Below are 72,089 nucleotides of genomic sequence, written 5' to 3'. Positions count from 1 at the left end.
GTTACCTTAGTCCTGGCACTTAAAACTTTCTCTCGCAGTTTCGCTGAGTTTGTGTCAAACACCACCCTGACCATCTCATCTTCCTCTCCATAAGCACAGTCCTTCACCCGTGAATATTTACCCGTGGCAGTTTGCTATTGGATTGCCGCTGACGGACGGACCTTATATGGGCAGGCACTAAATTACAAGCGCCAGCGTCAGCCTGTCTATGAACTTAATTTAAAGTGTAGGTTTACATCGTGCTTTGTTTCGAGTAGCAGAACTCATGAATATGGTTGTATATGTCACTTTCGCTTCTTATTGTTTGCTGCCTTCTCAATTATATAATGCATGTTTTCTTGGCGCTTTTTGAGGTCTTCCTGGTTTTCTATTTACTGCGTGATTACGTGGGAGGCGTGATGATGTCACACGAAACTCCGCCCCGGCGTTGAAGCTCATCTCCATTACAGTAAATGGAAAAACTGCTTCCAGTTATGACCATTAGCGTAGAATTTCGATATAAAACCTGCCCAACTTTTGTAAGGAAGCTGTAAGGAATGAACCTGCCAAATTTCAGCCTTCCACCCACACGGGAAGTTGGAGAATTAGTGATGAGTCAGTGAGTGAGTGAGTGAGTGAGTGAGTGAGTGAGTGAGTGAGTGAGGGCTTTGCCTTTTATTAGTATAGATATATATATACATATATACAGACAGACACATATATATACATATATATACAGATCTACATATATATATATACACATATATACATATCTACATATATATATATACACACACATACATATATACATACATACATATATATATACTGTATATATATACATATCTACATATATATATATACTGTATATAGCAAAATCCCAGCGCTTCACAGCGAAGTACTGCTTTTAAATTTTTATTAAGAACAAAAGAAAACCTTTTTAAACTGAGGGAAAATATACCAATAACTATCTGTTAAGGATCTCTTTGTATACCACGTTGTCAGTTCAGCACTCCAGTTGTAATATGACCAAGCTGTGCGCTGAGCTTACTTTTGAGAATGCAACATATAGTTTTCCAGGAGAAAAGCAATGTTGCCTCAAATCAATGGCAACCTTTTGTAGGGTGTGTCCCTGAGACTTATTAATTGTCATTGCAAAGCAGTGCCTTACTGGAAATTTGAGGCATTTGAATTGAAATGGGAGATCAGAGGGTATAACGGACATGCGAGGAATACATTCAGTGTGGTGCTCTGCTGTTTTTTTGTGTAGCTGCCTTCACACAGCTTCTCCGCTGCTTTATAAACGAACGCCATATAAGGCCGTCGTTTCTCCTTGCTTCGCAGTTCTGTACTGTTTTATTGTTCATTTATTACGATTGCTATAGTTATTGTGTAGCCATTTGAGACTTACTTTACTGTTCAGGTACCCATTTCCTTTATTTAATCCGCGGCTTGTACGCCATTTTTTGTTCGTTTATTACGATTATAGATATTTATTGATTCCCTTCTTTAGCTGACTGCCACTCATATAAGGCGCTCCGCTGGTTTTTTGTGAAGCAGCCTTTACACAGCTTCTCCACTGTTTTATAAATGAACGACATATATGGCCATCCTTTTTCCATGCTTCGCCAAGGAAGCTGCCTTTTTATTTAATCCACGGGTTCTCCGCTGCTTTATTGTTTGTTTATTACGATTATTATAGTTCTCTTTATATAGCACTTTGTCAGTTCAGCACTCCGGTTGTAATATGACGAAGCTGCGCGAGCTCACTCTTGAGAATGCAACATATAGTTGTCCAGGAGAAAAGCAATCTTGCCTGAAATCAATGGCAACCTTTTGTAGGGTCTGTCCCTGAGACTTATTACTTGTCATCCTGCAGAGCCTTACTGGAAAGTGGAGGCATCTGAATTGAAATGGAAGATCAGAGGGTATAACGGGGAATACATTGAGTGTGGAGAAACTTTAGAGACAGCGTGTGTATTAACTTGTGGATTTTTTCTATGAGTATTTGGTGGCAGCGTGACGAAGTTTCTTCCGCAAGACCGCATTAGCTGTGGAGCTCAGCTCGGAGCATATTCTTTTCCTACCTTGTCAATTGTGTAATGCGTTTTTTGAACAGGTTTGATGCATGGAAGTGATCACTCGTACTGTGTTCAGTCAATTCACGTGAGCTGTTCTCTTGTGTGATGTTGCGATGTCCACGGCTTTATTTAATGTTAGCTAAGACCCGGCACTTAAAAGTTTCTCACTACAGCAATTTTAACTCCGTTACAAAGTGATCCAAAGTCTCGTTTTTACCTCGTGTCTTCTCATTAAACTTGTATCTCACAAATAAAGTATTCGAAGAAGGCATGACATATGGCAGCGGGAGCATGTCCATAAACTTAATTTAAACTTATGGTTTACACCGTGCTTTGTTTCCGCAGTAGCTGCACTTATGAATAAGCTTGTATGCGTTTTTCTTCAGAGCTCTTTGGGAGCTCTTTCTTCTTTTCTACGTACTGCGTTCACAGTCAGTTCACGTGATTACGTGGGAGGCGTGATGATGTGACACGCAGCTCCGCCCCCCGCTAAAGTCCATTACAGTATATGGAGAAAAATAGGTTCCAGTTATGACCATTACGCGTAGAATTTCGAAATGAAACCTGCCCAACTTTTGTAAGTAAGCTGTAAGGAATGAGCCTGCCAAATTTCAGCTTTCTACCTACACGGGAAGTTGGAGAATTAGTGATGAGTGAGTGAGTGAGTGAGTGAGGGCTTTGCCTTTTATTAGTATAGATTTGTATTATTCTATTTATTAAAATGAGTCTGCTTCTATTACCTTGACATATAGTAAGTCTTACGACGGAGACAACTTTCTACAACAGAGAAAGGTAAGGAAAACAAAGCAGGAGCCTTACCAAACTGTTTAATTAATTACCAGCATTGCTGAAGGCACAAGTGACAATTAATTAGCCAATTCTTGCTGACCATCAGAATAGATTGTTGTTCTCACACCAGAATGACAAACTCTGCACTTCTTTCAGGTAAGCCTGGTTGTTGATGTTAAATATAAGGGCTACCACAGCTGTATCATCAGCAAACTTGACAATAATATTACAGTTACATGTATGTATGCAGTCAAATGTATAGAGGAAGTACAGCAGAGGACTCAGAACACAGCCCTGTGGAGAGTCTACACTGAGAGTGAGGAATGAAGAAGTGTAGCTAAGCAGCAAAATGAATTGTTCAGTTGCAGGTTGCTGAGTTTGGTGATGAGTGGCTTATTGTATTAAATGTTGAACTATACCTATAAACAGCATTCGCACATAATTTACTCTCCTGTTGTCATGGTGGACCAGTACTTTTTTGTAAGATTAAGGTGACAACATGAAAGGGTGAGCATTGTCAGATTTTGCAATTCTGAATGAAAATTCAATAAACAATCTTGGACACTCACACTTGTCCAATTTAGAAGGCCCAATTAGTCTATCACAAATATTTTTGGGATGTGAAAGGAAAACCAGATCTTCCATTGAAAAATCCAAAGCGATCTGAGGAAACTCCATGAAGATGGCCACCAGCTTGAAAAATATAGGTAAAGGCTCAGATAACCTATGACCTAGTCATAACCTAGTAGTTAACAAGATTCAGAAAATTAATGGATGAGTCTTGAACCTTAGATACCTCTGAATAGAAAGATGGATGTGAGTTATATTTTAAGTGATCAGAATAGATCATACTGAAGATAATATCACAGTTATATTTGTATTGAAGATAATATCAAAGATAGTATCAAAGTTTTATTTATGAAACCATCATTCCTGAACTAATGACAAATCATGAAATCATAAATAATCTTTTATCATTGGTGATCTAACTATGTATGCTTCAATGTCATTTACATAAAAACATGTCCCAAATGCCCCATATTTGTTTAGCACCTACAAGAATGCCTTCTTTGTTTGATTACAGTAAAAGAAATATAGTTTTAAATGCACATTAAATCAGCCCATAAAATCTGCTATGAACTTAACAGTTGCCATATACCAAAGTCTCAAAAAAAATCCCAAAAATGCCCACTAGAGGAGAGAATACCATAAAACCCAGACAAGTTAGAAAATAGGGCAATAATGAATCTTTATAAATAAACAGACTTATTTTAGTAAAAGCACAAGCATACCGAGGGCAATGCCTTCAAAAATAGGCAATTGAAAGCAAACACAGTCGCAATATGAATTTCCAGAGTTTAAGTGAAAAAAACATAGCAAAAGGGTCATAAATCCAATAAATCATAACTGCCAAAAAGGAGCAAAAAATACTAGAGACACTCACCACACCATGGCCCCACTTCTTGGGACACCACCCACAAAACACAAGAAACATAACAGAATATACATTGGCATGAAGAAGCTAAATAATCAACATTACGAACATAAAATATTAACACAATGAACATAAAAACAGCATATGAACTCCTGCCAAGGAGAACCCATAGCTTAAATATAACAAAATATTTATTAATGACAAGCAGAATGGTAAGCACATTTTTTGTAGCCTCAACAGAGTGATGTTAAATGAAATTTACATGGGTGTTGTTGTTATAGTTTATGTTTTACAATACTTTCATGTTAGTTCAAGATAAACGATATACATTGGATCAAACTGACCCCTGAGTGGACATGAATGGTCTTTCACACAAGTTTTTAAACAAATTGAAGACTCAAATTGTAAATATAGCTGTTTACAAAGATGCATTATTTTATCAATTATAATGCGTGCCTGCTGTATCAGATGCTTTTGTTCATCTTCTATGTATCAAATTTTGCTTTCTTGAATCAACTGTTTACTTATAGTTACATATAGTGGTATCTCTAATTCTTCTTCTCCTCAGTTATCTGATTGATGCAGTTATTATAACTCTTAGGTATTTCTTGTCATTGCTTTGAGATATGAGGTTTAGCTGAATGTATTACAATGTACTGTACTTGCATTAAGGACACCAGAGATATTGTCATTCTTGATACTTTTGCCATTACTCCTCCCCTATTTAGTGACTTTATCCATAATTGCCATCAGTATCAATTCTTTGTGCATTGAACTGGTCAAGTGGGACATGACAGTGTGGTGTAGCAGTTAAGGACTTTAAACCCTGAGGCTGTGAGTTCAAATCCCACTTCTGACACTATGTAACCATGAGCAAGTCACTTCACCTGTCTGTGCTTTATATTCATACAGTGATTTACTTTTTACTTTGCTTTAACTAATCCAAATGTTAGCCTGAAAAACCAAAGAAATGTGCTGCATTGAAAATATAAGGAGAAGAATCTCTGCTGCTTTAAAAAATAAAAATGTCATAACTGATGACATACAGTATACATTCACTTGCAGCTTCGTTTATTTGAGAGCTTTGCGGTTTGGAGGTGCTCATCTCATAGGATGTTCTGTACACTGCAGAAATACAATTATCATTGTTTTCAGTACATTGTAAGGCACCCAATCCACCGTTTTTTTAGCATATTTAGACAACTTAAGAAAAATCTGAATATTATTGTAAACTATGTAAGCAAAATTTAGAAACATAGACATTAAATAGAACATATTAGCAAACTCATTAGCAGTAATGAGATTTAAATAGTACATGGTTTAGAAAATAAGTGAGTGTACTGTATACCATTTGGACAGTCATAAGATTCCATAGTTCTTCCACCTGAGTAAAATCTGAAATGAACTGAAGCGTTTGCCTTGTGTGTGTCCTGGGAGTGTATAGGAATGTTTTAAGGAAACACTGTAGTGTTAGCACACCTTACAGATGGTGCCATATTCTGCATATTGTTGAGCACAATGACCCCTGCAAATAGTCCATGAGCATTTGTTGCTGCCGTTGGAAAATTGGATTGTATTTTAAATCACTATCTACATAAACCAAGACAGGCTACAATAGGAAGGTTTAAAGCCATCTTGACATTCAGAATATTGAGGTTAAATAATTGTTTGAAGTCAAAGTCAAATTCAAATGCAATTGGGCCCAAGGAGAGCACCATGTACTTGCTGTTCTGGGTCACATTTCTTCATCTCTTTTGACTGTCTTAATTTAATTTAAGGCTTTGATGTGTTTTTCTTCCATACTTTTATTTTGCAAAAATTATCATTTTCTGTGGTAAATGTAATTCTATTTTAAGTTCACATAGCACTTTATACATCTTTCAAGAAGAAGAATAATGAACATTTGTTTCAGATGTCATATTTAATTGTATATTCTATACCACATTTCAGTATTTTATACAATGTAGCGAAGAGTTTTTTGGTTTTTTTTTATAATATCCTGTCATTATAAAAAGCAAAGCCAAAACCCTTGGTGTCTTAATTTTCCAAACATCACTAATTCTCCAACTTCCCGTGTAGGTAGAAGGCTGAAATTTGGCAGGCTCATTCCTTACAGCTTACGTACTAAAGTTAAGCAGGTTTCAGTTCGAAAGTCTCTGTTCTTGGAAACGGTCATAAATTCGAACAACGCCAACATGTTGAACTTTCTTATTTATGGCCCCATCTTTACTGTAATTTGGTAGGCGGCTTCCCTGGCTTAACTGAAACTGATGTACAGTTGTTATTTCGATGGTATGATGCCACTGTGGGCTGCCATATTGAACTTTCCAACGTCACTAATTTTCCAACTTCCCGTGTCGCTAGAAGGATGACCCCATCTTCACGAAATTTGGTAGGTGGCTTCCCTGTGCTAACCAAAACCGATGTACGAAATTCTATGCGTAACGGTCAAAACGGTCAACAACGTCCGCCATGTTGAACTTTCTTATTCATGGCTCCATCTTCACGAAATTTGGTAGGCGGCTTCCCTGTACTAACCGAAACCAATGTACATACTTATTTCGGTGGTATGACGCCACTGTCAGCCGCCATATTGAACTTTCCAACGTCACTAATTCTCCACCTTCCCGTGTAGGTAGAAGGCTGAAATTTGGCAGGCTCATCCCTTACAGCTTACTTACAAAAGTTAAGCAGGTTTCATTTCGAAATTCTACACGTAACGGTCATAACGGTTGACAACGTTCGCCATGTTGAACTTTCTGATTTATGGCCCCATCTTCACGGAATTTGGTAGGTGGCTTCCCTGCGCTAACCAAAACCGATGTACGTACTTATTTCAGTGGTATGATGCCACTGTCGGTCGCCATATTGGAGTTTCCAATGTCACTAATTCTCCAACTTCCTGTGTAGGTAGAAGGCTGAAATTTGGCAGGCTCATTCCTTACAGCTTACTTACAAAAGTTAAGCAGGTTTCCCTTTGAAATTCTACGCGTAACGGTCATAATGGTCAACAACGTCTGCCATGTTGAACTTTCTTATTCATGGCCCCATCTTCACGAAATTTGGTAGGCGGCATCCCTGCGCTAACCGAAACCAATGTACGTACTTATTTCGGTGGTATGACGCCACTGTCAGCCGCCATATTGAACTTTCCAACGTCACTAATTCTCCAACTTCCCGTGTAGGTAGAAGGCTGAAATTTGGTACTTATTTCGGTGGTATGATGCCACTGTCGGCCGCCATATTGAACTTTTTAACGGTCTTTGTTACTTATGGGCCCATCTTCAAGAAATTTGGTACGCGGGTTCCCAACGCTAACTGAATCCTACTTACGTACATATATACGTCCATAGCCTGCAGCTCGGTCACCGTGTGAGGCGGCATTGGGTCCCCCATCCGTTCAAGGTGTGGACTGATGACGGTACAGGAGATAATTATACTACACAGGAACACTATAAGAGTGAAATGGTTAAGCCCTTCACCTATGGTTCTGCATGTGAGTTGATGGCTACCGCTGAATTGTTAGGTTGTCGCTTTCAAGTGTACCAAAATGGCCAAATATTTTATACCTTTGGACAACCACCAATGCCTCTTAAACATCTTAGATTCACAGGTGATGATTTCAGTAGTAGACACTTTGATGTTTATGAATGTTTAAACTCTCAAAAGCTGGATGTGAAGTTATCGATGAAACTGTTTGCATACTTACAACGCTTGACTGATGCCGAATGTCTCTTCAACACAAGTCCTACAAATACTGTCATAATTGAAACAAACCATGAAACTCAAACCGATTATGACAGCAGCAATCCAAGCTGTGAGATTTGAAACAAGATTACTGTTCACATGGCCAACTGTACATTGCATGCTTAAGAGTAAGCTCAGCGCACAGCTTGGTCATATTACAACCGGAGGGCTGAACTCACAATGTGGTACACAAAGAGATCCTTAACAAATAATTATTGGTATATTTTCCCTCAGTTTAAAAAGGTTTCATTTTCTTCTTAATAAAAATTTTAAGGCAGTACTTTGCCGCTGCGAAGTGAGGGTATTTTGCTAGTATTACATATTTGTAAGTGGCAAAAGTATGTGAACCTTTGCTTTCAGTATCTGGTGTGACCCCCCCTTTGCAGCAATAACTGCAGCTAAACGTTTCCGGTAACTTTTGATCATTCCTGCACACCGGCTTGGAGGAATTTTAGCCCATTCCTCCATACAGAACAGCTTCAACTCTAGGATGTTGGTGGGTTTCCTCACATTGACTGCTCGCTTAAGGTCCTTCCACAATATTTCGATTGGATTAAGGTCGGGACTTTGACTTGGCCATTCCAAAACATTAACTTTATTCTTCTTTAACCATTCTTTGGTAGAACGACTTGTGTGCTTAGGGTCATTGTCTTGCTGCAGACGAGCAGCAATGTTTTTTTTGGAGAGCAGTGGCTTCCTCCTTGCAACCCTGCCATGCACACCATTGTTGTTCAGTGTTCTCCTGATGGTTGACTCATGAACATGAACATTAGCCAATGTGAGAGAGGCCTTCAGTTGCTTAGAAGTTACCCTGGGGTCCTTTGTGACCTCGCTGACTATTACACGTTTTGCTCTTGGAGTGATCTTTGTTGGTCGACCACTCCTGGGGAGGGTAACAATGGTCTTGAATTTCCTCCATTTGTACACAATCTGTATGACTGTGGATTGGTGGAGTCCAAACTCTTTAGTTTTGTAACCTTTTCCTTTTTCTGAGGTCCTCAGAAATCTCCTTTGTTCATGCCATGATACACTTCCACAAACATGTGTTGTGAAGAGCAGACTTTAAATAACACAGGGTTCCCATTCACACCTGATTGCCATCCCATTGATTGAAAACACCTGACTCGAATTTCACCTTCAAACTAACTGCTAATCCTAGAGGCTCACATACTTTTGCCACTCACAAATATGTAATATTCAATCATTTTCCTTAGTAAATAACTTAACAAGTATAATATTTTTGTCTCATTTGTTTAACTGGGTTCTCTTTATCTACTTTTAGGACTTGACTGAAAATCTGATGATGTTTTAGGTCATATTTATGCAGAAATCTAGAAAATTCTAAAGGGTTCACAAACTTTCAAGCACAGCTGTAAAGTATCACTGCATGCTGCTTATATGGGATTCCTCATCATGGATCTGAACTCATGTCAGTCGTGGTAAAATTATTTGATGAATTTTACAGGATCTTTGATGTTAAAATTTATTTAAATAAGAACACATTTTACATAACCACAATGCTTTCCAGTCCAGCTAAATAGGTTTATTTTTAGGGTCACAAGGAAATGTAAAGGTCTGTCAAATTTAATTTGAGCAGCAGTCAGAATCATCAAACAAAATGTGAATATTGTCAAAGTGAATATCCTTCCAAAGTATCAATTTCTCTTCAAAATTATCCTTATATAGTAAAACATTCTTTTTAAAAAGTTAGATTCTGTTGTACTGTAATTAATTTGGAGTACATAAAGGCCTCATATTCAAAGAATTACCATGCAATGATTTGCTAGATTTCAAATATTCATATGTTAAGACTATGGAGAAAACCAGAGGTAACAGCAACTGCACCTAGATGGCTAGACTTAAAATGGAAATCATCCTTAAACTCTTCCCTATTTGCTATTCTTTTCCACTAGACAATATCAGTTTAATGTGAAATCCTAGCACTTTCTTTTATGTTGTGAAGGCATTACAACACTTCTTATCTTGTTGCTTGTATTATTATTCTTGTATAGTTTATAAAGCACAAGAAAGATGGCTGAACTAAAAACAAAAATAAACATTTTTACTAAATGATTAGAGGAACAAACAAGAAAGTTGGTACACCTTTAAATGGGCAGCAAATTTTGCAGAAACAAAGACATGGAAGACTTGAGAAGCTGGCAGTATGGAGAGAACAAAACTGGCACTTCTTTTTTGTGAGTTGATAACTGCAGAGTCAAACAGGAAACAAGGCAAATAAGTGAGATTAGTATAAAAATTGAACAGTTTATTTATTGAGAGTCATGTTCAACTAATACTGTAAGTTGTTGAAACTCTGGTAATATTCACTGTGGAAATATGCAACACTATAGAAAAGTCAGGGGTCATTTACTTTTTTACAGCAATTTGTGTTGACTGTAAATATCTGTTCTGAAGCTGCTAGTTCTCATAAATTATTTATTTTTTATGATTAGACTTCATTAAAGTCTTATAAAATAAGTGGCACAGTAGTGCAGACTTAGCACTGCTACCCTACAGCTCTTGCTGTAGAATAAGGTCCCAAACCAATAATATCCAAAGCCATGAAATCACACAGAGTTTAAAAGCCTCCTTAATCCAGTTTTAGATTTTTATTAAAAGATAATCACAGCCGTGTGTAGTCCGTGGGGTGATCTGCTATTCCTGGGCTCGAAGACATTTTATACACAGCTTAACACAGATAGTGCTTATGCTAAAGGACAATACTTAATGGCACTTTGCCACCTTTGTCTTCTAACCTTTATGGAATTTTTAGATAATATATAATAAACTTTTACTATTTATTATAAGTATACAGTATCTATGTATCTATCTATCTATCTGTACTGTATAAAAAGATTAGCTAAATCATGCAATATTTTCATGCAACACTCATTTTTCTTCAAAACCGTATGTCACATAGTATACATCCATATATAATTTTTTTCATCTTCATTAGGAGAATACAACAATGATACTCTCATGTCAATACAACTAATTACAACGTGAATACATAAAAAAAAATACAAGTCACACAGGTGGTGCAATTGTAGTATGTAACAAAAAATTCCACTGTGCACTGATAGTGAGCAAATCAAGCCATCAAAGGAGAATTGGGCCACCATAGGTGACCAGAGGGCACACACCTTGCATGTATATATAAGCTTTAATAGAACGAATTATTAAACAAAAGCAAAAGGATCAAGTGTAACTCAAGTGTTACCTAAATGCAACTTAAAGTAGAAAGCACAAGAGGCCTGTGATTCATCTAATGCAATTATCCAAGGTTAGAATGAGGTAGATAAGAATTGAATGCCCCTCCAAAAAGCAGGGTGCTGGTAAAGTCCATACACCTACTGGTAAAGTCCATACACCTCTCCCATGAAACGGTACTGAGATCAATAGGACACTCCACAAAACACCCCTCTTAATGAAGCGGTGTTCAGAATAATGGGAGAATCAACATAAGTCAACAATTGCTGGTGACATTAGTTGATTGGGGGAAATAATAAAGTTCTGCACTTTAAGAGTCAGATAATGAGATGTATTAGATGAGGTACTGGTAATTAGAAAATGTAAAAAAGCAGATGACTTGCTTAATTAATTGCTCAATCCACGGATTGAGAAATTTGTGCATAACTCTGTGTAAATAAAGAAATATTCTGCATTCCCACCTGAGCTACCTGATTGTTTCTTTGATGATGGATGAAAGTTTTTTCCCACGACACCTTCAGTCAAGCCCACTCCTCATTAGGTTATGTCCATCTATGCCCATTATTCATTATGCTAATAGTTAACACCTTTTGGCATTTTGATTACAGATTACAGTTACATCACAAAACAAAAACAAATGGCAATTAACTAATTTCATTGCTGAATAACATTGTATCCATATGTGTATTTTATAGTGGTGCTGACTCGCAGAAAAAAAAAAAAAAACAATAAGGGTCCCTAAAATAGTCTGATCAATGAGACATTGTTGAATAAGTCAGACAGTCAGACTTCAAAAGTGGCAAAACTGCCTGAATAAGGCACACAGATTACTTATTAACATAGTAAGTACAGGTATCTTTCTTACACATTGCTATCAGAGGAACACATTTTTAAGCATTACAATTGTTTTATCATATTTATACATAACAAAGTTTAACATTAGATTCTTAATTGTATCATAAAACTAATTACAAATGATAGGCTTGTAAGTGCTACCAAAATAATTGGAAATAGTTTCTTTAAAATATCAGTTTCTCTTCATGATATACTTAGAAGAGGTTACTGTGTGCACTATATAAACAAAAGAAAATGTAAGCCCACTTTTGACATGCCTAATAAACATAATAAAATAATAATGGAAAAAACTCAATATCAACATAGCCAGAAGCCACAGAATAAACTAAGCATAAAATAAAAATAATTAAATAAAAGCCAACCAGTTCCTTGGTGAACACCTCTTCAAATTTCTTTTCTCCACACCATTGTCTTAACTGGTGCATTAAGTTCAGCACAGTTTCACTGTGAAGGAGCTTGTGATTGATATCTGATATCTAAAAAAGCAAGATGCTAAACTCATATCAGAAAACAGTGGTTGAAAATCCTGGCTAAAACATTAGCCTGTGCTCTTGGGATTTTTAGATTGCAGTTGTGTTGTCCAATTTGTTGCATATTTGGGATTCTCAAAATTCTTGGGAAGATAATATTGTAGAACTACAGACAGACAGGTGCGGCTGCTGGTAGTTTCTGTAGCCAGGGTTACAGTTATTGTTGAGGTCTGGCCATACTATGTTTCAGTAACACACTTTGTAACATTATTGGGCAGTCTGTATGGAAGAAACAAAGTACTCCCATCAAAAGTCTGAGGTGTTCTAAGCTGAATGTCATGTTTTCAGAGAAGAACACACCAAACACACTGAGACTCCATTGAAGTATTACAATCAAAATGGTACTGGGAGAATACCCACTGAAGTCGAGAAAGGATGTGGAAATAGTCTGCTCTCAATTCAAATTAAAGCACCAGAAAGCCCCATCTTCAATTCCTGGACATACCAGGTTTTATTGGATTGGTGCAATATTAACATGCCAAAACCAAAGAAGGAGGTGTGGATTGATGCCAGTTGCCAAAAGCCAATCATTTAAAAAACTAAAGTAATGTTTTAAGTCTGTCACAAAATCGGGAAACCTAAATGTCCAGATGATTTTTCTGTTGTCTGTTTTTGTCAAGATATAGAAATAATAGGTTCAGATTCTACATAAACTTGCAATTTAATAATTTTATCTCCTCCATCTGTGGATTTTTAACACTCTTCAAATTGTGAGATGAAGAAGAGGTAGAGTCTATGCCAATAACTACAAGTGCAATTGAGTTATGCTAATGGCATGGAACAAGAAGCCTATTTAATTCCCACAAAGACAGGCTTCATCTTAGATCAGTTTAGAGATATCAGTCAGCTTAATGAAGTTAGTGACTATAAAATAAATCTTTGGTCATGTGTCTGTTATCTCATAAGCACACAAAAAGTGATTGCTTTTAAAAACTATTAGACGATGGATCACTGAAGTAAATTTCCAAATTATTGTTTTGAAAAATCTCTGTCATGATCTAAATTATAAATAAATAAGGAGAGTTAATCTTCCCAACATATGAAAAACAATAAACAATGTAAATGATTACATAAATAACAATGCTAAAATGATAAATACAAGTAAATTCATATAATTATTTGTAATCAGGACTCTACCATAACAGTGGGACATTGGCTTCACAGGGTGCATGAGCACACATAGCCATTATTGTCTTCAATTAGTTGACTAAGTCACTGTAAAAATGGCATCAATGAGATTATTCAACTTTAAGAGTATATAATGGTTTTTCTCCGGTCATCTGATCAGCAGCCTTTTAATGCACCCATCAAATGACTTTTTTCTGTGATAATTGTTTTGCTAAACTTAACATAAAAATGTATGAAACCACTGTTTTTATGCGAATGAATGGTGACAGAGGTCTCAATGGTTGTTTGGATCTTAAGTAGTGGAGGCTACAATGTTAGAAGAGACTCCATTTTTGACTTTTGAGATTTCAGTAAATAGATAGAGTGAATGTACATGTATATTAATCCGAAGGAAAAACTTCAGATTAACACCAACCTGCACACAAAACTAGACAAGACACACTCAAGGTAAAACAGTGAACCAAAAAAATACATATACCCATAATTTACTTCATGTTATCATATTCAAATAAAAGAAAAACATCATCTAGGGATAAATATTTTGTAAATTCTAATATCAGTGGGTGGCACAGAAGTAGCACTGCTGAATCTCAGTAAGGAGACCAGGGTTCATGTCCTGGGTCCTCTCTGCATAAAGTTTGCATGATCTCCCCACGTCTGCCTGGGTTTCCTCCGGGTGCTCCAGTTCCCTCCCATAGTCCAAAGATACGCAGATAAGGTGGATTGGTGATACTAAATTGGCCCTAGTGTGTGGTTAGTGTGTGTGTGTGTGCATATGTGATGATTGCCCCGCAATGGACTGGCACCTTGTACAGGGCTTGTTCTCACCTTGTGCCCTATGCTGACTAGGTTAAGCTCCAGCACCAACCGTCTCCCCTGCCATAGGACCCTGTTCAGGACTAAGCAGGTTAGAAAATAACTGACTGACTGATATTATTGTGGAAAAAACTTTTCCTCTGTCTTCAAAGAAGGCAGTACAGAGTCCAAATGGGAATGCAGAACATTTCTTTATTTGCACAAAGATGTGCACAAATATCTCAGTCCATGGGGTGAGAAATTAATTAAACAATTCATTCTCTTTTATAATTTTTCTATTACCATTACCTTATCTTATACATCATGTGATTTAACTCTTAATATGCTGTGGTCTATCGCCAGCTTGTCATCACGGCCAATACCCCCAGGCCGCAAGATGGAGCTCTCCCTGCAGCATGGAGGTGCCCCGGATACCAGCAAGGAATCATGGACTTTGGAGTTTTCCCCTACAAACCTGCTGGATACCCCAGGGGCCAACAGAGGACGCTGCAGGGAGGCATAAAGAGTCATATGTGTCCTATAACCCGGAAGTGCGTCATAGGCAGAGCGACAGCAGAAGTGACGTACTTCCGGGATGAAGAAAATGACTTTTTATCTGACCCAGAAGTGATAATAATCACATGAACTGGGGATTGGAATACTTCCGGGTCACGGACTTTAAAAGGACTGTGACAGCTCCCAGATGGCGAGCTGAGCTGGATGGAAGGGTGGCAACGCGTCTGGGAGTGGTGGATTGGTTTATTATAGTGTATTGGTTATTATTTATGAGTATTGTGGAGAGGAGGGTGCTTTGTGCACTGTTATTAATAATAAAGTCAACTTATTGGACTTTTACTTGGTGTCTGACGAGTGGTCTGAGGGTTCAAGGGGTCAAGAGAGACCCAATCTGTCACAATGCAAAACTTTATCATCTTAACCAATCAACCACAGCCACCAGTAATTTCAGATACATGTTTATTCTTCCATTATTCTAATGCCACCTCGTTATTAGGGGTGTTCTGCAGATTTTCCCATTGATCTTATCACTGTCTCATATGAGGGGTGTTTGGGCCTTCCAATTAGTTGATCGCTCTTTCTAAAGGAGTGTTCATTGCTCATTTATTTTATTTTAACCTTGATAATAAATTTGGTTGCTCCCTTAAGATGAGGCAAAAACCTCACATGCCTAAACTTTAAGCAACATTTAGTTACATTCAATCGCTATTTTTATGTTTAATAATTATTTGTTATAACTTTATATATGTATATACTGTGCATACTTGTATTAAATTGTAAAAATGATTATATATTAACTAACAATACTGACTAAAAAGTCTATAATATCAGCTTTAAAAAGAGACCTCAGTTAAAGCTTCCTCAAGCACTGTGATTAAATTAATCTTGAAGATTGTAATCATTTTTCATGATAGCCAGCAGCTTAGCCAACATCTATTGCAGAGGTCCTCAAGTCTGGTCCTGGAGGGCCACAGTAACTGTTAGTTTTTGTTCCAGACCAATTACTTAATTAGAAGTCAATTATTGCTGTTGAAATCTATACTAATAAAAGGCAAAGCCCTCACTCACTCACTCACTCACTCACTCACTCACTCACTCTCACTCACTCACTCACTCACTCACTCACTCACTCATTACTAATTCTCCAACTTCCCGTGTAGGTAGAAGGCTGAAATTTGGCAGGCTTATTCCTTACAGCTTACTTACAAAAGTTAAGCAGGTTTCAGTTCGAAATTCTACACGTAACGGTCATAACGGTCGACAACGTCCACCATGTTGAACTTTCTTATTTATGGCCCCATCTTTACGAAATTTGGTAGGCGGCTTCCCTGCGCTAACCAAAACTGATGTACGTACTTATTTCGATGGTATGATGCCACTGTCGGCCGCCATATTGAACTTTTCAACGTCACTAATTTTCCAACTTCCCGTGTAGCTAGAAGGCTAACCCCATCTTCACGAAATTTGGTAGGTGGCTTCCCTGCGCTAACCAAAACTGATGTACGTACTTATTTCAGTGGTATGATGCCACTGTCAGCCGCCATATTGAACTTTCCAACGTCACTAATTCTCCAACTTCCCGTGTAGGTAGAAGGCTGAAATTTGGTATTTACTTCGGTGGTATGATGCCACTGTCGGCCGCCATATTAAACTTTTCAACGGTCTTTGTTACTTATGGGCCCATCTTCAAGAAATTTGGTACGCGGGTTCCCAACGCTAACTGAATCCTACTTACGTACATATATACGTCCACAGCTTGCAGCTCGGTCACCATGTGAGGCGGCGTTGGGTCCCCCATCCCAATGCCTCCCACGTTGTTGGCTGCCTGCCTATATAAGGCCTTCCGTCGCTCCAGTCTCTACATTCCCTTCCTTGCTTCGCCACGGGATTCACGTCTCCCTGCTGATAGCTACAGTCTTTTTATTTAATCCACGGCTTCTCCGCTGTTTTATTGTTTGTTTATTACGATTGTAGTTATTGTGTAGGTATTTTAGACTTACTTTACATTGTTCAGGTACCCATTTCCTTTATTGTTCCAACCGTACCCCCATTAACATGTCTATCGAGGTGATCACCATTGATCAAAGAACTGTCACTTACCGAGTGGTTTCCATGCCCAGAGATGGCACCTACCTTTTCCATTCTCTGTGTTACATATTGCACAGCCATCTCAGGCTCACTCTTGATATCCGGAGGAATATTGTGTCTTATGTATTGAATGACTGGGAGTGGACTGATGACGGTACAGGAGATAATTATACTACACAGGAGCACTATAAGAGTGAAATGCTTAAGCCCCTCACCTATGGTTCTGCATATGAGTTGATGGCTGCTGCTGAATTGTTCGGTTGTCGCTTACAAGTGTACCAAAATGGCCAAATATTTTACACCTTTTGACAACCGCCAATGCCTCTTAAACATCTTAGATTCACAGGTGACGATTTCAGTAGTGGACACTTTGAAGTTTATGAATGTTTAAACTCTCAAAAGCTGGATGTGATTTTATCGATGAAACTGGTTGTGTGCTTACAACGCTTGGCAGATGCCGAATGTCACTTCAACACAAGTCCTGCAAATACTGTCGTAATTGAAACAAACCATGAAACTCAAACCGATTATGACAGCAGCAATCCAAGCTGTGAGATTTGAGACAAGATTACTTTTCACATGGCCAACTGTATGGTGCATGCTCAAGAGTAAGCTAATTGCAAAGCTTGGTCATATTACAACCGGAGGGCCGAACTGACAATGTGGTATACAAAGAGATCCTTAACAAATAATTATTGGTATATTTTCCCTCAGTTTAAAAAGGTTTAAGTTTCTTCTTAATAAAAATTTTAAGGCAGTACTTCGCCACTGCCAAGCGCGGGTATTTGGCTAGTAAGTAATAATCAATCAGCATTTTTGTTTTCATTTAAGTTAACTCACTTAAGATATCAGTTTCTTAGTTACTTCTTTTAGTCTTCAACAGCCACATTCTCTTGTTTTCTTAACCAGCTGCCAGTTAACAATGAGAAGCAAAGGACAAAGTAGCCAGCAAGTCACCATCTGACTTGATCCTCTTTAAGTAATTGTGTGTTCATTGTGAATTATATGTTAAATGTAATCAAATATATAGAAAGAAATGGAAGAAAAAAGTGAGGAACTGAAAAATATCAATATGCTCAAGACATTTTGGTGATATTCACAGAAAAGTAAAGTCTGCACTATACTGTAAAGATGACCTGATGTGGCAGAAAGAAAGCACAAACACTCCTTCAAATTAAATTAGCAAGGGCTGGGTTGGAAAAATAAATCTTGCAGCCACTGCCACCCTCAAGGACTTAATCTGAGCATGCTTCTTTGTCTAGTCTAGTCCTTAAAACTTAAATGGCCTCCTTGATTAACTAGTTAATTCTTGAAGGAACGGTAGTGCTTACTTTTAGCTGGAATACCTTTGCCTTTTCCTCTGTGCCAAGTCACCCATTTCTGCTTTAAAAGCCAAATTTGCCAGAGTATTGAACATTACAGCTACAACTGAGGGCTAAGCATGCAGATGAGAATCTTATTTAAAAAACCAAAGATCAATTGACCATTCTGCTGCCTTGTCCCAGCATTTATCAACAGCTATGCAACACCAGGCTGAGTCCTCTTCTAGTACTGAATATAAAATGTTTACCTTGCTGGACCTTCTGCAGGTTTTTTTTTACAATCAAGATATCAATAAAAGGCTCTTACTTAATATGAAACTTTGCCTTTTTAATGGAATTCCCAAAAGGAAACACCGAAGCACATCACCAATATCTGACTCTTCTGTTTTGCACTGTTTATGGCATATCTAACATCACCTGCTGAGGAAAGTATACAGTAGATGATGGGCATTGATAACTAGTATTCTGTCATTTTTTTCTCTAACTATCCATCCATTTGTTTTCTAAACTTAATTTATTTAATATATAACTGTGCACAGACTAGCTTTTCAATGTAGTTACCAACCTAAGACAGAATTCAGATTCCCCAGAGGACACACTCTGACTGTGCAAACATAGACTCACCACTTAGCCCACACAATGTCTTCATATGTTGACCCAATGCTATGCTTTATGAGTCTTGTTTGACCATTCTGACATCCCCTTTTAAGTGCCCTGGACATCAATATTTTCACTTCAAATTTAGTTTGTATTGATTGGCCATCTTATCCTGTAGTACTGATGATCCTAGTTTTCACAACAGGTGACATTTAGGATATTTGTATGGATTGTGAACAAATGTCTTACCCTAAATGCAGTAGAAAATCCATTGAAGTTGACGGTGGGTCAAAACTGACCCAAAAGACATGGCAAGATAAACATTTTAAGAAGCTGTACAAATTCTGGTATGTTTACTTATCTTTTTTTACTGTTCAAACATAGGGGGAAATGTAAGAAAAGCAACACAGTGTAATCTTGAACAGATGAATTTTAGGATGTTTTTACTGATTTAGGATAAAATGTGACCCAAACACACTGCAAAGGTTAATGTACTTACATGTCTTTGGGTTATGGGTGAGAACCTACATAGGCAGTGACACAGCTAGCAATTGTATGCAAACCTCTGGAGCTTTGAAGCAGAAGTTCTAACTACCGTGCTACCTTTACTTCTATAATGAAACTAACTCTAATCAGTAAAATGAACAAGTATGACGCTCCCAAGACCCAAATCATACACTTTAATTATGTGTAGTGCTATGTCAATACAAAAATATTTTTCATTAGTAATCCAGTAAAGTCAAAACATGTTTTTGTTTCATAAGCTCTATCGCTCTATGTCCTACACGTGCCAGATGAGATCTTATTTCTCTTCGAAAGGCAGGAAATAAAAGATGGATTGCTATTTGCACAAGTAGCTGATGATGAAATTATTAACTATTTAAAGAAAAACTGATAGATAGATACCAAAGATACCAAACAGTAATCAGTGATCCATCTATTTTTCTATTCCGCTTATCCTGAGCAGGATGGTGGGGCAGCTGGAACCCATCCCAGCAAGCATCAGGCACAAGGCAGGAACAATCCCTGGAGAGGGCCCCAGTCCTTCACAGGGTGAACACACACACTTTTAAAAATGCCAGTTCATATACAGTAACTTGCATATGTTTGGACTGTGGAAGGAAACCAGAGCACCTGGAGGAAATCCATACAGCCATCGGGAGAACATATACATTCCACACAGGGAGTACCTGGAATGTGAACCTGGTCTCCGTGTTCCGCGGCAGGAGCACTACCACTGTGCCACCATGCAGCATTAGAACTCAGTGATAAAAGAAATTAAATTGCTTCATGTTTTTGCTAAATACTTTACATAAACAAAACAGGCATGATGCAGTGGTAGTAACTACTGGTGCCTCACAAATTCCAGGAGCAGAGGCAGATCTACTATGAAACTAATGAAGCTAAAGCTTCAGGGCCCTAAATCCTGTAGTGCCCCTTGAACTGACTTTAGTCAATGTTGCTTAAAACTTTTGGGTGTCAACATAACCACATATAATGGTTAAATTAAAAAAAAAATTGTGGCGATCTGTTGTTGAACAATCCCATTGAAAAACATAACAATTGCTACCCATATCTTTTTGCTGGTTCTGAAGGGGTCCCCATAGCAGTTCAAGCTTCAGGACTCCAAAAATATAGGCCCTCCATTGTCCAGGAGACTGGATCTGAATCACAGCCTGACCACAGTCTGTGTGGAGTGTGCACATAAATTTTCCCCTCCTAGTTCTTCAGCTTTTCTCCTGCTTCGCAAGGACAGGCAGGTTAGGTTAATTGATCATTTTAAACGTGTCCAGTGTGAGAGCAATGGATGACCATTAATTGGCTTACACAGGTTTGATTATGGATAAATGTGGTTAATTCTGGCATATTGAGGTTTACAGTGTAGCCCACAAGCAGAGAATCAAAGTGAAAAAAGGAGTTTGACAGGACCTGGAATTAACTTCTAGTCAGGAGGACCGTTAGAATGAAAACCATCAGTCCTGCATAGGCATATGTGTTGTAACTTCTAACTTCCAACTAAAGTTGGATAGGAAAATGTTGGCACAAATGTCTCTATATGTAACCAAGTGTTGTAGATTTTTTTTATTCTCTTTTTTTGCTGATAATTTGTGAACATCCCCAAAAGCAGGACTGTGCATGCATAAGGTTAATTTATAATGTGCGTTCTCTGGTTGTCGTGGGGTGTTAATTAGTGTTGCACCCCAGCACCGCACACGTCTGCTTCTTCGATGAGCGCGCCAGACCCGGTGTGAGCGGTAAACAGGTTAGGTGTGCTTTCTAAGCTCTTTGTCTGACTCTTTATATTTTTGATTTAACTGCAGTATTTCTTTTAAAGACGATATTAATATCTGTAGCATTTTGCTTCATGTATGTGTAGTTATTTTATATTTAAAGCTATGATTTGGAAGGTCATCCATCGCACAAAGTGTTTTACTTCTCGGTGTCCGTGGCTCATTGGACTGGCATGGTCTCAGTTTTTTGTGTTTTGTCGTTTTAGTTTAGCTTTAATTTAATATCTAATATCTTGTTTGTACTTTTATTTTGATAGGTGTAAGAGTGAAGTTGAATGTATGTGTGACGCCCCAGTTTCTTTTTTTTCCCTTTTTGACTTTATGTAAGGTAGATTATGTCAATTATCGTTGCAAATAGATTTTTGTGTAAAGTTTATTTATTGAACGTGCAAGTAAATTCAGTAGTTGTAAAAGTAGTAATTGTGTAACTGGAGACGCAGTGTGAACGCTGAAGTGGTCGGGTAAGAGAAATCCGATTTCCTCGGTGATGCCTGTTTTTTTTTTTTTTTTGCTTTGTTTTAAAATAAAGAATCCGACCCTGCTGACTGCTGTTATCCTTTTCTTTTTTTTCTCATGTGACACAAACACAGAGAGCAAGTAGTAAGCGGTCAACTACATCGACCTCACCTGATACCATTTTAAGTCACTCAGTCATTTTCCAACCCTCTATATCCTAACATAGGGTCACGGTAGTCTGCTGGAGCCAATCCTAGCCAACACAGGGCGCAAAGCAGGAACAAACCCCGGGCAGGGCGCTCACCGCAGGGCACACACTAGGCACAATTTAGAATTGCCAATGCACCTAACCTGCATGTCTTTGGACTGTGGGAGGAAACTTTAGCCCCTGGAGGAAACCCACGCAAACATGGGGAGAACATGCAAACTCCATGCAGGGAGGACCCGGGAAGTGAACCCAGGTCTCCTTACTGCGAAGCATTTTATGGAAATAAAAAAAAAAAGCCTATATGTGGTCCTCAAATGCTCCAAACAGTGCAGCATCTTGTTCTTTCCAATAGACGCTGATTTTTTTTTTAGTATGCTTTAAATTAACTCCATGCTTTTAATTGTTGTGCATGACCGATTAAATAAATAATACATTAACCTAAGTATCTAATGAAAGTGCACTTCTCAGCTTTACTCTATTGCTCTATTACCAAGACCATTGGGGGCTGTGGAGTAATTGAAAATGCATGAATTAATGATGATGTCCTTCTGCCTAACACCATTTTTTTACACCTACCTGGATATGTTATTCAAGATTGACTCACTCAATAGAGTTTGCATGTTCTCCCCATGTCTGCATGAACTAGTTTCCTCTCGCATCTCAAAGACATTAGGTTCACTTATACTTCTGTGTAACCCTGTATGTCTGAGTGCATGTGTCGCCTCATCGGAGAATGTGGGCAAGTGTGAAGTGATGGTGGCAGAGGTCAGAGCAAGGGATGGAAGGACAGGTGTCCTCTAAAAGAGGTAGGCTTCACGGGCCAGTCTCTTCACTGAACCCAGAAACTCCTTGACATGTCTGGACCTCACAAAATAAGCCATCAAGGACTATCTTTAAGGTCCTGAAAAGATTTCAAGGTGGCTTTGGATCAGAAGGGCTGAACCTTGACGTAGGATGCTACTTGCACAGAAGCACTGCCTTGATCATCCCTTACTGGGTAGCATGGGTGATAGTGTCTGATGATCAAAGACACCAAACATTCTGAGACCTGAGTTCATCACTGAAAAACTTCTTCAAGTTGCACTACAAGGTGTATTACAAAATCAGAAAACTTCCAGGGCATCCCATATATTTGGTTCCTGTGTTGTACACACCCAACATAACCAGGGGCCTCATGTATAACGCCGTGTGTAGAACTCGTACTATAACGTGGCGTAAGCACAAAAGCAAAATGTGCTTACGCACAGAAAAATCCAGATGCAGGAATCTGTGCGTACTCCAACTTCCACGTTCTTCCGCTACATAAATTCCGATCAGCGTGAAAACTAACGCTCGTGCATGCGCTTTATGTAACGCCCCAACTCCTCCCAGAATTACACCTCTTTGAATATGCAAATCAATATAAATCACCCTTAAGCTCAGCCTTCTGTGAAAAGACAATGGGAAAAGCACGGGGGAAAATATAAGAATTTCAGCGAATACCAAGTGGAGGCAAAGGAAAAACATACTATTTGTTCAAGTAAACCGTGGTATAATCAACAAAAGGAAGTTGATCGAGTGACATCGCGTGTTGGAGAAACTTGAAAGCTCACGTTTACAAAATTGCACAGTGCCGGAAATAAAAAAAGAAGTCACATATCAAAGTCACCGTGAAAAGGCGATTTGTTGCCCACTGTCTGAGTGTCATATGAAAGCTTATTAGGGTACAGAGAAAAAAAGCACGAAATGTCAAACTTTAATCTCGACATTTCCACTTTAATCACATAGTTTGTTTTGTCATTAAAGTAGAACATCATAAACTTCATCTTAAAATCGTTTAGTAACCAGTTTCTGAAATCACATCGTAATTAAAGTAGCACGTTAAATGCTTTGTTTTGCATTTGATCTTCAATTTGCTCTGTGTGTGTGAATCACTATATGCTTTTTAAACCGGCTCTCTTCCTCCAACTGGACACAGAATCAATTACATTCGTGATATTACAGCTCTCTGAATAACTAAAATACTGAGATGTATACATGACATCATTTTTATGATGATAGGAGTTAAAGCACGTTATTAAACATGTGTTTCACTTCGATGAAAAATTTATTGCAGCAGTACTCAGGGGCGGCTCTAGGCTTGTGGTGGCACTGGGCAGAGGAAGAATCAGTGGCTCCTTCGCCTGCCAATGTCAGTAAGGTAGCTTATGCACGGTGGATGGCCACGTCCGTTGCAGACACTGCATAGCCGCCTCGTGCTCATGACACAAGCATTTAACTTTTGCCAAAATTTGTCGCTGCGTTTTTAGTTGTATTGTTATTTTTCTCTTTCTGTTTTATATTCAATATATATTGGCGTAGCCGCCACTGCAGTCCTTGCTTTTCTTTCCCCAACTAACCGATCGCCACACAATCAACTCTGTAATAGAAGTTAAGCCATCTGCTTAGCGCCGATTCTTCAAAACGTTTAAGGGACATTGAAATATCTTCGTAGTACATGTTTAATTATTCTATCCTTCACGACACTCCCAGTGAAGAATATAGATTATTTGAATGAAGTTAAAGTTTTATCTGTATAATTTAATAAACATATTTTGCTGCATTTCACCTTAAAAATGATATCGTCATTATATGTAATAAATATGCGCTTTATAAAGTGGCTCAGGTTGTGCGATATTATAACTATAGTGCAAGTTTACAGTGAGGTGATTATACTTATAAGTACAAACAGTTCTACAAGGTGCAATTGATTGAGTGCATTTAAAGTTCTTGGGATGAAACTGTTTCTGAACCGCGAGGTCCGTACAGGAAAGGCTTTAAAACGTTTTGCAGTGGCTGAGACAGCGTGTCCTTGAAGCTGTATACCGATAATTCTCTTTCCGATCAGCTGCTGCTGTGATTCACACTCAGATACAGTGATATAAATACTCCGAGTGGTGCAGTGAGAGTAATATGGAAAAACATGATCCGCTGTGGCAACTCCTAACAGGAGGAGCTGAAAGAAGAAGGAGAAGTGAAAGTAACAACGCTAAAGCAGTTATGGTATTTGGAATACTATGGCTGTTCCCTGGACCATTATATTGGTTTAAGTTAATTACAATCAGATGCGTTACAATAATAAACAATATGCGGTTAGTTTCAGTGTATTTATAAAGCCACGTCAGGAAAATAAGGTGTAACCAAACAGGAACAATACCATTGCTTTGACGCTGGGTGCCGCCAGTCTGCAAAACCGAGCAGAGAACTTGCGTACGACATAGTATGAGGTACCATGGAAAAGTGCGTGGTTTTACGCCAAGTGTAGGTTTTATACATCGCGATTTGAACGTGGAAAAGTTCTTACGCAACATTTCTGTGCGTACGCACCGTTTATACATGAGGCCCCAGGACCGGTTCCTACACCCCACAATTCTATTCTCTAGGGAGGGAGGTGGTTAATGGCAATAAGTTAATGATTAAAAGGTACAGGACGTAGAAAATGGATGGAAATATGCAGGGATAACTTCAGTTTTCTCCCACCATCCCCAGGAATGCTTCTCACTGGATTAACGGATACAGTAAAATCCATAATTATATTTTTTTTCACTGTCCAAATACTTATGTCCATCCAGCCCAGGGCTCCTTCCTTGTGCCAACTACTTAGGGATAGACCCTCAAGTTTAGGTATAGAAGTTTGCTAGATTTGCTTAAAGAGGTCACATGGCACACTCCTTTGGTATGTATGTCAGCTTTTTTGCTTATTTTCTTGTCAGTTCCAAAAAAAAAAAACATAACCAGACAGGTCTGTTCAGTTCTTAACATCTGTTCTCATTACATCCTCTGTTTAGTAATTAATAGATAACCCCATTTAGAAAACACATTTATTGGGAACTGGATGATTTTTTTATGTGTGCCTTTCATGATTTGCCATTTACAGTACAACAAATATGGGCCCACTAGGGGGCAAATGTTTTCATCAGCAAACATAGGAAAAAAGTAAAGGACTGTTATGGATACTCATGCCCACAAGATGGAGATCTACTATAAATCTACACATTGACAATAATAAGAATAATTGAAAGTAAACAAAGTGTCTCTCAAGGTGACAAAAAAGCAGGAGTTAAAAAAAATCTAAAATGACTTATGAAAACAATGATTTATTCATCAAGTTTTTCTGCTTTCCTTTTCTCTTTAATGGCTGTCTCATTTTGGTGTTGGCCTAATATCTTAATATCTTATTTCAATCCATGAGTATCTTGTTTTGGATGCTGCAGTTCAGCAGAGTGGTCAGCAGATGGACACAGCTCCATCCTAGGCTGAAGGATCCCTAAGGAAAGCTAATTCTGTTCCCATTGTACACCCTCTCTGTTACCACATCTTCTCACAGGATATCAGAAGATTAAAGGTGTCGGAAATTGATTGTTTTATCAGGCTTGGCTAAATGTTTCTCTGCCCATGGATCAACCAGCTCTAGGTTACACAATCACAATATAGAATAAGCAGGAAAATGAAGAACAATAATAGAGCAAATAATAATAAATAAATGAGTCTAAAATTGTAAAAGAAAAAATATAACAAAAAAATAAAATGAAAGTTATATTACCAAAAGAACAAAAATGACTAATTTCAATAACTTTCTTAATAGGTGTACAAATACTGGGTGATGAAAGAAGCAATCCAGTGGACAAACATAAACATAAAAATACTGTAGATTGAAAAACATGTATCTAAAGAGAAAATGAATTATTTTAAACAGAAAAAGTACCCATCAAAGGATATCCAAACAGCATAATAACAAGGAGTATTAATAGGAAAATAAACACAAGTAAAAGAAATGCATACATAAAAAATGTTGAAAAATAGTAAGATACAATGTAGGTCACATAGCAATACCATTAATATAAAAATAACATACAGTAAATAATTTAAGTAATTGAACAGGGGGAAGAATTTTAATAGAATACCCAAATATATTTACCAAAAAAGGAAACAATGGGAGCGCTGCTGCCTCGCAGTAAGGAGACCCGGGTTCGTTTCCCAGGTCCTCCCTGTGTGGAGTTTGTATGTTCTCCTCGTGTCTGCGTGGGTTTCCTCCGGGTGCTCCAGTTTCCTCCCACAGTCCAAAGACATGCAGGTTAGGTGCATTGGTGATTCTAAATTGTCCCTAGTGTGTGCTTGGTGTGTGTGTGCCCTGTGGTGGGCTGGCGCCCTGCCCAGGGTTTGTTTCCTGCCTTGCGCCCTGTGTTAGCTGGGATTGGCTCCAGCAGACCCCCGTGACCCTGTAGTTAGGATATAGCAGGTTGGATAATGGATGGATGGATGGAAACAATGGGAGAAAAAGTCATTTTCAATACAGCAAGATGCACTTACAGTACAGAATATGGAATAATTTATCCACATTCAAATAAAAGTGAAAAACAGAAGGAACGGAGTATTATGAAAACAATGAATGTAATAATGATTTGTTAGCAAAGTGAATTGTCCAATTCATGCTTAATTTTAAAATTGGCACATGTTAAACTCTTTAAAGAGCTTTCATTTCAACTTAATGACTGTTATGTGTTATAAAGGACAATGCACATGGTTGGGTGGCCCAGCTGGGATGGTGCACGGTTCCTTACCTAGACAGGAGGCCAGGCCATTTGAAGGTCAAGAGGGACAGACTGAGTGTATGGCCAGGAGGCCAGTGTGACAGAAGAACTAGGGGTGACAACTGGCCAGGGCTACATACTCTCCTAATACATTAAATAGCAGCATCCCTGGGCAGCGCTACCTGTATGGACACCTTCAAGGTATGCTGGGAACTGTAGTCCCATGGTTCAGAGGGTGCTGTGAAGGATTGTAATCCCTATTCTTGACCTGGACATGCTTCCATCAGGCTATGCCTTAGCATCAGAAGTACACCCTGGTCTAAGGTAAAGGAAACTGCTCAACCTGATTCAAGGCAAGTAGGAGTCTGGAAAGGAGCCGGACAATACTTGCCTTAGAGGAGTGGAGGAATAAATGAGAGAGAAAGAGGGAGGAGAATAGAATATTTGTAAAGACATATAAAATCCTTATTGTGAGGTACTTTAGTTAATAAACCTGTTTTATTTGAACCCAGGACTTGTGTAGTGTGGTTGTGTTTGATCAGATGGTATAAGGATGAGACCAATTATAACATGCAGCTGATTCCATACAATAGCATACTTTGTCCTGAAGAAGAGGTGTCCACCTCAAAATGCATTGGCTAGCATACCATATTGATTTGCTAAGATACCAGTGAAAGCACAGCTATAAAACATGCCAAGTGATCTTCAAAACTTTTAAGATGTGCCAGTTTATAAGTTGAGGACAAATATATTTAATACAACTTCTTTTTTCTTTTTTTTTTCCTTTTGCAATTTGTAGACTCATTTATCAACTTAATTTTTGCTCAATTATTGTTCTTAGTTTGTTTGCTTCTTCTGTATTGTTGCAATTATCTGTATAAATAGTAAGCAGGTTCATTTTTATATCTTTTGGATTGCATGGTTATTTGTTTGGGTTACACAATCACACCATACAGTACACAGAGGCAGCTGGCTTAGCATAGTCTTCTGGAAAACCATTTGTTTTCAGTTCCATAATACTGTTTATTTATTAAATGGACCTCCATATATTATTTATAACAGCTATCATTTTAGTGAAATATTTATTATCAACTAAAGTCGTAGCATACATTCATCTGTCAAAAAATAGAGTAGGAATGTTTAGCTAGATTAAAAAAAATAGCATTAGATATTTCTGTAGTAAACAAAATGTGCTTGTTTTCATAAGTAGGTGCTTGCTTAGAATTGCTTCGTCTTTGATATGGCATTCTCCTTAGTTTTTTGATCAAAGATCTATTATTTTACTGCTCTGTTTTAACCATCCATCCAGTATTTCAAGTCAGGGTCTTTATTTTGGCATCATCAGGCACAAAGTGGGATCCAACCTTGGAGAGGGTTCTAATCCGTCACAGGGCCCATAAATAATTATGGGTGTTTTAAATCCTAGAAGAGCCACAGTAGTTGGAAATTTATACCCATCTGTTTTCTGAAAACAGAACATAGCACTGACTCCTCATGGGCCCAGTGTCCTGGGTCTGAATGTTTGCATGTTCTTCCCCCATGTGTTAAGTTTTCCTTCTTACATCCCTGGAGATGTGCCAATTAGGAAAATCATTGAGTCCAAGTTACCCTGTGTGGATGTGCATTTAAATATGTCCAGTGATGCACTGGCACCCTGTTCAAGGGTGTTTCCTGCCTTGTTCCCAACGCTGCTCAGTCCTAATGGTGACCCTGAATTGGATTAAGCAGGTTGGAGAATATTATTTTTTTTCTGAAGTCACATTTTCTACTCCAAATTTACCAAGAATAATAGTCTCATCCCTTTTGAATCAGCCCCAGGGAGTACAGCTCTTTAGTAATCCACTGCAGGACACCTTAATTTTCTCACACTATTCCAAATTAGATTCAACGGTCAACCTAAATGCATGTTTTCAGAATGTGGACAGAAACCAGAATCCCCAGAGGAAACCTCCACTAGCATGGAAGGAATCCACAAACACCACATGGAGAAGGAAGCCAATAACAGAATGAGAGTCAGAGTACTGTGAAGTGTGGCAAAGCTGCCTTCTGCTGTGCTGAAATCTTCCACTGCAACTTGTTTCTGTATTCAGTTCCTTTTTTTATAGCATTCTTCCACTGATGATTACACAGGGTGATGAATATATTTAAGTACTGTATGCAGTTACAATCAATTACACTACTGTATTAAACCATCCATTCATTAATTTTCTAACCCTCTTAACCTGACCGCACATTAAACAACTTCTAGCCAGCAGTGAAGTTAAACTTGATGACCAGAGTTGCTCATCGCCCGAGGAGGTTAAAGTTCATGACTATATAAGATACAACAAATTACATGACTCCGTGACAGCTTTCCAGCACAGTTTCACATTTCCAAAGTATTGCAAGTTCGCCTCTTTTCCTGACAGCCAATAATCTACTCATTGACTGCCAGTGCTGCATGAATGCTTTCCAGGTCTTGCAAGTTCAGCCACAGTCTTGACCTTTTTATGCCATTTTGTGGCGTTACATAAAACACAAGACATCAGATAGACAAGCTTTTCTTCTGTTTTCAGAGTCCAAAACACACAACTCCCCTATTTCTTTTCATGGATTGCACTGACCACTCATTAGTGCTCAACTGTCACACACACTGCCCCTGCCCTTATAACTTAAAGACAAAGTCAAAAAAGTGTTAGACTAAGTAACTGGGGATGTCTAACTATACGATTGGCCTTCACAGGAATGCACTACAACAAATGAAGTCTGCAACTAAAAACTGCACGAAGAATCATATAGTGTGAGGAGGCCTTTAGTTAACTAGAGTGTCCCAAGGGGATCTGAGGCTTATCCCAGCAATAACTGATGAGCTGAATGAGTCTTCTCTTATTTTGGTAGTTAGGTTGCTCTAAAATTTGGAGGACCTGTGGTCTTAAAGCTACATTGATTTTGTTTATCCTTCATATTCTAAGCAGGTGATCACAATGTATGCTCTAGTGTGTCAACTTCAGTTAGTTCTGTATCATCCAAGGATTGGACATAAGAGAAAAACATTGCTCAGGTGTCTCAGTGCATGAAAGTGTGGTCATGGATAGAGAGAGCACTTACCTGTAAGCAGTTCTCTGCTTGAAAAATCTATGGCCACTTACAGATCATGGAAGATCCTCACTTGGACTGGTTCATGGAGTTGTTGAAAGTGAGGCATATGAGATAGTGGGGAAGGTCAGATCAATGGCATTGGAGGTTGGCCAAGGAAGGAGACACAGGTTTCAGCTGCAGAAAAACAAATAGTACTTTTAAGGGTTACCTTCTGCCAGCATTGTCTGAATGACAATTTGAGGTAAGGTAGTTTGACTCAATAATTATGGAGCTGGAGAATGGCAGTGTGTTTAATGTTGATTAACATGTGCAAGTATAAATTTCACTGTACACATGGCAACAGTGACCCTGCATACCTTATTGCCCTGGTGCATTGTGGTAGTGACAGGTAGAACGAGGCAGCAGAAGCAACAACTCTAGTCCACAGTCTATCTAACAAGAATATCAAGCTCGCCTGGTGTTTTAATTTGAACCTACAATGTTTCTTGGCCACAGTCCAATGTCTGTAATCATAAGGAAATATTAGGTAAACAATGTTACATAAGTCATCTGTTAGGTCATGGGGAACAAGAATGAATGAAAACACAAAACCTCATCTGATTAAATAGAACACACAAATCAACTGCCTCAGTGTCCTGCTTACTCCTTAAAGCTTTCTTGAAACATTGCATTTTCAGTTTATTTAAGGCTTGTATGAAAGACCATTCTCACACATTCAGGAGTCAGTTGCATTTAATGCATACTTGGATAGTTTAAAAAGCATATACTACAAAAAACAATATCTATGTAAATCTGAGTTAATATGCAGCCTCTGCCCCTTTTATATTCTGTTTTTAATGAAAAAGAAAACAAAAAACACAACAACCGACAGATGAACATCTCTTCCATTTGTGAGTTTGAGAACATGCATGTTCCTTATTCCTCATTGCTACATGTTTTTCCAGCTGAATGCTCATTGGTTGTCAGTTCTCCTGCATGCCTAGCCTGCCTCTCCAACTAACGAGAAAATTAAACCTCTTTGATTTTATCGGAGTGAGTCACAAACAAGTTGGTAAAGTCATAAGGTATGTCACCTTAGGTGGTAGTCATCATGGGAGTGTACCACCAACTGCCTGTGACTGGCTAAAATTATGTAAATGGAGGTTAAGACTATAAATTGGTGGAAGTCACCTAATGTGACAAGGGCGTTGTGTGATGGGCTTGGGAGAGATTTTCAATGATTAAACAATAAATGATGTGACGTGCAGGTCACTATAAGTAACTTCTGAAGATTGAATAAAGGGTAGGCTATGCAACTCCTTTCTGGCAATGAAGAACTCTACAGTCATGGCCAAAAGTTCTGAGAATGACACAAATATTAATTTCCACAAAGTTTGCTGCCTCCGTTTTTATGATGGCAATTTGCATATATTTCAGAATGTTATGAAGTGTGATCAGATGAATTCCAATTAATTGCAAAGTCCCTCTTTGCCATGAGAATGAACTTAATCCTAAAAAACCCACTTCCACTGCATTTCAGCCCTGCCACAAAAGGACTTGCTGACATCATTTCAGTGATCCTCTCATTAACACAGGTGAGAGTGTTGACGAGGACAAGGCTGGAGATCACTCTGTCATGCTGATTGAGTTAGAATAGAGAGATTCAGTTGTTGTAAAGAAGGCTTCAGGGCGCCCAAGAAAGTCCAGCAAGTGTCAGGGCCATCTCCTAAAGTTGATTCAGCTGCGGGACCAGGGCACCATCAGTGCAGAGCTTGCTCAGGAATGGCAGCATGAAGGTGCGAGTGCACAGTAAGGTGAAGACTTTTGGAGGACGGCCTGGTATCAAGATGGGCAGCAAAGAAGTCACTTCTCTCCAAGAAAACATCAGAGACAGACTGATAGTCAGAAAGGGGATTCATCAGAGAAAATGACTTTACCCTAGTCTTCACCAGTCCAATCCCTGTACCTTTTGCAGAATATTTGGGGTATCCTGCCAACAGTAAAGCTTCCTGAGACCATTCATGTGTAGGGTTGCTTCTCAGCCATGGGAGTGGGCTCACTCACAATTTTGTCTAAGAACACGGCCCTGAATAAAGAACGGTACCCAAACATCCTCAGAGAGCAACTTCTCCCAACCAGCCAAGAACAGTTTGGTGATGAACAAGGCCTTTTCCAGCAGGATAGAGTACCGTGTCATAAGGCAAAAGCGATAACTAAGTGGCTCTGGGAACAAAACATCGAAATTTTGGGCCCATGGCCAGGAAACTCCCAAGACCTTTATCCCATTAAGAACTTGTGGTCAATTCTCAGGAGGAAGGTGGACAAACAAAAACCCACAAATTCTGACAAACTCCAAGCATTGATAATGCAAGAAGGGGCTGCCATCAGTCAGCATTTGGCCCAGAAGTTGCTTGAAAGCATGCCAGTTCGAATTGCAGAGGCACTGAAAAAGAAAGGCCAACACTGCAGATATTGACTCTTTGCATAAACTTAATGTAACCCTCTTTAATAAAACCCCTGTGTGCGTCCAGGTGTCCGTGTGTGTGTCTTCTGGTGAAATGCCCATATGCTGGGCCGCACATGTTCAGTCTCTCCCTGTGCAGAGAGTGAGACATACACACACACACACACACACAGGCGCGCGCGTGCATCGTTGCAATGTTACTTGGTGGTTTATTAAATTACGGATTTTTCAAATGTTCATTTTTTTTCCCTGTGCTTAAAAGTTATTTTTAAAAAACAAAGTGTTTTTAGGGAGGGGTTCATAGCGCTACAGCGCAAACTCTTGCAGTGTTAGTTTTCTCTGTTGTTCAAGGTTTTCTCAGTGTTATTCAATGTTTTTACATATAGTTTACTATTACACTGTGCATTCTATGGTATAATTAACTATATTTTTGCTTAAAAACTTTAAAAAAAATATATTTACATACAGTTCATACATTCTGGAACGGATTAATTGTATTTACAATCCTATGGAGGAATTACTTTGGTTCACGACCAAATTGAGTTTTGGAACGAATTATGGTCGTGAACCGAGGTTCCACTGTATTACTGTCTGACAAAATTACAGGCATTTTACGGAAATACAAACCAGTATTACTGCGAGAGAAAATTAAAGGCACACAATACAGTGACGCATATTACAGCCACATACAAGGTCCCTTGCCATTTAATACAGACTGTTCATACTAATGTTTATGCACTACTGTTCTAGCGCCCGTTATTGTAACAGGCTTAATGTCTAGTTGTCAACAAAAGCCTTTGAAACTTATGAAATGATTGTAATTATACTACAGTATACCACAGAAACATCTGACAAAAAGATCTAAAAACACTGAAGCAACAAACTTTGTGAAAAACAAATCCTTGTGTCATTCTCAAAATGTTTGTCCATGACTGTAAAAATGATATCAAAAAGAAATTCTGCCTTTAAACTGTACATATATACATAACCACACCTACTTAATCCAATTCAGTGTTGCTGTGAGGCAAAAGTCTATTGCAGCAGCACCACCAAGGCAAGCGTATGAAGCAACCCTGGGCAGTGAACCAGTTAATTGTAGGGTACACATTCACACTGGAGTCATCTACAATCACCAGTACTAAACAGACATGTTTTACAGAAGAATGTGAAAACTCCAGACAGGGAGAGACTAGGCATGAGACAGCAACACTAACCACTGTGCCGTCACGTTGTCATCTGCCTTTATCAGAATATAAGTAAAGATTCACAAGATTCCTAAATACAAAATTATTTTGTTAAATGAATTTGTTTAAAACTCTTAGAAAAACATGTCTTCAGAAAACAGAATATCAGAAGGGAAAAAAAAGTCAGAGAGTAGCAAAACTTTAATACGTCATTAAATGTTCCATACAAAAAAGAATGTTATTACAACATTAAACTGGTAAAACAAAAACAAAAATCTGGGTTCTTTTTTTGTTTTAAATGCAAGTGGGTGCAATGTCAATATTAAAAAAAAAATAAATAAATAAGACCAGTAAGAATGTCAAAAAAATAAACTCCTTCATAAAAATACTTCCAAGTCTGTCTTCTGAAAAGTCAGGCAGGTCATCAAGTTTTAATTAATGTGGAGCTGAGAAATTAACAGCCAAGCACTCTTTACAGACAAAAGATGTTAACATTTCTCCAAAATGTTATTTCCAAACAGTTTTCTTAAATTAAACTATGACAAGAGGATTTACATTTTGTCTAATGTCATATAATCATGCATTGCAGAACAACATAATTAAGACAAAACAATAATCATTTTATATTGATCTGTACATCGGTCACAATTGTACCCTTTTTTTAACCTTCTCTTCGATGGCTCCCTGGGTAACATTCACTTTATAGGCATTATTAATCTAATTATCATCATGTAACAAGAGGTAAGCTATGTTAAGTGCCAAGCTAACTGCCATGTGCACGAGTGCTATCTGAAGTATACATTCCCCCTCTACATTAGCTGACCCTTTCAGATGCTTATGCAGGCAAGTCACCAGGGGGTGAAGAGGCAAAGCCTTCCATTCTGGTGACAAGTCAAGTCTAAGGCTATGTTCTGAATAGATCAGGGTATGTCTGTTAATTCACTCACTGCTGAGCCAATGCTGAAGTGATTTTTAAATTAGGGTTCATACAATGTTAGTGTGTGGACGTGTCCTCCATAGGTTTCTGCTATTCGCAGCAAATACTGTAGGGAACAATGCCAGTTCTGTAGTTAACCATTAGAGCCTAAGAATAATAAAATGCTACTCCTTAAGATAAAGTGCCAAGGACTTGAGTCTTCATATCTTACCAGTTAGCCTACTTCTCTCAATATTACTCATTAATCATCTTCTCCTTCCTTACTGAATAAAACTTGCTCAGCCAGCTCAATTTTTTTCTCTCTTGAACGGTTTTCATTCTGTTAGGAATAATTACTTATTGAGCACCTCTGATTTAAAAAAAAATAGTGATTCTTGTATATTTTTTAAAAATTTTCTGTTCCTCAAATTTCACAAATCATGTTGGAGATCAGTAGTGGCTGAATTTGTCCTGCCTCTTGGTGCAAATGTGAGGTGTAATGGACTGAAGTTCATTCAATGCACTTGTGCTCTCTTCCTATTGCACAAACTGTGTTTTTGGCGCAGCAACTTTCATCAGACTCGTCAGCCTTCAAGTCAACAGACATTTCCTATGTATACTCTTCTGTACCACTTTTAAGTGGGATATTCCGTGCTACCTCTGCAAAGAGGTTGTGGGTATGAGTAACACAGTTATTACAAATACTTTTATAATGAAAATATGTAAAAAGTTTAGACCAGATACATTACTGTTCTGACTTTAAAATGTATATATATATAAACAACAGGGATCAGCAATTATTTTGATAAAAAAAAAATTAAGGCACCAGTAATAATTCCTAAAAATAATGGGGGTGGGGTTAGAAAAAGGACAAAAGTCAGGATCCCATAAACCAAACAGAAACAACCCAAAAGTAAATGACATCCACCCAATAATTTGTAAATGAATGCATGTAAAACCACCAGAACCCTAAGATTTCTATCAAAGGTAAATTATTTTGTTTGGTGGTTAGGAGTTATAATTGTTTCACACTGGAGACTTTTACAATACCAGAATTTTTAGTTGTTTATCTAACTAAACAATGGAGAGCACAATGCAATCCAATTCCCTTTCTTTACTATCCAGTGATGTAATTTATGTGTGGCAAGTTACTCTGTGCGATAGTCAAATTGTAACTGATGTTTGTGGCCACTTCTCACCAAGCTTTATATCAGCACGTGCAGACTGCAGAGTTTTTATACACCAATTCAATATGGTGTGGCCTACACTTTCCCTTTGGGGGTTGCGACCCTTAAGATACCTTAACTTTTACAGTATTGATGTACTTTGATATCTCAGTGTGTAACAGGACAAAAATACAACACTCAGTTAACAGTGTCTTTTTTTCGTCTGAATGGGGACTTAAGTCGTTTCCAGACTGAGGCATGTTTCCGATTCTTCCTCTCCAGCGCAAGGACAGCTTCTTTATCACGCTGACGGATCTGTCGTACGAGAGCAATGAACACATCATCTATGTAGTGCCGTAAAGCAGCTGAAGTCTCAAAGAAGGGACAGCTGAACTCCCTGGCCAGTCCTCGGCCCTCGTCTGTGGATACCTGTGGAGCATAGCAGCATATTAGTCACACAATTGTAACTACAGCAGCACATAAAAAAAAAAAAAGTTGAGAGTTAAGCAATGGGAATGTGCATAAATACCTAAAATATACCAACTCTACTGTACTTTCCACTGAATAAAATAGTTTCAGAATGATTTAGACATACTGCATATCAGTCTATGGTAATTATGCACCATAAAAGATCTCCAAATCATGAGTAAGCAACCTGCAAATGTCTCCCATATGACAATAAAAAAAAAATCCTGAGTTATAATTTTGTAAGCAACCTTCAATAAATACAGAAAGCTTACTTTTTACCATACTTAAACTTGTTTCTGGAGATTAATTCACTTTCACAAGAAAACACAAATAATTTGAGATGAAAAATAATATTACAAATCATTACAACCTACAACAATTGTGCTGAATTTAAACAGAAAAGAAGTGCTATGAAAAGTTACGTTACCTGTATGTATTCCGTTCATAATCAGTACAATTAAATGAAAAAAAACTTAACGTGCTGTCTTTCACATTGCATGTTATATCACATCCACATGAAGATAATGGAAATAAATTGATCTTAATATCTAAATGCAGGGTTTTTATTACATATAAAACAGACACGACTCTACAAGTTCACAATTTTAGAGGCAGTAGTCTCTCTCCACCCCTCTCCATCAGGTTTCAGGCTGTTAGCTATTCCAACTAATTTATGAAATTTTAATGATTAATTGTGAATTCTTGAATTTCAAGTACATTATGCTTTCACTTTCATGTTTCTCCATGGTGCCACAAAACAGTTCTACATAATCCTGCATTAGCAAATATCTTACATATTACTGCCTCTACAGAAGACGAGAGGAAAATACACACCAACAACAGCAAAAGAGAACTGTGACGAGAAAAAAAGGTATGCGACGTATTGCAGTTAAATGGATCATTTCAACATCAACCAAGTATCTGAGGCAAGATCAAAACATGCAGGTGGACGGTAGTTCATCTTTACCAGGGCTTACACTCTCCTGAGGCGCCCCTGCACTGCCTTACTAGCATATGCAGGTCCTCTCCTGCTGCCAGTGTGTTGTTGTTTCCCTTCCTCCTACTTTGCTGCAGTCCCACAGTGCTATTACTCCTGTAATCCTCCTGCCAGTCAGCAGGTTATTTTTATATTCGTCAGCAAACAATTTTATTTAAAGGTGGTAGGTGTGCAAATGGTGCCTACCATGTCCTTTTTCACCACAAAATAATTTTGAAGGACCAATCTTCCTCAACCAGCATTAGATACACATCCATTCTACAGAAAAAACGATATTCAGCTTATGGAGTCACTAATTCCATAATTTGGGGAAATCAGTAGAGGTCCTTTTCTCTCTCTTCTTTTCAGTAGACTAGATTAATGTAATGCACTCCTCTCAGGACTACCCAAAAAAGACATAAATCACTTGCAACGAGTGCAGAATACAGCTGCTAGAATCCTAACTAGGAAAAGAAAATCTGAACACATTTCTCCAGTTTTGATGTCACTACACTGGTTGCCTGTGTCATTCAGGATTGACTTTAAAATACTGCTTATGGTTTATAAAGCCTTAAATAATCTCGCTCCATCTTATATATCAGAATGCCTGACACGTTATATTCCAAATCGTAACCTTAGATCTTCAAATGAGTGTCTCCTTATAATTCCAAAAGCTAAACTTAAAAGAAGTGGTGAGGCGGCCTTCTGCTGCTATGCACCTAAAATCTGGAATAGCCTGCCAATAGGAATTCACCAGGCAAATACAGTGGAGCACTTTAAAAAACTGCTAAAAAACACATTTCTTTAACATGGCCTTTTTATAACTTCACTTTAACTTAATACTGATACTCTGTATATTCAATTCATCATAATAACTATTCATAGTGGCTCCAAAATCCGTACTGACCCCAACTCTCTCTTCTGTTTCTTTTTCCGGTTTCTTTGTGGTGGCGGCCTGCGCCACCACCACCTACTCAAAGCATCATGATGCTCCAACATTGATGGACTGAAAGCCAGAAGTCTACGTGACCATCATCATCAAGTCCTTCCATGAAAACCCTAAATACAAAGAGGACTGTTTGATTTATGTTAGGTAGATTGCCCAGAGGGGACTGGGCGGTCTTGTGGTCTGGAACCCCTACAGATTTTAGTTTTTTTCTCCAGCCTTTGGAGTTTTTTTTTTTTTTTGTTTTTTTCTGTCCACCGTGGCCATTGGACCTTACTTCTTCTATGTTAATTAATGTTGACTTATGTTCATTTTTTATTGTCTTCTATTTTTCTATTCTTCATTTTGTAAATCACTTTGAGCTACATTTTTTGTATGAAAATGTGCTATATAAATAAATGTTGTTGTTGTTTAGTGTCCAGTCTCTCATAAAACTCATCATATGCACCTTATCTTTAGCCTTTGCCACCTCTCTTTTCACCTTATGCCTTATCTCCTTTTACTTCTCTCAGCCTCTTCATCACTCTGACTATCCCACTTCTTTGCCAACCTCTTGCACATAGGATATAATCCACCTGTGTGCATCTTTCTCCACTGTTGTACATCAATCCTGTGTTCCTCCCTCTTTTTAAAATATGTATTCACCACAGCCATGTCCATCCTTTTTGCAAAACTCACTACCGTGTGATCTTCAGCATTTTTTCTTTCTTGACACCATACCTACTCATCACCTCCTCATCCCCTTGGCCCCCTTCACCAACATCTCCGTTGAAATCCGCTCCAATCACCACTCTTTCCCTTGGGATCACTATCCACCACTTCATCCAACTCACTCAAACATTTTTATATGCACTTACAAGTCATCATACCTTCAATTTCTAGCTTTATAAATCATCACTCACTCCAACACTCACTTTTCACCTCCAAAACACTCTTGACATACTGTTCCTTTAGGAAAACCCCTACCCCATTTCTCCTCCAACCCCATCATGGTAGAACAATTTGACCCCCTCCCCCACCCAATACACCTGGCCTTACTCCCATCTGGTCTCTTGTACGCACAATATATCAATCTTCCTTCTCTCCATCATATCGACTAACTCTCTCTCTTTGCCGGTCATACTACCAACATTCCTACCCTCACTTCCACTCTCTTAATGTTCCTCCTCTCCTCCTGCCTCCGGACATGCCTTCCCCCTCTTTTTATCCTTCAGCCAATAGTAGCCCAATTTCCCCTAGCAACCCTGTTGGCTATGAGTACTGGTGTTGGCTGTTGTTAACCTGGGCCTGAACTGATCCAGTATGAAAATCTGTATGGTTGCCCGCACATTTGCTATAATTGTACATCGGATGTCCTTCCCAATGTAACCCTCCTCTTTTATCTGGGTTTGGGGCCAGCGCAAAGAAACACACTGGTTGGTGTATCGATTCTGTTATACTTCGTAAAATTTGGCATTTCACAGATGACACAGCAGCAAAAAGAATAAAAAAAAGAACTGGACACCCTTCAGAACTCGGCAAACACCTGGAAAATGCAGTTTATTATACAAATGTGCAAAGTGCTAAACATGAGCAAAAGAACAATTATAAATACAAGATGGGAAACGCCATATGGTAAGCAAGCTTAGAAAAGGAATTAGGGGTTTACATCGACACAACATTATCAACAACTATTAAAGTAATTAAAAAGGCAAATAAAATATTGTATTATATAATGAAAACTGTTGAATAAGACAAGGGAGTAAGAGTAAGAACACATTTGTTCAGAGGAGAGCAACCAAGTGAATCCCAGGCCTTAAGGACATGTCCTACTCTGACAGACTCAGAGAATTAAACTTGTTAGTCTTGACCAGAGGAGTCTGTGTGGGGACCTAATCCAGGTATTTAAAAATCAAAAGGCACTGGTAAAGTAAATCCAACAACATTCTTTCGGATTAACAGTGAATCACATCCTTGAGGACATCAGTGGAAGTTAAGGGGAACTGCATTTACAACTTGAGCCTGGAAGTACTTCTTTAGGCAAAGAGTTTTAGGACTCTGAAGCAAACTACAGAGACACGTAGTTAAAGCAGAAACCTTGACAACCTTTAAGAAGAATCTGTACGAGATACAGTGCATCCAGAAAGTATTCACAGCGCATCACTTTTTCCACATTTTGTTATGTTAGAGCCTTATTCCAAAATGGATTAAATTTTTTTTTTCCACAGAATTCTACAATACCCCATAATGACAACGTGGAAAAAGATTACTTGAGGTTTTTGCAAATTTATTAAAAATAAAAAAAATGAGAAAGCACATGTACATTGTGCTACATGTGAATACATGTAGTATTCACAGCCTTTGCCATGAAGCTCAAAATTGAGCTCAGGTGCATCCTGTTTCCCCAGATCATCCTTGATGTTTCTGCAGCTTAATTGGAGTCCACCTCTGGTAAATTCAGTTGATTGGACATGATTTGGAAAGGCACACACCTGTATATACTGTATAAGGTCCCACAGTTGACAGTTCATGTCAGAGCACAAACCAAGCATGAAGTCAAAGGAATTGTCTGTAGACCTCCGAGACAGGATTGTCTCAACGCACAAATCTAGAGAAGGTTACAGAAAAATTTCTGCTGCTTTGAAGGTCCCAATGAGCACAGTGGCCTCCATCATCCATAAGTGGAAGAAGTCTTAGTGGAGTGACTCTTCCTAGAGCTGGCTGGCCATCTAAACTAAGCAATCGGGGGAAAAGGGCCTTAGTCAGGGAGGCAACCAAGAACCTGGTGGTCACTCTGTCAGAGCTCCAGAGGTCATCTGTGGAGAGAGGAGAACCATCTCTGCAGAAACCCACAAATCAGGCCCGTATGGCAGAGTGGCCAGACGGAAGCCACTCCTTAGTAAAAGGCACATGGCAGCCCGCCTGGAGTTTGCCAAAAGGCACCTGAAGGACTCTCAGACCATGAGAAACAAAATTCTCTGGTCTGATGAGACAAAGATTGAACTCTTTGGTGTGAATTCCAGGCGTCACATTTGGAGGAAACCAGGCACCGCTCATCACCAGGCCAATACCATCCCTACAGTGAAGTGTGGTGGTGGCAGCATTATGCTGTGGGGATGTTTTTCAGCGGCAGGGACTGGGAGAGTAGTCAGGATAAAGGGAAAGATGACTGCAGCAATGTACAGAGACATCCTGGATGAAAACCTGCTCCAGAGCGCACTTGACCTCAGACTGGGGCGATGGTTCATCTTTCAGCAGGACAACGACCCTAAGCACACAGCCAAGATATCAAAGGAGTGGCTTCAGGACAACTCTGTGAATGTCCTTGAGTGGGCCAGCCACAGCCCAGACTTGAATCCGATTGAACATCTCTGGCGAGATCTTAAAATGGCTGTGCACCGATGCTTCCCATCCAACCTGATGGAGCTTGAGAGGTGCTGCAAAGAGGAATGGGCGAAACTGGCCAAGGATAGGTGTGCCAAGGTTGTGGCATCATATTCAAAAAGACTTGAAGCTGTAATTGCCGCCAAAGGTGCATCGACAAAGTATTGATAAAGGCTGTGAATACATTATGTACATGTGATTTCTCCGTTTTTTTTTTTTATTTTTAATAAATTTGCAAAAACCTCAAGTAAACTTTTTTTACGTTGTCATTATGGGGTGTTGTGTGTAGAATTCTGAGGAAAAAAATGAATTTAAGCTATTTTGGAATAAGGCTGTAACATAACAAAATGTGAAAAAAGTGATGCGCTGTGAATACTTTCCGGATGCACTGGGACAGCTTAGCTATTGGCTAAACAAATGGGATTGAAGGTTTCCTTTCATTTGTCAAATTTCTTATAATTCTAAATAATTATAAGTGAAGTGAATACCTTTAGAATCAGTTGTTTTACTGCATTACTACTAAACATTGTTTTCACCTTGAATTTTGGTTTTAAGTAGGTAAATAGCAAATTAGCAAAAGTACCCCTACCCCCAAAAGAGATGCCATTTTATAACAAGTGTAAAATGTCAAAAAGATCAGTTGAATGGGTTCTTTAACATTGTGTCACTTGCTAAAACAAGAAAAAAAAAGCACACGATTTCCTTTACTCATCTTATTATGTTAATGGTGATACACATCAGTTGGCTTTTTCTACATATTTAGCATTTTTTTTTATTTTCACACTGCAAAGCAAAAATTCATGTTAATTTATGGCACTAAACAGCATTTGAGCTGATTTAATAAACACTTAACAATTCAATCTGGCCAATATCACAGACAGTGGTTAGTGCTGCTTTTGCTTCCAGAATATGGTCCTTGGTTCGATTCTTTCAATAAACAGACTTTTTATTGTAGTCCCCAATGATGCCCAGATAGTTTAAAACTACCGGGATCCGTGTAATTGGAAAAGACTGGATGAAAGAACAGTTCTGCCAGGTTAATGTCCCCATCTTTCTGCCATTGAACCACCTCCCACTACTTCAACTAGGAATACAAAAATAACATTCTCAAGCCCACTTAATCTAAGCACGTCATTCTGCAGTAGTACTTACTTAATAATGAATAACAGCTTTTTTTAAACCATGTTTATCAAACTTGAATAGGAATTTTAATGTTTTTATATTATTATGCTGTATTATTTTATTACAGAATGTAAAGCAAATGTATAATTTACCAGCAGAGTGCCACATTTGCCCAATATCCATAATGGTCCATGGCTACAATAAAGTTTGCCTTCCTTACTCAATGAATAAAAGCTTTTTTTTTTTTAAAACATGTTTCTCAAACTTGAATAGGAATTTTAATGTTTTTATATTATTATGCTGTATTATTTTATTATAGAATGTAAAGCAAATTAAAATTCAAACAGTGCATAAAAAACTGACAATTTATAGTATTAGTTTCATTCTTTCAATTTTAGGTGCATTTGCATATAATGCACAAACCACCTATTGCAATAGCCATGTCTGCCTGTCCGCATTAAACAACTGTTGAAATGTGGCACACTTATTCTTCAAGATTTGTCAAGACGGTTCAATTTTAGTTGAGATATCTCAAACAACTTTTATGAACCTGTTTATCGTAAAATGGAGAAATATTTTGAGTGACTTCAACTACAAATCAGTTCACTGTTTCAATTCTACCTTGACAATAGTTACAACAACTTGAATATATTGTAGATTTCCCTATTTTTCGCCTCTGACAGCTGCTAAAGATGGCAACCAGATCCCCAGTAAAAGTTAATGAAACACCAGTGGTTAGTGTAAGCAAGTTAGGGATGCACTGTTGCTGGTTGATTGCATGCGCACAGGACTCTGCTTCCAGAATATGGTCCTTGATTCGATTCTTTCAATAAAGAGACTTTTTATTCTTGTCCCCAATGATGCCCAGATAGTTTACTGCTACCAGGATCCATGTAATTAGAAAAGGCTGGATGAAAGAACAGTTCCGCCAGGTTAATGTCCCCATCTTCCTGCCATTGAACTATCCCACCTCCCACTACTTCAACTAGGAATACAAAAATAACATCCTCAAGCCCACTTAAACTAAGCACATCATTCTGCAGTAGTACTTACTTAATAATGAATAACAGCTTTTTTTAAACCATGTTTATCAAACTTGAATAGGAATTTTAATGTTTTTATATTATTATGCTGTATTATTTTATTACAGAATGTAAAGCAAATGTATAATTTACCAGCAGAGTGCCACATTTGCCCAATATCCATAATGGTCCATGGCTACAATAAAGTTTGCCTTCCACTTCTGTTATTCCCCACCATTTGTCATAACTGAATAGCTTTGCAAGTCCTATTTCATAAAAACTACTCTGGCCTGACATGCTCAACAAAAAAAAAAGGAAAAAGTGTTTTTTTTACAAATTACATTAATTGGAAATTCCAAAATATTTAGGAGGGGGGGGGGTGTGCATGTGAGAGAGTGTGGTCTTTGTGATAGACTAGACACTTGTCTACACCCGTTTTTAGCTTTTTGTTTAATCCTGGTGATATAGTGTTTGGCCCTCACTCTCCTGAAATGTAATGAGAAAAAGTTCTAGAACCTGCCCAGTGAATTCAGTCTATTGATGGCCACAGTGCTTGCACAGCTCTTCGAATGCAACCGAATGTTACACCATCCTTGCATTTTCTAATTGCTTATTCCAGTACAGAGTTGCAAGTGGCCAGACCCAGTTCTGGCAGTATCAGATGCTGGACACAAACCAGTCCTATACCAAAGTCTATCTCAGTGCACAAACATACACTCAACAACATGCAAATACAGTCATATGAAAAAGTTTGGGAACCCCTCTTAATTCTTTGGATTTTTGTTTATCATTGGCTGAGCTTTCAAAATAGCAACTTCCTTTTAATATATGACATGCCTTATGGAAACAGTAGTATTTCAGCAGTGACATTAAGTTTATTGGATTAACAGAAAATATGCAATATGCATCATAAAATTAGACAGGTGCATAAAATTTGGGCACCCCAACAGAGATATTACATCAATACTTAGTTGAACCTCCTTTTGCAAATAGAACAGTCTCTAGACGCCTCCTATAGCCTTTGACGAGTGTTTGGATTCTAGATGGAGAAATTGTTGACCATTCTTCCATACAAAGTCTCTCCAGTTCAGTTAAATTTGATGGCTGCTGAGCATGGACAGCCTGCTTCAAATCATCCCATAGATTTTCGATTATATTGAAGTCCGGACACTGTGACAGCCATTCCAGAATATTGTACTTCTCCCTCTGCATGAATGCCTTTGTAGATTTCGAACTGTGTTTTTGGGTCATTGTCTTGTTGGAATATCCAACCCCTGCGTAACTTCAACGTTGTAACTGATGCTTGAAGATTATCGTGAAGAATTTGTTGATATTGGGTTGAATTCATCCGACCCCTTTAACAAGGGCCCTAGTCCCTGAACTAGCCACACAGCCCCACAGCATGATGGAACCTCCACAAAATTTGACTGTACGTAGCAGGTGTTTTTCTTGGAATGTGGTGTTCTTCCGCCATGCAAAGCGCTTTTTGTTATGACCAAATAACTCAATTTTTGTCTCATCAGTCCAAAGCACTTTGTTCCAAAATGAATCTGGCTTATCTATATAAGCATTTTCATATAATAAGCAGCTCGGTTTGTGGTGTGAATGCAGAAAGGGCTTCTTTTGCATCACCTTGCCATACAGATGTTCTTTGTACAAATTGTGCTGAATTGTAGAACGATGTACAGATACACCATCTGCAGCAAGATGTTCTTGCAGGTCTTTGGAGGTGATCTGCGGGTTGCCTGTAACCATTCTCATAATCCTGCGCAAATGCCGCTCCTGTATTTTTCTTGGCCTGCCAGACCTGCTGGGTTTAACAGCAACTGTGCCTGTGGCCTTCCATTTCCTGATTACACTCTTTACAGTTGAAACTGACAGTTTAAACCTCTGAGATAGCTTTTTGTAGCCTTCCCCTAAACCATGATACTGAACAATCTTTGTTTTCAGGGGCCTCATGTATAACGCCGTGCGTAGAACTCGCACTATAACATGGCGTAAGCACAAAAGCGGAAATGTGCTTACGCACAGAAAAATCCAGATGCAGGAATCTGTGCGTACTCCAACTTCCACGTTCTTTCGCTACATAAATCCCGATCAGCGTGAAAACTAACGCTCGTGCACGCGCTTTATGTAACGCCCCAACTCCTCTCAGAATTACGCCTCTTTGAATATGCAAATCAATATAAATCACCCTTAAGTGCAGCCTTCTGTGAAAAGACAATGGGAAAAGCATGGGGGAAATATAAGAAGTTCAGCAAATACCAAGTGGAGGCAAAGGAAAAACATACTATTTGTTCAAATAAACCGTGGTATAATCAACGAAAGGAAGTTGATCGAGTGACATTGACAGTGTTGGAGAAACTTGAAAGCTCACATTCACAAAATCGCACAGTGCCGGAAATAAAAAAAAAGATGTCACATATCAAAGTCGCCGTGAAAAGCCGAGTTGTAAGCCCACTGTCTGAGTGTCATATGAAAGCTTATTAGGGTATGGAGAAAAAAGGCACACGGTGGGGAAAAAAAGCACGAAATGTCAACTTCAATCTCGACATTTCCACTTTAATCACGTAGTTTATTTTGTCATTAAAGTAGAACATCATAAACTTCATCTTAAAATCATTTAATTAACCAGTTTCTCAAATCACATCGTAATTAAAGTAGCATGTTAAATGCTTTGTTTTGTATTTGATCTTCTATGTGCCTGTGTGTGTGAATCACTACTTGCTTCTTAAACCGGCTCTCTTCCTCCAACTGGACACAGAGTCCATTACATTCGTGATATTACAGCTCTCTGAATAACTAAAATACTGAGATGTATACGTGATGTAATTTTCATGATGATAGGAGTTAAAGCACGTTATTAAACATGTGTTTCACTTCGATGAAATAATTTATTGCAGCAGTACTCAGGGGCGGCTCTAGTCTTATGGTGACACTGGGCAGAGGAAGAATCGGTGGCTCCTTCACCCGCCAATGTCAGTAAGGTAGCTTATGCACGGTGGATGGCCACGTCCATTGTAGACACTGCATAGCCGCCTCGTGCTCATGACAAAAGCATTTAACTTTTACCGAAATTTGTCGCTACGTTTTTAGCCGAGTTGTTATTTTCTCTTTTTGTTTTATATTCAATATATATTGGCGTAGCCGTCACTGCAGTCAGTGCTTTTCTTTCCCCAAGTAACCGATCGCCATACAATCAGCTCTGTAATAGACGTTAAACCACCTGTAAGCTTAGCGCCGATTCTTCAAAACGTTTAAAGAACATTGAAATATCTTCGTAGTACATGTTTAATTATTCTATCCTTAACGACACTCCCAGTGAAGAATATAGATTATTTAAATGAAGTTAAAGTTTTATCTGTATAATTTAATAAACATGTTTTGCTGCATTTCACCTTAAAAATGATATCATCATCATATGTAAATACGCGCTTTTATAAAGTGGCTCAGGTTTTGCGATATTATAACTGTAGTGCAAGTTTACAGTGGGGTGAATGTACTTATAAGTACAAACAGTTCTACAAGGATCAATTGATTGAGTGCATTTAAAGTTCTTGGGATGAAACGGTTTCTGAACCGCGAGGTCCGTACAGGAAAGGCTTTAAAACGTTTTGCAGTGGCTGAGACAGCGTGTCCTTGAAGCTGTATACCGATAATTCCCTTTCCGATCAGTTGCTGCTGTGATTCACAGATACAGTGATATAAATACTCCGAGTAGGGCAGTGAGAGTAATATGGAAAAAGATGATCCGCTGTGGCAACTCCTAACGGGAGGAGCTGAAAGGAGAAGAAGAAAAATAAGAAGAGGAAGGTGCAGTGAGAGTAACAACGCTAAATCAGTTATGGTATTTGGAATACTATGGCTGTTCCCTGGACCATTATATTGTTACAAGTTAATTACAATCAGATGCATTACACTAATAAACAATATGCAGTTAGTTTCGGTGTATTTATAAAGCCGCGTCATGAAAATAAGGAGTAATCACACAGGAACAGTAGCACTGCTTTGACACTGGGTGCCGCCAGTCTGCAAAACCGATCGGAGAACTTGCGTACGACAAGGCATGAGGTACAGTGGAAAAGTGCGTGGCTTTACGCCAAGTGTAGGTTTTATACATCGCGATTTGAACGTGGAAAAGTTCTTACGCAACATTTCTGTGCGTACGCACCGTTTATACATGAGGCCCCAGATCTTTTGAGAGGATCCCATGCTGTCACTCTTCAGGGGAGAGTCAAAGGGAAGCACAACTTGCAATTGACCACCTTAAATACCATTTCTCATGATTGCACACACCTGTCTATGAAGTTCAAGGCTTAATGAGCTAATCCAACCAATTTGGTGTTGCAAGTAATCACTATTGAGCAGTTACCATGCATTCAAATCAGCAAAATTACAAGGGGACCTAAATTTTTGCAGAGTCAGTTTTTTACATTTGATTTAATTTCATACAACTAAATACTGCTTCACTAAAAATCTTTGTTCGGAAAACACCCCAGTACTCAGATGTTCCTAGGAAATGAAAGACATACCACTGTTATCTTTTTTGTTGTAAGCAAGTTACTATGCAGGCTCAGACTGGTTCCCAAACTTTTTCATATGACTATTTTCCCCATGAATACTGTATAAATGGATCTTGCCCTACTGCTTATTCATTTATAACATTTGCTTTACTTTTGTCTGTTGAGTATTTAAATCCTCCGGAATGATGTTCCGACACCAAGCCTAAGTGGAACATATTGTGCCTAGTTTGCACAGTATTCATGTTAAAATTGCCTCTGCACTTCTAAGATTTCTTTCTATCCCTGTCCCAAACAGTCTCTTATAATAGTGTATTAAAGAATTTACTAACATGCTGAAACCTTTTAGGTGTTTTTTTTTTTTTTTTAATCTTGCATAAATGGCCACAAGGCAGCAGGATAGAGATCACAAAATATCCAGCTTAAAAAAGCTATATCACTTGCCCAAGAAACATAATTGTTGTATATTCTTATACACAGTACAAAGCAATTTTTTCACCCCTCTGAAAAAATATTTCTACATAATTTTCATTTCACTTTTTCTGGCAATGGTGCAGGTCTTCTTACCCCCTGTAACATCTTCCAGTCCTCCTTGTCGAACACCCAAGATGCTTTTAGGACAATCTGAAGTTATATTCCTTCTGCTGTACCCCAAGTCCACCCTTGCGTCCTTTCCCAGTGGACTGTGCTTTACACACACAGACACACACACACTAACCACCTCAGCTAGCTCTTCTTGATTCTGTAAAACAACAGTGTTACTTAAGATCCACCCGTATTTCTGAGCTTCTCATCCATTCTGAGAGAATGAACCCAGCAACCCTGTGCATGAACCTCATTTTAGGTGCTTGTAATAGGTTTTCATTCTATCAGCCTCCCAGGTATTGACCATAGATTAGGACAGGGATGCAGTCTAAATGATAAACGGACAGCTCTCACTTCACAGTTTGTTATAATTACCGTCACTGCACGAATTCGCCCTTCACCCTCAAGATCATCTCTACCTTTATTTGTAAATAAGACTCCAAAGCATTTAAACTCCCCAACATCTGGCAGCCATGCCCCCTAGAATTTCCTCAAAATGCGGTTTCTATCCCTTAACAAAATCTCCAGCGAGGGGTCAATATTTTACTGCCTTTGCAGAGAAAAGCTAAAAAGGTTTTAAACTATTTAGAGAGAACAGGTGTAAGAACATCTGAAAGTTATGACCTCACTAAACTCCACTCACACACAGGCCCCTGCTTTGACCACTGCAGCAGCTGCCACATTTTTGGCCATCCAGTGACTGTCAGCCAGAAAGTGTTATGCTGACATGGCACAGAAGGCCCCTATTTTCAGCCTGACAATTTCCCTTACAGCTGTTGCACACAAGCAAGTTCCATGTTGGCTTTGGCTATTCTCTTTGGTTAAATTCCTTGCCCAAATAAATGGTAAAATAAGTAATTGTGCAAATGAGCTGCTGAAACACATTCAGGTCCTCAGTGGAGAGTTTGGCTATTATGAAAGCAACCAAAGTCATTTACTTAGTACAACAGAGGTTCTAATTGAAGTTTTTCAGTTCTATGCCCTAACGATTACATTGACAGGTGAAAACACAGTTCTGATTCCTTCAAGATAAAATGACAGAAGGTGACAGCATCACTAGTGCTAATTGGCTACTTTATCAAGAGGCACCAGCAAGTAGAATTATCACAGGAACTAAAGCCATTGTAATTATTAACCCAAACAACCTAACAAAAAAAGGTCTTTACCAAGGAATTATGCATCAAACATGTCATTGTATGCATCAGTTATAAGGTTTCTGATTGTCTGGTACACAGTAGGAAAAAAAACCACACGAAAATTGCTACATTTAATAAATCATCTTCAAACTAACAACCTGAATGTTTTTTTTCCATACTTATCCATATCCTTTGATAGCTCATGCATCTTCTATATCACCCAGAATATTACTTCAAGTCTCCCTCAAATCGCTGGCACAAACTCTTCAGTATAAAAAAAAAATTAAAAAATCATTGCACACCTCAAATATGGATCTTTTTTCTCAATTCATAATTGAAAAGTATGATGAAAAACATTGCTGTGGTGTAACTGAACAGCTACTTTCAGTAACCAAAGTTGAACTCCTCCCCACCATACATTACAGACAGTGTATTCAACACTTCCCTTCATTAAATTAGTGATCCTTGTTTGCCCTAGCTGGGGAGGGAGGACCTAGTTGCTCACATTTCTCAAGTCACAAGCGCTGTTAGTCTGTGCAGTTTGAGTATTTCTGTTTATTTTTTAAATGCACACATTAAATTGTGCTTTACTTAAGATACTATACTTTTAAGATTTAGGAACAACAATGACAGACAAAATGAAACATAAAAAATTAAGTGTTTTGCTTAAACTGAACAGGTCATCTAGGAAGTTACTCGTGATAAATGTTTGCCTACTAATAGTCACCAATATAAAGCTGACTAGGCTTAATTGTTTGTATATATGAAGCTACTTCAAATCACATTGTTTTCACTCAGTTTATTTGTAGCCTGCAATCATCTGTTATTTCAGTTGTACATGATTTGGTGTGGAATTTTAAATGCTTTGTTCACCCGTCTAAAAAAGCCAAGAATCACAAGATTAAAACAAAAATGCCATTTTACTTTTAGAATACTGTCAACAGTTAAACTTAATATAGTCATTATGTAAAAGGAAAGTGCAAGAAAGACTTCCATCCGTCCATCCACATTTTTTTAACCATCTGAAAAAGCAAAAAAATATCATTAATGGAAGTGTACTGCCTGCATGTCATCACTTGGCTATTTGTCACCTTAAAAACCATTGAGTGACATTTGCCATCAAATTATGAAGCTTCAGGGAAAAAATGCCTGCTTTGCTCTTATAGACAATGAAACATACAGTATATGTAGAGTTAGATATTAAAAGTGATTTGTAAAGGAATACTGGAGAAAACAAGAATATGGCTGGTCACTTAAAATGAACATGTTTACACCACACAGTTTCTTTCAGAATTACCAAGCTTCAAGTTTTAGTTCATGCGAGTATAATAATGAGCTTTATTTATTTGAGTGGAAGTAAAAGCCAAATATAAAATCAACAGTGGTTAACTCTGAATGAACTGTGGACCATCTAGGTCAGATTCCTTTTTTGATTTCATGCAGCAGCCATTATACAACTACAAGGACTATATTGTACTTGTGTGCTGCCATCTGAATGTCATTTTCCATGACCTCACAAGGGTTTTCACTTCATCTACTGTTGTACCTGCTGGCAGGTTGGTAATTTTCAGGAAAATATGGGGAAATCCTCCTGCTAACACCACATGGAAGACCTCTCTCTTCAGCTTCACAGCTTGCAACCATGACAGAAAAGAGTAGGTTTTGGCCTCAGTACCTTGCAGCTGCTTCCTCTACTGAGATTTTGAACACACTCCAGACTATTTTCCTAACCTCTCTCAAGATGCAAAAGAAGCTTTTATTTTGGTAAATGGTACACACACCAAGGGCCAGAATAGATGCATTAGGCATTCCCAGCAAAAACTCAATACTCAGCTGTTCGCTTTACTCCTAATGTCCAGTAAAATACAACCTGTGATTACATGACAGATTTATAGAGCCATTAACTGAACTTTGGCCTAAGGTACTCGGATACCAGGTGCAACAATGAGCATCCCTGCCTTCACACACTGTGTTATGGACAATCCAAGACTAAAAGAAATATCAGCAACATTTTACCACTCGGATTTTGATACAGGCAAGCTGTTCCTTTCAATCACACCCCCCCAGATACCTCCATCATTTTTGCCTGTTTGTTTTTGTTTAAAGTTTTCAAACTCTCAGTTTTAAACTCCGCATCTTCAGTGTATGAATTGGGGCCGTAGCCCCAAGACTATTTCAGTAGTGTTACAGATAGTACAGGGCTTTAAGAGAACTTTCGGATAGAATTGTCACCAAAACAAATGTGTGCATAGATTGGGTATCAATTTGTGTTCTCTATCAAAAGGGGTGATTAAAGCATTTTGTTCTTCACTATAAACTAAACAATATAAATAACATATTAAGAAAAACACTTTTAGGTGAACCACACCTTTAAATAAAGGAAAACACATGTAAAGCAATTAACACAAATTCACATACAGGTAAAATTCCAATACAACGAACTCCTAGGGACCTAAAAAAATATTTTGTTGTAAGAGATTCTGTATTTGTTACTCTAGTGCTTTCTTTAACTTGCGCCCAGGCATTTGCAATCATTTCAATAGCTTCTTTCGCTTTAATTTTAATCTCCTCCTGCCTACAAGTTATGCCGACGAGAAATTTTCTCAGCATTTCCTTGCGATAATACACTTTCAGGGTACGAATGATGCCCAAATCCAATGGCTGAAGCACTGCTGTGCAATTGGGTGGGAGGAATTCAACGCAAACATTATCTAAATATGGAAGCATATTGTGGGCAGCACAGTTATCAATCAGGAGCCGAATCATCCTTTACTTCTTCATATTGTGAGGTTTCTGAACTGTTTTGAGGTAAACGGGAACGATACGCTGAAGTGCGCCCCGAAGTGCGATTGCAGTGCCTGTGGAAGATTGTTTGTCCGTTGCCGGGGCAGGGCAAAAACAGGCTCATAGCACTGCAGTGAAGTGACACAGAAGCAAATCATAAAAGATCGGGGTTGCACGATAAGCCCCTGCAGTTATTTATTGTAGTGTGATCTGCCACTCTGCTATACACAGACATAGCAGTCATGCAGGGTCGTAGCCAGATCAGTGATCAAGTAATCCTGTTACCTGAATTCACATTGTTCCTTGCATCATCCATATATCTTTTCTGTTTGCTTTGGCGGAGAGACGCAGCATAGCTTTGCCTGCTGTTGCCCCAGCAACAGATAAAGTCTTCCATAGACGCGGACTTTAGGATGCTCTTCGGTGTGTCGTCCAGTTAGGGGAGGTCCCAAGAGAGTTTACAAACCTCACATTTTCTTGAGAGTGCTGCATTAATAGGAATGTTTCTTGAACGAGCATCACTGAACCACATAAAAACTGCTTTTTCGACATCTTCAAATGCAGCAGTTCACATACGTTTGCAACCCAAGATTTTTTTTCGCTTGGTCTTTCAAGAAAGTTGACAGCATCGATGACAAAATTCCAAATTCACTGACAATGTCTTTTTTCTTTTTGCCGCAATTGAGAGCTGCAAAAATGTAAAGTTGTTTTTTTTCTAATATGAACTGTTATTTTTTCATGTCTGCCATTTCTATAGGAGGGTGACAATGAGTTAAATTCCAATGGATGTTTTTCAAATGTTGACGCACAATAAGCAAAAGGTATCACTGAAAACCACAGGAAACAAAAAGGGCAAAAAAAAAAAAAAACACAGCACAAGGAAAGTTCAAAGAAAGAAAAAAAAAAATTACAATGTTTCTGTTTGGGAATAATTGTGCACAACTGAGCTGTGGCCACAGAACTAACTGCTCTGTGGATGATTTATTCAGGCATTTCAAGGTCTTTTGTGCACTTCATTGTGAAGAAAAAGGGTCTGCTGAATGTACTTCATAGTAACAAGAATTCTATAGACTCGCGTCATATGGGGAAACTGTCGGGACCATAAAAATACTTCGTTGTAATGAAAATTTCGTTGTAAAGGTATTTGTTATAACGGAATTTTACCTGTAGTTAAATATAAAGTGACTCATTACTTAATTGTTCAAATTCAGGCATCAAAATATTAAGTACATATTTCATATTTAGACAGGAAATATGAATAAAATAATTCTTGAATTTTAATTTTAACAGTTTCTTTAGTCATCATGCATTTATGTCTAGAAAATATTTATATATTTACATATCTGCTAAAAAACAGTATAAAAACAAAGTTAAAAAATAGCAATTCCTACCAAGCAAGTATTGGCCTTTTAATCTGGAATGCCAGAATTCCTTATTGTTTTTAAAATGGGCAAAGATTTTGTCCAACCTTTTATTCATCAGTATAGATCCCTATATACAGTATGTTACAAGTATGTAGTCTACTTTCCAAATACATTTGTATGTATTATTAATGAATTCACTTCCATCTTTAAATTTGCTTACCCACTCACTCCTGTTCAGATTCCCATGGAGTTATGTCCCTTAATTTCAGCACTGGACAACAAGCATCTTTTGATCTTTTAATCATGCTTTCATATAAAAAACTATGCTTAAATCCGATATTTGATTTTTTTTTTTTTAAAGTTGCTACAAACTAGAGGAAAGAACACATTTTAAAAATGCATAAATTAAGAAATACAAAGGAGACCACTATTAGTAAGAGCTGACTTCAACAGTTTAAAAAATTCAGCAGGTCTTTAAATTATTTTGGTGCATTAACTGGTTTGACAGAATGCCATTACATCACAAAGTGGATCACACTGTAGTTAGACCAAGGCTAAATAGAAATCTCTGCTCTTTTACCAAGTGGCAGTGAGGAAAGTGAATAATGAGTAACTGTCTCTTATGAGCCAGATACAGACTTGCAAAAACAAATGATAAGACTGAATACTTATAATGGCTAACATTTGCAAATGTTCTCTATGAAAGTTTTTCAGTTTTCTTAAAGAGGTATTATTTCATTGTTGGCATTTATCAGCCCATACACCTCTACAGACGCTATCCGCAACTTCAACACATGGTATGATCCTTCCTCTGAATACCCTGAACAGAGTTTAAAATTACAAGTAATGAAAAAAAAGGTATTATCAACTACTTGCATCAACATGCCTATTTATGAAATCACGAGTCAATAACTAGATCAGTCCTTTCTAAACTGTAGTCTATTCTAAGTATGTCTATTTCTGGCTCTTCCAAATTGAAAAGGCATATGTGAAGTTTTTTTGTGGATGGCAGATCAAAGCTTATGGAAGACTAACTGACTCAGCAGGACATGCCTGTCCTAATTATATTTTTTAATATCCATGATCAGAACATACACTCTATATACACCACTTTGTGCTAAAAATCACCCATTTTCTTAATCCCAAATTGCCTTCATTTTAAACAATACATTGTAAGGCTTTAAAAATTACTTATTCAAGTGTATATTGTATATTCTAATATACTGGAATGCACTACCATGGCTGTTTCTTTGTCTGTCCAGGATTTTAAATCACCTGTAGCTCACAAACCGTTTTAACCAACTGACCTGAAATTTGGTACACATATAGTATGTGATGTCTACTATCCGCTGTCAGGGTGATAATTGACCTCCAAGGTTATTCCTCTTATTTTATTGTAGAATCAACTCTTGGCAGAAGCCAGCATGCATACAGGCGCTGTTCTCATCCCTACCACCTTCGCTGTCACTTCCCCTACCACTTCATATCTTAAATCATTCTTGAGGCAGACTTAAGAGAAAAATTAAGGAAAACGTACTAAGTAATTGTAACACAAATACTGTACTGACTTAATCAGTTTTAATGTGAAAAGATGCTGATGAAAGAAGAGAAGAAGCCGGCCACTAGGGTGGAGAAAAGAAGAGCTGCTCAGGAAGCAGCAAGCACAACTTCTGAGCAAATGAATGCTAAACGTTCAGAGAAAGAGTATGAAAATGATAAGTGTATTCACTGCACGTTATCTCATGCAGTCCACCATTACTGGCGCAGTATCATTGTGCTTAGGCTCTGAGCTTACTTAAAGTAGTGTGTACACTTATGCTTCAGCTACTGTGCTTATATCCTAATTGGTTTGCTTACTCAATCTATGATTCTACCTGCCTTGAGTGTGTATTTGTGTAACAGGTAACAGTAAAGCTATCATCTGTATATGCAGTTATTGTTCATAATAAAAATGAAAGACTCACTTGTCGAAGGTGAACAAGGTCAGATTTATTCCCCACCAACACCACAGGTGTGTCTACAGTTCTACGAACACGATGAATAAGTTGTTTGAACTCTCGAGCCTCATGAAAGCTGCGTCGGTCAGTGATAGAATAAGAAATGATAAAACCTTCACCAGCACGCATATACTGGTCTCTCATTGCTGTAAATTCAGCCTGGAAGAAAGAAAAGTACTATTACCTATACAATGTTAGGAGTAAGTAAAACAAATAGAACACCACCACAGAAACACTGCAAGTGTGGCAAAGTCACAAATATACAGATCAGTCTTTGGGGAAAATGATTATATTATGCACTTGTCATCAAAAATTCTGATTTCTGAATATATTAAACATCTTGTACTAACCTGCCCTGCAGTGTCTAGGATATCCAGGTTGGCTGGCTCATCATCAATTCGGATCTGAGTTTTGTATGCATCCTCTGAAAGTATGGATACAACAACATAAATCTGTCTGCAGTAGTATTGTCTTGCTATACTGTAAAGTGTTGTAAATTCCAATAATCTATCACCCCCAAATCAGATAAAGTCAGGACAGCATGTAAAATGCAAATAAAAAAAAAAATGCAGTGATTCTTAAGTTTTCTTTGACTTTTTTTTTTTATTGCAAACAGTATGAACCCAAGATATGTTTTGTCCAGTCAACTTCAATTAATTTGTTAATATACATCCATTCCTGTAACACACTCCAAAAAAATTTGGGACGGTAAAGCATTTGCCATTTTGTAATGACTTAAATGTTGTGGTAAAGAATAGCAACATTTTGGCACTGAGAATACCAAGCAATGAAGCATTTCAGGTGTCACTTTGTCCTATTCTTCCTGCAAAAACAGTATGGGGTCGTCGTCACAGTTTTCATTTCAAAATTCTGCAAGCATTCTATATTGGAGACAACTCAGGACTGCAGGCAGCTCAGTCCAGTACTCATTCCCTCTTCCTCCGCAGCAATGCCTTTTAATGTGTGCAGAATGTGGTTTTACTTTGTTTTGTTGAAAAATGCACTGATGTCCCTGGAAAGGATGTCATCTTGAAGGCAGCATATGTTGCTCTAAAATCTCCATGTACTTTTCTGCATTAACGCTGCCATCACAGAAGCATAACCCCATACCATTGCAGACCTTGGCTATTTGACATGTTGCTGATAACAATCAGGAAGGTCTTTTTTGTCTTTAGTCTGGAGCACATGCCTTCCATTTCTTGCAGAAAAGATCTGGAAAATTGATTCATTTAACCACAATACACATTTTGACTGTGTGACGGTTCATCCTAGATGCCTCCAAGCTCAGAAAAGCGGACACTACTTCTGAACATGATTAATTTTTTGCACAGTAAAGTTTTAAGTGACATTTGTTAATGTAACTCCGTATTGTAGTGCTTGGCAAAGGTTTGCCAAAGTAATTCCTTGCCCACATGGTTATATCAGCTATTGATGAGAGACAACTGTTAACTAGTGCTGTCTGAGGGATTGGAGATCACAGGTGTGATCTGGAAATTACTCCAGATTCCTTGAATTGTTTAATGATATTATGCACTTTAGAGGGAGAAATATGAAAAATCCCTTACAATATTTCTTTGAGGAACATTGCTTTTAAACATTTCAATTTACTCACGTGTCTGTTGACAAACTGGAGATAATCTGCCCATCTTTGTGCGTCAAAGACAGCCTTTTGTGGATACTACTTTTGTACCAAGTCATGATTACAATCACCTGTTGACATCATCTATTTGAAATCGCACCATTATTTCAACTCATTACTGACCCTAATTTGCCCCCATCCCAACTTTTTTTTAAATGAGTTGCAGGGATGAAATACAGGAATGGATTTATATTAACAAATGAAATGAAGTCAACCAGACAAAACATGAAATATCTTGGGTTCAAACTGTCTGCAATGAAATAAAACGTCACACACATGCTCATGGGAGGCAGTTAAAGAGTCTAAATGACAGTAATGTCACGCCAGACCAAGGGGTGACAGAGTGCGCGGACCTTTTTTCCTCACTTTCCTGCACACCATTCACGGGAAATCCTGCCTGGCCCTGATGATGTCACTTCCTTTCCCGGGCATCCTGGTGGCATCACTTCCTGTTCCAGGCCTCCTGATGATGTCACTTCCGGTGTGGAGCCCATGAACGATGAGCCTTCCGGTTAAGGCCCTTTTGATGACATGTCCGGGTCCAAGCCTATAGAATAGGGCCCTTCCACTTCCACCCTGCATGACCTCAATTCCCTTGCTGGCCTTTAAAGCCACCATATTTACCCTAACTTATTAGTTCCGCTCTGTACTGAGCGCATCAGTGTGAACAATTTATTTTTTTGAAGCCAGGAAATATTACACCCGTGGCTGGCTGCCCCAAACCTTTTTATGACTCTTGCGTCTGTTTTTTGTGACAAACCAAACTAAATTTAAGAATCATTGTATTTTTTTTATTTGCATTTTTCATACCATCCCAACATTTCTGATTTGGGGTTGTAATATGACCTCCAGACAATTAATACAATATTTACATGTGGTGATGTTTTCATGAAGTAGTTCAGTTTCTAAACTATAATGAATACATGCTTTCAGAAAAAGACAAAAAAAAAAAAATTAAAGATACAAAAGGCTGTTATAAGCGGAGATTTTTCAGATATTTTTTTCATATACCCATTCAAAGAATTATTATTATATAATAATTTTAATCTCACCAATTGTGGGGTCATGGTCCTCTGGAAACCTATGGCTGATGAACTGCATAATTATTGCTGTAAAAAAGATAAATGGAACCTTGAAAGATTTGTCAAGATTGGCCTCAATAAGTACATTAAAAAACTTTTTATATATATGTATATACACATACATTTATACACACACACACACACACACACACAGCTACTACCATGTTAGAGCCAAGCAGTTTTTTCATTTATACCACTTTAATGGGAAACTGGCAAATTTAATGACAGCGTAGCATGCAGAAATCAAATAAGTAAAAATTTATCAGTAACCAAATAATACTAAAAAAAAATAAAGATACAGATCTTCTACCACTTTGAAACCTAAGCTAACCCCTCATACCAAATTATACCTCTCTGTTTTTTAAGATAAGCAGGATACAAATTTTCTTCTCCTATTATGAAAGGTCTGAGTCTGTAGGTGGAGCCAAACATTGCTCTCATCTGACACAGGCCAGACTGCTGAACAGTGCAACCTGCTTAAAATTCTGCACAGAATTAATTTGGTGTGGCACGTCTCCAACTGTAGACATAAATGTCCTTGCAGTATATTTTTTCCATCAAGTAAACCAACGAGTACTGTGACTCTTAAAAATGGTATCAGAAAGAAATCATCTAGATTAAAAGCCATTTATTCAAGATCTTTTGAGTTTCCATCAAATCTCAAATTAGCCAGGCTAGGGGCTCTGGAGATTAATATACCTGAACAAGTAAACAATATGAACTAGCATTAAGTCCAGCTCTAAACCAGGAACACCTGCTCCAGGTACAGTTCGTTCCCATGCAACCTGCTGTCTTTCCGCCCCCACTAGGGTCTTGATCCACTGTTGCTAGGCAATAGGTAGCTGCATAGCAACAGGCTTGGGGGAAAATGACAGGAGAATTAGATGCTGCAAATCTTGCTGCTCTTTTATAAGGAAAAAAATACCTAAGACTGCTAATAAATGAAACTCAAAACACTTCGTATACAAAGCAGATTTAGCACAAAGGTAAAATAATTTTAAGTGTAACCAGACGCGTACCAAAAGTCCACTTTGGAACACACTTTACTCCTATTTAAAAAATATGGTGAACAATTTAATAAAGTAAGATCATCACAACATTAATCAGAATAGATAACTGAAATATTTATCCACTACTTTTCTAAACCTGTCCCAAATCCTATTAAATCAGGGAAGCAGACCCCAACCTAGCAATGAGGGGCAATTGGAAGCAACCAACCCCAGGCAAGTTCCCAGTGTACTGAAGGGTACAGTCATTCACATGCTCATCAACACTCACTCGTACTATTCCAGTTCAGATGTACAGGTTAACCTAGCATGCACATCAATGGGATATGAGAAACGGAGCAGGCTGGTAATTACATTCCAGTCCCTATATACACTACTGCAAAAATAAGAAATTAGAAATTAAAAATCAGGAGTTGTCAAAAGTAAACCACCTGCTTTCTATACATTACAAGGTCTCAAACATCCAAAGGATACAATATCACAGACACTAGCAGGAATATGAACATGCTGCAGACAAGATAATTATATAAATCATTTTAATAACATAAAATGTAACAGTCACACCAATGTACTGGGCTCGGATACCAGCTCCTTTTATTTATGTAGGTTTTACTGCCAATCGTACTTACCACTTTTCCCAACACCACCTTCTCCCAGCATGACTAGCTTATATTCCCTGGACTGAGAGGAGACCCTGAGTTTGTCTGTCGGCCAGCATTGGAAGAGCACGAATCCATTCCTCAGCCAAGGTGATGTCACAATGGACAGTCTATAGGTTCAAGAAGAAAAAAAGAGTACATTTCAAGGAAAAAAATGCCTCTTAGGTGAGATATGCAAGAGTGACTGCAATACAAGTTTTCACACATGTATGTAATCTATGCCCCAGATACAAATATGTTAACTGGTTTTCACGTGGTATAAAGAAACAGAAAGTGAGCTAAAGAAGTATTGAATAAACCTGTGACTTAGTGGTTTCTACTCCTACTCCTTGACCATAAGGCCACTTCTCATCTTCTAGCCCAAATACTACCAGCGCTCCCATGAGTAATGGATTGCAAGATGTTTGGGTTTCTTGGAGTAATGTAAACAGGTGCTGAACATCAACACCTCTCACATTTATGAATATTCACAATCTGAACAGCTCATGTTTTTATTTACATTTCAGATAAAAAGAAGCATTGATGTTTCTTTATTTTTACTGACTAACACCACTAGACTCAGGGCTCCTTATCAAAAGCAAATAAGGACTAGGGAAATTAACCAATACCCAGAAGAAGAACACGGACCAAGTATATAAGGAAAGAGCTGAGTAATGCTATTAATGGAGGAGGAAGAATGTTACTTTACTTGTCCTTTGTCAGCACACAGATCTATGCCCATGTGAAAATATAACCTGCCCTTAACTACTGACAGGGGGATTTTGCAGATATTTACAGAAAACCATAAAAGACAGGATTTGCCTTTTAAAAACAAAATTAAGGACCTTAAATTTAACAGATTATGTAGGTGTATATTTCTGGCTGTTTTCTTTTGAAGCTGTGCAGAACAAAGCCACTGCTTTTCAAGCAAATAGCTGCATGTCAATCTCATGTCAGAGGTTCTACTAATATCCAGCTGCTATGCGAGGGCATCTAAATTTAGACTTCCTCTTGCTAGTACATTTTAAAACTAAATGAACAACAAAACAAAAAAATAAATATACAAGAACAAAAAAAAAAAAAGAACTGCTAGAAATAATGCTGGAACTGAGGAGGTTTGTTAATTGAGAGATCACTAATTATATAACTCAACGTAAACAAGCATTAAAGTTGAAAACAAAGAAAATTGGCTCTGCATAGAGATATTGCCAAAAAAATATAGAATTGCTATTGGAAATGCTTCCACACTTAATTTCCAAATGATTTTCATGAGATCTCATAAGGATTAAGCGCCTTTAAAAATGTTGCTTCTTTTTCTTATAAGAACTGCGGACAGCAAAAGAGAACAGAAAACACTTTGTATAATTGTGATAGGAATGCCAAAATATATATTTAGTGAGCAGTGCTTGCGGATGCTGCCTGATAGGTCCAGGTAACAAATTCTGATTTTCACCCCATGTCTGTATTTTTACCTGATACTCCATTTTTCCTCCCACATCCCAAAGGCAAGCAGGTGAAATTAACCACACAACAGTGAATGGATATTCAGAGTATCATGCTACTATTAAACTTGCTGTGAGGAGTTTTTACAGAATCGGGAGCACGACTGAACATCTCTAAATTTACATCACAGAAGAACACAAGTGTTGTGGACTTTTTCTGTTCATTGATTTGCTCAATATTGTGACATTGCTCACCCTTGCTGAAGTATGAACAATATGTTCAAAAATAGTCAGACAATTGCTACTAATTGTATTCCCTAATTCTTCCCCTTCCTCATTATTGTCTTTGTTTTCATACTGGTTGTGTCTCTACTCAAGCATAAGAAACTTTCAAAGCTTTAGGGACTCCATTTACAGGGTGATTTTGGTAGGTTGGTGGGGGATGTTGCTTGCTGCTACTTTTTCTATGATTGTTTTTTTCTTATTGAAGTCAATTTAATAAAGTCTAATAGTTCACACAATTGCATTCTATTATTTTTGATTAAGATTCATAATTACAAAAACATTTAATAGACAAACTCCAACTTTCAAATCAGTTAAGTTTCTGGATGCACTTGAACTTTCACCTATACCTATACTGTCACCTATACATTTTCTAACTTGTTATTTGACTCGCATTAAAGCTGAAAGCTAAAGGGGGTTCATATCCCTACAAACAAAAATGTGCCGGTTATACACAATAATAAAAACACTTTACTCAATTTATCCCACACAAAAAGAAATAAATTAAGGAAAATAATTTTAAGTATGTCAGTAGTCTCCACAGTAATCCTGCAAAACCTCACTTATGGTACAGAACACTAAGATTGGCACATCGTCTAAATTTAAGTCTGTGTGAGGCCTTATGGAGGTGAGCCCTTATTGTTTGTAATACAGCTGTCAAACAATAACCGAGATTGGAATATTTTAAACTATCGTGTATGTTTAAAATTCTGGGCACTAAATTAAATGCACGGTCATTTCCATGAGGTACATAAAAAATCAACAACTTGCTACGTTCACAATAAACCATTAAAACTTTAATACGCAAGCAGTACATGTTGTAGGATATTCTCAAATACTGATAAAAGATTTACATAATTAGCCATTTATAGGGAGTCCTGTGATACCTTTTTTTTTGGTTTTAAGGACATTGGCCTTGTTTTCTTTGCCAAGTGGAGCCTCACTGTAAATCAGGTCAGATTCACACTTCACTTGGTGATGAACTGCGGCCAGTCAAAACAGGATAAAATGATGCATCACATTCAACTAGAAATACTACCAAGTGAATATCACAAAACAATTTTGCAAACATTTCTTTCTCTTCTTCATTCTCTTTAGTTACAATTAGCACAGAGAGTTCTAAATTCTGTATAAATCAGTCTTCAAGCCCTCGTCAGCTTCAAATGGAGAGACAGTTTTAATTTGTAGTGTGCCAAAATACTTCATTTTTATAGGACACTGCTTAACAACCAGGTGGTTCATAGTAAGCTTTTCACTGTAACACTGTAAAACCCAAATGCACCCAAATTAAATGTGCAACTTAAAACATGGATAGAACATTTATTACTTAAAGCTTGCTCCATTTGTGGAATCAAACAAAATCAAATAGTGTAAAATCAATACATTTTGTATGCAAGTACCAATATAATGTGCTGCTTCCACATTCCCTACAGATCCCACACCAGAAATAATAGCACTGCTATAGATATACCAAAAAAATAAATCATGATACTTGTCCTCGGGATTAATACATTGTGATGAAAAATACTTTAAATACTCTATTTAATAGAATTCCCCTCATGAGCTTTAGAAATAGTAAAAACTATTAATAGTGCTCTACTTCCTCCACTGACAATGAAAATTATTATACATTTAGCTCCTTCCAGGCAAACTTTTTTTGTTTTCAGTATAAGTGAGGAATCTCTTTTTTCCCCCAAAATAATGTCTTTTACAACACAAGTCAAGCAAACTAGGCATTATAAAGGTGGCCCAACCCACTAATTATTCTTTCACAGTGATGACTATGAACCAGCATACAGTAATAAGATACAAAGTTCTGTGTGGTCTATAAAAAATAAGCACTTTTAAGATATACACACACCTTGGAAGAGCAATTACTGAATTTGCAAGCAGAATTACATATCCACAGGTTTGTTAGATTTTGCTTTGTGGAAGGGGAAGTTAAATGATTTAATAATCAGTAAATGGGATCATCTAGAATACATGTTGACAAAGTACCCTGAAAATAGCAGAAAATATATATTTAAAGCCAGCTCCTGATCATCTTTTGCTACAGGCAATGGAGGCAACAAATTATAAGGAAAGACTGGAAATAAATAGGAATCAAAATTATATATATTTTTTTTTTCAAATGCTGTTTTAAATTACAAAAACAGGTTTGTGAAATTACGCAGATGTGTTAATAACCCAACAACAAAAAAAAAAAAGATAAAAGAAACATCTACATTTGTAAACATAATTTATTTGGCAAGATCATACTACTTTACATCTATCCATTGTGGCCTGCAGAGGGTGCTCCTGCCACCCAAACTCGATACAGACAGACACAGGACACAAATTCAGCACGTGTTTTATTTATTTTTCCCCAAGGGAAACACCTTCCCTCATTTCCCACCTGCACAGCACAGTTAAAGCACAAACATTTCTTTTTTCTTTCTCTTCTCTCTCTTTGCCCCCACTGCTCCTCCAGCAATCTTCTTCACCTTCTCCTGACTCTGGCTCCTGGAATAGTGGCACCTGGAAGTGCTCCAGGTGCCTGGTGATCTTCTTCCGGCACTAATTCTAGGTGTGACAGAAGTGCTGCACCAAAGAGCTCAGCCATTCTTGCAACGCCCCCTGGCAGTTCCCATGGAACCCAACAGGGCTTCTCCAAACTCCAACTCCCAAAGAGCCCTGTGGTAGTCTGATGGGGCTGCCATCTATCACTCCGGGGGAGGTCATTCCCTGAATATACTCTCTTCCCAGGTTCTTCCACTATAGAGGCATCCCGGCCTGGTAAATGCCCTGGCCACCCACCACACCATCCGTCAATGACTGTAAATCTGTTTAGCTGCAAGTGTTTAAATATATTCTTTACAGTGTCGCATGCGGCTGGGGGTGGAGCCTAGCCGGGACGCCCAGGAGGACCGGTGGAGGCCTTGTGTCTCCTCCAGACCACGAGGGGGTGACCGCCCCGGTTGTGTTGGGGGCCAGGCGGCGCCCCGGTGCCTGAAGAACCCTGGACCTCAGCACTTCCGCCACACCAGGAAGTGCTGGAGGGGGAAGAAGACTGGGGACACCTGGAGGGCTTCCGGGTGCGCAGCCGGCACTTCCGCCACACGGGGGATTGCCGGGAAGCAGCTGGAGCCCATCTGGGTTGGGATAAAAAGGGCCTCCTCCCTCCGTTCATTAGCAAGAGTCGGGTGGAAGAGGACGGAGCTCAGAGAGAGAAGTGGAGGTGGCCAGGAAAGGCATTTAGTGCCTTTGATGCCTGAACTTTGGGGGATCGGTGCTGGAGGCACTGGGTAGTGCACTGATTAACTTTGTAAATAGATTTGTAAAATAAAACGTGTGTTGGGTGAACAAACGATGTCCGTCTGTCTGTGTCAAGGTCCCGTTCCACAACAGTTATAAGACAATGTAAATGAAGTAACTTTCAAGGTTCCACAGCACATTGTCCATAGAGGAAAATAAAGTTATCAAGCTCATTATATAAAACACCAGTTACCTAATCCCACATAATGTCTAGTGGATCTAACTGGGACTGTACAGTCCAAAACAGACACCCGTACTCAGCCAAATAAAACTACACATCACCTTTCATGGTAACATGCATCATAATCCAGTATCCCATTTTGTTACTGTCTATTCCGCCAAGTTTCCAAACCAAACTATGGTTTAGGCTGCAGTTTACTCCGGCAGCACTGGGTCAAAGGCAAACCTGCATTGGACACAAGCCATCAAGGACACATTTACCCACATACCTACTGGGTCAAATTACATTGACCAATCGACCTAACATATGTGCCTTTACAATGTTGGAGAACAACTGGAGAACCATTTGAAAAACTCACACAGACCTTTTAAGATTGTGCAAACTCCATACAGACAGTGACCAGGTAGCTCTGAAGCCAAATCAGGATGGCGTTGACATGCAAAAACCCAGTGTCAAATGGGATACCAAATGGGCAGATTTAAAAGTGTTGAATCATTCTGACATCATTCTTTAGGAGAGTGAGTAGGGGTCTTTATGTGCCTGGGTGAAACTAAAAATTTACTAACCCTGAAAGTATATTAGGTCTTGCACTATGCTGCCGCAACTTAGTCTACAAGTCTACGAGTACATTCTGCAAAGCAAACAAAGCACATGCTTAAAATGTCTTGTACTCATTGCTTGCAGATGTTTGTGCCAATTGTCTTGTACATCTTCTGTAAGGCAGCAAAAGAATTCTTTGAAATAATCTTGTACTTGTAATGAAATTCTCACTCCTTCTAAACATATACAAAAAAAAAAAAACACATGTACAGTCAATTGTTACACTGAGTCCTGAAAGGAGTCACTTTTTATCAGTACATTAGGGAGGTTCTTGGAGAAGTTCAGAGAGCTGAGCAATGCAGACAGTAAGATCCAACCCTCAGTCTTCAACAAAGCACTGACATTTTATTTTTTAACACCCTTCTACAATGTGCACCACACCTAAACACTTCAAAACAAGTACAACTACTTGCTGGATCACAGTCAGGGTAAGTGACTCCAGGTCACATAGTGCGGAACTGAACCGAGAACCATGCTACTGTATTCAGAGTCCAGTTCATTGGTCACTACACCCCTTATATAATTTCTCTTTCTTGAGCTTCTGTAAAGTTCTAATTTCCCCCTTGGGGACAAATAAAGTACATCTGTGTACAAAAAATTAAATATACTGCATTATACCTAAAAAATAATTTGGACATACTTTGCAATATAATGCAAACTATATGTACAACAACAATTTATCTTTTTTTGTTTAGCCTAAAATCATACAGCCCCACCTTTCCAGGTAGGTTGGGTGTGCAATGGGTGTCAAAAAATGGGGTAAATACAACACACAGAACAGGACACAAATAATAATCTTCACAAACCTAGATGGTAATTCTATCATTGTCACTATAGTAGTAGTTAAAATATATATTTTTTAGATTTTTTTTTTTAAATTTAGTTAAACATATCACGCTATATCATTTTATAAGCCTGCTTAAATTTGAGCTGGGTCACAGGGGGCTGGAGCATATTCCAGTAAGTATAGGGTGCAATGTTGGAACAATACCCTACTAAGGGTGCCAAGTCACTGCAGGGTGAATACACTCTCTCACTCACTCATACCCCTTACACCAGGGGTGTCCAACTCTGGTCCTGATGGACCGCAGTTTTCATTATAACCTTCTTCTCAATTAGTGAGCCATTTTTGCTGCCGATTAACTTGTTTTGCCTTAGTTTTAATTGACATGACTCAGACCTCTTAGTAATTTCTTTTTCCTTGATGAGCAGCCAAACAATAACGAGACATAAAACAAGCCGCCACATGACCAGCTAACCTGAAAATAAAGAAAGGTGAAGGTCTTGCTTATGTTGGTCTACTCAGGTCACCAAAACATCTTGACGGTGATCTCAGAAAAAACAGAAAACCAACAGTCTGTTGTAGCAGAATGAGAGCAGCAACAAGTCGTGATATTCAATAACAGCTTTAATTAACAGCAAGAATTGGCTTCTCATTAAGAAACTGGTTGGAGTGAAATTGGCTGGAGTTTGACTTCCCATTTAGCTAGTCATCTGTTGGCTCGTTTCACATCTCATTTCTGTTTGACTGCCTTTTAATGAAAAAAACTAATCAATTCAGAAGACTGAATCCTTAAAAACAGGGCTATTAAAATGAAGGGAAAAGGAGTTAATTAGCAGTGAAAACTGCTCGGCGATTAGGAAAAGAGTTAGAATGAAAACCTGCAGCCACTGCGGCCCACCAGGACGAGAGTTGGAAATCCCTGCCTTATACCATTAGGGTCACCAGTCCATCTAACCTGCAAAGCTTTGGACTGTGGTAGGGAAACCACGCAAACACACAAAGAACATACAAATTCCATGCAGGGAGAACCGGGAAACAAACCCTGGTCTTCTTACTGTGAGAAGGCAGCTCTACCACTGCACCCACTATGTCATCTTAATCAAACACACGTTTATTACAATATATTAAGAGAAATATTTGTAAGTGCATTGTGTATAAGACATACAATATACTCTTTGTTCAGTTCTGTGTTTCTAAAAGATCATTTATGGCTTATGTTTTTGCCTGAAAAATATTAAAACACTGGCTTCTGAATTAATCCAATTTATCTGTGTCAGTACATGTATGATGTGATGTAATCCCCGTTAAGAGCATGTATGGTAAACTTGACTTTTGTCTTTGACATTTTAAGAAAAAAATGTTTGTTTTATCTGCATTTTTATCACTCTTTAATATTGTTTTTTTATCAGTATGCTGCTGCTGGAGTATGTGAATTTCCCCTTGGGATTAATAAAGTATCTATCTAAAAAGTTACAGTGCTACCAATTTTTTTTTTTTTTTTTTTAAGTGTACGTCTTTTCAATATTAGTTGCTAGAGATGAATAAATCACCTGTTAGCAAAATAAATCGAACTATAAAAACGGGAGTATTAGAGCATCTGTTCATAAACAAAGTTCTTAAGCAAATTTTCTACTGGTGGAAAAGTTTTACATAGTTTAAAATATATTGTAGAATTAGAATTGACAGTATATTTAAAAATGTTGTTATATATATATATATATATATATATATATGCTTTACAGTATATTCCTAATATTTTAAAATGTACTGAGAAATATTTTTATAATTTCAGAAAATATTGCAATATACAAAAATTACAATATTGTACATATTTCACAGTGCATTTTAGCATACTGCAAGATATTGTAGTACATGTATCCTTGAAGTGTATTGTAACATTTTAAAATATATTAATGATTGCTGCAATATTCAGTACATATACATATAATCTATAGAATATAATATATACACACACATACATACAGTACATACATATAGGAGTGTGCAAATGTAGGTTAATTACAGCTGTGAATACACAAGACCAGCAATTTGAGCTCTTACGAGATTGTACCTAAATGCACTGTGCCATTGTGACATTCTTTTGAGATAATAAAATTAATAAAGCTGTTGAGTCAATAAAGTTATTGTAACAGTCATATCCTGGATCTCTTTTTCCATACGAACAAATGTAAACCTACTTTTGCCCACCCCTGTATATATAAGTGTATTTAACTTTTGTAAGGGACCACACATCAGTATCTACTCCTAAATATGTCCTGGACTTCTAAATTTTTCTTTTAGGCTTGGAGACAACAGATGACGTCCTCGGCCCTTAAGCAGATACTAAACTGTGCTATTAACGCGGACACGACTTGTTAAAATTATTATATAAATTAGAAGCTGTACTGCAATTCGCGTGTACGTAGAAGCATATAGTATATACAAATACAGCACAGTATGTGTTACTGTGATATAAGGGAGGCACTCCCTGGTACGACTGCTGCCAAGAGAACAGCTGTTACCAGATCCCCTGCTGTGTGTGCCCAGAGAGACGGATGAGCGGCTGAGTCATCGCGGGTTTGAGGCGCCAGTTTCGGCGCTAGGTAACAAAGGGAGAGCCGAGGCCTACGAACACATGCAGGCCGGTGGAGTCTTTCTACTTCTTTATTGGTTCACATTTAATTGCCGTCAAAAGGTAAATAACTTAAGAAAATGTGAAAAAAATAAACTTCGAGTAACTAGTTTCTAGCTGCATTTATTATTTTAAGTTATTTATTTTAACAGAATACTTCAAAACAGTCTTAGTTATAACGGGTTTAAACCGGCTCTGAATTATCCGATATTCTTTTCCTCTTTCCTGAAAGAATACTTGGTGTCGAGAAACCTGGGAAAACCTACCTCCAACATTCGAACGAACTAAGGAATTGTTTTATACTCCTAAATTCATTTTCTGAGCATCGCTTTGGACGGATTAGTCATCAAGAGCATTTTTGCCACCATCTAAAAAGTATTTACATGGAAAATGCGGTTTACTTATCAGACTGTCATAATACTAGACTTCAGATTATTGCATATTTGTACTGTACTTAAAAGAAGGGAAATCGTTGGCGACCTTATGAGTTAAACATTTCGATTATTTTAAAAACATGCCGACATCTTTCAAGTTGAAATAACTTGAGGCGCCCTAAAATGCTAATTATTAACGGTGATTAAAAGTAGAATAAATTGCGAACAGTGCCTATGTCGTCCATTAATAACACTACCCTCTCAAAAAGTTAAAAAGTTTTAGCAATTTACCGAGTGAATGGACAGTTTCGCTTATTTTCCATTTAAACAAATCTAAGTCGTTTGAAGAAAAAGTAACTAACAGACCAGAAAGGAATATCATGGTTTGACCTTCCGTCCCTTCAGAAAGGTCTTAACTCACCTCGATCAACAGAGACTCGTCCTCATCTCATTTTTAACATTGAGACAATAACTTCAAAACAGCAAATTTGAAAGCAGCCGATCGCTACAAGCAGGATTCCTTCCCCAGGTCCTAGCGTCCGCCACGTTACACTCGCGCGCGTCTTTCGTCTCCGCCCCCTTGGCGGCAGACATATGCGTCTTTGCAGGGGCTCTACGGTGCAATGGGTGTGTTTCACACTCCCTTTGACAAACCAGAAGCTTGCCCACAGTGAAAGCTCGTGAGCTTCCGCAAAAAGCAGCTGACAGCTGAATAGCTCTGAAGAAGCTGATGTTAATGCAAAAAATAGCCTGCAATGCACTTTTACCAGTTATGTTCTCCCACCCCATGCCAGTGACTCAAAGGAACTGCGTTTTATTATAATATTGACGATACTTCTTTAAAGTCAGTACTTCCTACTCATGGTCTATTTTTTCAATACTACTGTATATGATTTGAAAAAGCCATTGTAGGATTTCCTTCATAATTTAATGTCCAGTCATCTTCCCCCTCTCTAAATTTCACTTGGTCCAATTTGCAATTGTTTATTTAAATTGTGAGATTTTAAATCTTAATTGTTGATGGACAAAATAATGTAACTGAAAGCCCCTCCATTTCATTTCTGTTCTAACACTGAAACATGGAGAACAGAAACAGTGACATGAGTGCAGCTCCCATGAAGACCGCAGGCCTAAGAAATAAAGAGAATTTAACAGCTTATCTTCACTTTTGAGCAATATTCCTTGTTTGGGTATTGGACCAAGAAAATCTTGCATCACAACCTGTGCACCCATGACTGACTCTCACCCTGCCTGGTACCCATTGCTGGTGCTAGGTTATTTTGTGCCGTAGGCCAAGCTTATTAGTGTGCCAACCAACTGTTCGGTAGCTAACCCATGCGGTTGGGTCCCCCCACCCTCCTTATGATCTGCGCCCAAGCTGAATGCCTAATCTGCCTTAATAGTGGTACCTGCCCTGCTGGCACCTTCAGGCTCCTTTTCCACCTATCTGTGTCTGGCCACATTTTACTTGAACTTTGCCAGTCTGCC

General features: G+C 38.2%; 1 protein-coding gene across 1 annotated transcript; it reads right to left on the bottom strand.

The window, feature by feature from the left end:
- Positions 1-36,051: 36,051 nt before the first annotated feature.
- On the bottom strand, positions 36,052-71,132 carry rit1 (Ras-like without CAAX 1). Its single transcript, XM_039767757.1, has 6 exons — positions 71,023-71,132; positions 61,004-61,143; positions 59,338-59,394; positions 56,997-57,070; positions 56,614-56,805; positions 36,052-36,792 (listed from the first exon to the last, which is right to left on the bottom strand). The coding sequence occupies exons 2-6, from the start codon at positions 61,032-61,034 to the stop codon at positions 36,562-36,564; spliced, it is 585 nt and encodes a 194-aa protein (XP_039623691.1). The 5' UTR covers positions 61,035-61,143; positions 71,023-71,132; the 3' UTR covers positions 36,052-36,561.
- Between the last annotated feature and the right edge of the window lie 957 nt (positions 71,133-72,089).

This window comes from Polypterus senegalus, chromosome 1 (assembly GCF_016835505.1).
Source record: "Polypterus senegalus isolate Bchr_013 chromosome 1, ASM1683550v1, whole genome shotgun sequence".
Classification (NCBI taxonomy): Eukaryota; Metazoa; Chordata; class Cladistia; order Polypteriformes; family Polypteridae; genus Polypterus; species Polypterus senegalus.
Note: the sequence above shows the minus strand (reverse complement) of the source record. Positions and strands in the feature narration are given on the sequence as shown.

Bases quoted from the DNA above. Each gene is read 5' to 3' on its own strand.
- rit1 (XM_039767757.1), bottom strand. From the start codon at position 61,034: ATGCTGGGAGAAGGTGGTGTTGGGAAAAGTG. The intron at 57,071-59,337 runs GTGAGATTAAAA...CCATACTTTCAG, and splicing joins GGACCATGACCCCACAATTG to AGGATGCATACAAAACTCAG. The intron at 36,793-56,613 runs GTGAGTCTTTCA...TATGCTCCACAG, and splicing joins ACCTTGTTCACCTTCGACAA to GTATCCACAGACGAGGGCCG.